Consider the following 61,715-nt stretch of genomic DNA (forward strand, 5'->3'; position numbering starts at 1 on the left):
AAAAATTTGAACAGATCTATACTATAAAATACATAAATGTATATTTTCAAATCAATTAGGGGCATACGCCCTCACCACTGACTTATTTGGGAATTTAAGTTCTGCTTACAGATTATTGTGTGAGCCATTGTAAAAACCAAATAAGATACAATCCAAATTAATTTTAAAAGGAAATATGATTCTTGTAGATAATTTCATGGAAGCCTGTTGGATTCCATTGATTATATTTAAAAAGTGTATTAGCATTATTAGGTCCCTTTCAATAATATGTAGAGAGTTCATTTTAAGCTTAATAAAAGACCAATAGAACCTTACTATAAATTTAACATTTCATATTCTTTATAAAAACAGCTCTTCCCAATAAAGGGTAAAAAATTTACAATAGAAACAGAAAATTATCATCATTACTTATTACCTCTTCTGTGATGTGGAAAACAAAATGTATTATCTCTTGTTAAATTATATTATAGCAAGAAGCCTGTTTTGCTGAGGAAATAAATAAATACCTCATATTCATGATAGAAAATATTTATAGATTATCGTTGGTCATCTCAAAGTGATTGATCTCGCTTGAGCCAGTATGGCAAAAGTGACAAAAGCAATTGAGTTGGGATGACCAATGATAATCTGTTTATTGCTATTTCACCTATGAAAGCGTTGTTTATTTCAGTGGCAAAGGCACATGCATTCTTATTTTCTAGCGATAAATTTTCAATTCACTCTACTGTGCTGAGAAAGGAAATTATCAGTTAATAAGATCAAAGGAAAATTTTGAAATATAGCGATAAATATGATTAACAATTTGGATGTGTTGGAGATATGAGATCTTTTTAGATTTTATCACATGATACAATAATAAATGTACAACTTTAAAAATAATGTTCAACCAAACTTCCTGCACCTATGATTGAATATAGCACTATCATTACTCATTCCCAATTCTAATATATCCTTGTAAACAACGAGTATTGTTATAAAATTAATGTTCAACCTTCACCTATTTTTTGGCAGACTTACAATTGAATATAGCACTATTATTTCTCTTTTCTAAATTTCATACTAATGAGTATCGTTCATTTAAAAAAAAAAAAAAGAACAAAAGCAACGGTGAAAAGAACAGACTGCACTATTATCTTAATACAACTGCAAATTCTCTTCATATAAAATGTTGAACTGATCACATCCTTATGGGATAAAATCTTTTTACATAATAACAGTAAATGTACAAGAATATACATAATCTCACAGCCTTATTTGGTGAACACAAATATCATACATAACACTTCTTAATGTTATATATTCTATGGCACTAGAATATCTAAGAAAAAATATAACATTTAAAATAAAAAAAAAGTTTCTAACTAATGAATCAAAATTTGAAATGTTTTTTTGAGATTCAGGAATTTTAATAAAATTATATTGATCTTTTCACATTTTTTTGACGAAGCTCATGGATTTCAAACAAAATTTATAATTTGAGATTCCTTGGTTACATTATGCAGATTACGACCATTTTCCCTCTTTTTTATACGCCCGTCGTCTTTTAGACGGGACGTATTATGGTATACCGTTGTCCGTCCGTCCGTCCGTCGTCCACACTTCGGACAATAACTCAAAAACACTTTCACCAATTTCCATGAAACTTAAGTGAATTGTTTATATCTATTGACGTAAGCTCCCTTTCGTTTTTTTTTTATTTCAGATTTTAAGTTTTGGATTTATGGTGCTTTATTCATAAAAAAGGGGTGATTTTCAACACTTCGGACAATAACTCAAAAAGGCTTTCACCAATGTCCATGAAACTTTGGTGAATTGTTTATATCTATTGATGTAAGCTCCCTTTCAATTTTTATAAATTTCAGATTTTAAGTTTTGGATTTATGGGGCTTTATTCATAAAAAAGGGGGGATTTTCAACACTTCGGACAATAACTCAAAAAGGCTTTCACCAATGTCCATGAAACTTTGGTGAATTGTTTATATCTATTGATGTAAGCTCCCTTTCAATTTTTATAAATTTCAGATTTTAAGTTTTGGATTTGTTGGGCTTTATTCATAAAAAAAGGGGGATTTTCAACACTTCGGACAATAACTCAAAAAGGCTTTCACCAATGTCCATGAAACTTTGGTGAATTGTTTATATCTATTGATGTAAGCTCCCTTTCAATTTTTATAAATTTCAGATTTTAAGTTTTGGATTTATGGGGCTTTATTCATAAAAAAAGGGGGATTTTCAACACTTCGGACAATAACTCAAAAAGGCTTTCACCAATGTCCATGAAACTTTGGTGAATTGTTTATATCTATTGATGTAAGCTCCCTTTCAATTTTTTTATAAATTTCAGATTTTACATTTCTGTGTTATGTATTTTTATGCTTAAAAAAGAAATGATTTTTCAATTTTGGGACAATAACTAACACTTTCACAAAATTTTATGCAACTTTGATAAATTGTTTATATCTATTGACATAAGCTCCCTTTCCATTTTTATAAATTTTAGATTTTACGTTTTCTTAAGTAATGAATTTTTATACTTAAAAAAAGGGGGATTTTATGAAACTTTGGTGAATATATTAATGTAACATCCCTTTTGATTTGTATATATATTTCTAGTTGATCATATAAATTCATTTAAAGCATAAAAGACAAGTTAAAAGAGCAACGGGCGTATCATGCGCTAAAGCGCAGCCCTTTATTATTATCATGATGTACTGTGTTTAGATGTCTCAAATATTCCTCTTTTGAAGAAGGGATCAAAATCACATAATATCTGTTTACTGAGATACAAGTTCCTGGATGGATGTAAAGGACAATCTGGAGTTCTCATTAAAATAGTCACAGCATTCTTTAAATAGACCTGTGAATAAAATAGAAACTGTCATTAAATTGTCACCAAGTACCGGTAATATGAATTGCAGTTAATCACTACAGTTTAACCAGTATGAAGGAATTGATTATAAGTAATCAAATTTTACACTTTGCTATTTTGTGTCTTGTTGACTTTACTTAAAAGGGTGCTTTCTGACATGTTTATGTGAAATTAAATAACAAACATCCTATTTCAACAGTAGCAGCAGTAAATAATGACCAATTTTAAGCTGTTCTCATAATCAACCCTGTGACCATTAAAGTGGGAAGTATGCTATTTGAGTTCATACAGGCATTGTTTAAATATTGAAATGAGTCTGAGGATACAAATGCTCAAGCTTTGCAATTTTCCAAGTTGAAAAGATGCATGACTCTAGAATGGTAAATGATGCACAACCCAAATTTGAACTCTGTCTGAGTGTTGTGGTATTTTCACATTGTGTTGAGTTCCTACAAATTTTAACGAGAAAAACTGAAGTGAAGAGTGTCGAAACCTGTATGTATCACCAGGTTTAATTTCAACTTGAAATACAAAATCAGTTGAATAAAGTTTAACCATAACTGATAATAAGTCCTTCAGTTATTTAACTGAACAGATAGTTTAATCCCGAATGGATGTATCTGAAAATAAATAATGGATATTTATCTGGACATTTTATAAATACATGTTGTCTGGCACTATTAATCCATTATTCTGACTTGGAAGAAGGTCCTTGAAGGACCAAAACTGGTCAGGCTATAACTCACCAACAGGCTCTGTTATTTATGTGTTTTTGGCATTACCCCCTTTTGAGTGGGTTGTTGCCAATTGGTATGATCTATTCTAAAGTCCAATTGTTTTTGTTCATTCCTGTTATCCTTTTATGTTATATTAGTCACCATGCAATATATTTAATAACTCTTATTTAGATTTAATCTTAATTCTTAAATGAAAGAAAGATATAATTGATTCGAGTACAGTTTCAATTGAAATACCTCTAATTGCTGTTGTCTATCCATAGCTATTTTCTCTTGTTTTCTGAGCAGTTTTCTTGGTGGAAAAACAAGGCCTCCAATCTGAAAGAAAAGTCCTCGTTTAAACTTGTAAACGCTTTTGGTCAACCAAATTGACCTTTGACATAGACCTAACAATTTTTGTTAGAAAAATGTGTACATGTATTTCTTTCGTTATAACACATGGAAGGTAAAGGGCTATTTTTGTAAGAATCAGGCTATTATTTGATGGGTATTATCATTTAGCTTGTGTTGTATGGTTGCTACCTTTCATTCATCTCCTACCCTTTTCAGTCATTTAAATATTCATCAAATTCTTGAAATTGTAAGAGTTTAACTTCGGCCATGTTAATCTAGTGATAATAGTGCGGTGACTGAAGGCAGATTTTTTGGAGTTTAATCTCCCCACCGAACACACACCTACATAATATATCATTGGAAAGAGGAAATCGTGTACTATAATAATATGCCTGTCGTCAGGACTTGATATGGTCACATTTTTTTTAAATTGAGGTCAAAGGTCATATGTAAAAATTTGTGAAAATTTGGGTGGGTTTCAATTTTGACATTTTTTTCTATTTCTAAACTCTACCTAAATACAAATGATACTGTTTTGGCTTTAGTAATGTTTGTTATTATACATAAACCTTAATTATTGAGATTTTTTTATCAAAAAAAATCCTAAAACGACGTTATATAAACAAAACTTCAAAAATCAAGTTTTCAACCTATAAAATGTTAAGAGCACCTTAACCTTATGAAAAATATCAATTTCAGGTAAAAATCAAGTGCCATGCAGGACAATACTTTAAAATTATTTTTTAAACTATCATATTGGGTGAGGTATCAAACCAAAGCCATAGAACACTACAGTCAAATATGAACTCAAATAGAATTTGCGGATACTTCAGGTTTTTTATAGACTACTCGTTGCTTTTTGGTTTTATTTCACAATTATTACTGCTACCACAGTATTATCTTTTGTTGTGTATTTAACACTGGTTAATATCTATTACATTATAGGTTTTGTAACTATATCCCCCCTTTTTTCCCTTGCAACGTACCACAGACTTCAAAAGTATTCCATATATAAAAAAAGAAGATGTGATATGATTGCAAATGAGACAACTCTTCAAATGAGACATAAAACAGTTATAGGTCCCGTACGGGGTTCAACAATGAGTAAAATTCATACTGCAAAGTCTTCAATACCCGAAACGAATAATGTAAAACAAACAAAAAATCTAACGGCCTGATTAATGTACAAAATAAATAATAAAGAAACAAATATAATATATAGAAACAAACGACAAACACTGCATTATCGTCTCGTAACTTGAAACTGACACATACAGATAGTGGCGGGTTTAACTTTTTTAAGGGCACGCCAACACTCCCCTAACCTCGGGACTGGAACCGTGTGTACCAGTGCAACAAGCTTTATACCAAATCAACCCTTATCTCCATCATGTTCATTTTTATCAACCGTCACAATATCAATAACGGTCACATTTTTTCTGCACCAGATGCGCATTTCGACAATACATGTCTCTTCAGTGATGCTCGTGGCCAAAATATGTGAAATCCAAAGCTTATATTAAAGATGAAGAGCTATAGTCCAAAAGTTCCAAAAGTATAGCCAAATCCATGAATGGAATCAGAGCTTTGCATGAGGGAGATACATTCCTTAATTTATAATAATTTCTAACATTTTGTAACAGCAAATTTTAATGAAACAAAAAATCCGTATTTTCATGCCAGTACCGGAGGACTGGCTACTGGGCTGGTCATACCCTCGGGGACTAACAGTCCACCAGCAGAGGCATCGACCCAGTGGTAGTAATAACAATAACGGTACCTTTTTTTCTGCACCAGATGCGCATTTCAACAATACATGTCTCTTCAGTGATGCTCGTGGCCAAAATATGTGAAATCCAAAGCTTATTTTAAAGATGAAGAGCTATAATCCAAAAGTTCCAAAAAGTATTGCCAAATCCGTGAAAGGAATCAGAGCTTTGCATGAGGGAGATACATTCCTTAATTTATAATAATTTCTAACATTTTGACATGTTTTAATATTTCTACACATTTCACTCATGGCCACAGGTCTGCACATGAAAGGTTCTGCTCAAAGCAAACAGGTTATTTTGAGTTTTTCTTTACAAGTACAGACAAGGTATTGTAGGAAGTCCAAAGATATTTGTTCCTAAAAGATACCAGCTTCAAACCATCCCTATCAGTTCATCCAAAATTTAACAGAGATCTGTAAGGGGGTTTAGGAAGGTGTGATGACATCCATATGCTTGTATGCAAAGATGCTGGGGAAACATCATACGAGAAGTACACATTATCTTGAATTCGCTCAATTTCATGGTTGGCAACACATTAGATAGCGTCCCACTTTATTTTAAGAAGCATAAAATCAATTGGCATTCAATGTTTCAACAAGGTGTTTTGAACCAAACTCGCGGTACATTTGTAAAGCCAATAAAATAAAAAGGAGTAAAACAAAAACGATTGCCTCAACAATCGCTTAGCATTTCCACAATTTCTCTGGTGTCATTTCCTGAGAATAGTCTTGGCTGTATGCAGTTTCATTGAGTAACCATAGAATGAATTGCAATAAATACGAAGGCATTGACTGAATTAAGAAGGAAGAAACAATTCATCCGAAGTTGGGTAGTCTTCTTTAGAGTTTCGATGTCTTTTCTAAGTAAACTTGCAGCGGAATTAAATATCTGTCCGTTATTTGTGTCTATTACAGTTGACATTGAGGTCAGTTTTCAATTGACTAGAAGCTTATATGGCATCTTAAATAGTTATTTTGCTACTAAATAATATGTTATATTTGCCTTGAACTTGTTGAAGTTGTTTGACAACTGAATTTCTATAGAAATAAATGAGTTTAGACTGCATTTTACATGTAGAATATTTTAAATTAGAATCAGCCTGAAGAAATGATCTATATTTATCAAGTAACGGTGTCATGAGGAATGACCATTAAATCGTTGTCAATAGCCAAAATAAAATTAGTAAAAGCAGTATCGTGTTCTGAAATATCTGCTTCCACGGGTTTGGATTTTTTTTTTTCGTTTTTAGCAAATATTTTGTAATGCAACCAAAATGACAGAGTGCTTGAAGTTTAAAAGATGGACGGGAAACTATTTCAACTTTAACTTTATCTGACACGGATAAAACATTTTTAATACGCTCATCTGATTCAAACTTGAGTATTTTTTTATCTTTCTAAAATGTTTTGTTGCAACAAAATAAACAAGTGCTCCAGATGAACGACTGCGTTCTAGAACGTGTACACTGGATACCCGAAACTGAGGGACAACAGTCAGATAATTGTATGTCGTCAAACTTCCTGCACGGAGTTCTTCAAATTAACAGCTATCGCATGAAACATCTTGATGTCCCCCTCATCCAATCTTTTATGCAATGCAGATACAAAAGTCGACTTCACTAAACTGGTAAATTGACTCAAAATTTCAATCGAGGTTTTTTTTAGCATATTTTTTATTCACTGCATAAAATTTAACGACTTTTGTCTGTTCTTTGGACTTAATTGAGCAAGTTGCAAAGGACTTGACATATCACGGAATATTTACTGAAACTATCCGTCAATTATTTTAATTTTACAATAAGACTTTTCTGACAAAGTATATTTGATGTTTATAACGAAAAAACATAGAATATAAACATATATAAACAAAGTATGTGGCATATATCAGTGCACTTTAATTGAAAATATGTGTATATAATAGCGAAAAAGGTAGTAATTTCATATATCATTTGAGAGCAAATTATTGACTAATACACAAAATGGGACGGAAGGCAAGTGATTGAGTTCCGTGTTGAAATTGAAGATTTTTACTCTGTTCTTTTCCCATTGATTTCTTAAGGTTTTTTTCATATTTTGGTTCCGAAATTTTTATCACTTGTTAGTTTTATTAAATACTATATGCTAAAAATATTATGGGATAATTGTTATTACTACTATGAAGAAGAAACTAAAGTTTGAGTCTGAATTTGCAATTAAAATTACCTCAATTTTAAATAGTCTAAACTTCACAAATTTTATAGATTAGAAGAAAATAAAATACTGAATAGCATATTTTGACATGTCAAAATAGCTTCAGGAAAAACTATTTCAATTAAATGTAAGCAAACATACCCATTTTTTTATTTTGAAAAAGGGGGGTTGAAACTCTCCAATATACTACCAGTCATTAAAACGACTTTTTAGAAAAAAGTGACCGTACGAAATACTGACGACAGGGCAAAAACTAAAGAAGACATATTTGTCTTTAAGTTAAGACCATTTTTAGCCGTGTGTTATTTGGGGAGATTAAACTCGCAATCTAGACGACTTTTTACACTTCTGTCACCGCACTATAAGATCATCAGACTCAATATATTTTACAAAAGGGCCTTTGAAAATATTTAACAAGCAAATAATGGTAAGAAATTGCATTAATTTGCACAACCCTTACAAGGTGACCTAAAAATGTAAAGGAGTTACCTGTAGGTAATGTTTCTTCCATTCCTGATGAAGATCTCTAAATCGACTGTATCTTCTGTATATCGTCCACCTTTCATCTCCTACTGCTATCTGTAAAAATTAAATTCATTATTCTAAATGCATGACAATTTCATTCAACAGAAATACAGGTGTGGGGTATAGGTATGATCCTGCTTGCAGTTGACATTTTTAACATGTGTTACAGTTGACATACTTGCATTTGTTTTGCTGTAATGAATATTTCCATTTTTAATATTCAAACAAGAATGTGTCCATAGGCATAGTAAATGGATGCCCCTCCAGCACTTTCATTGTCTATGTTCAGTGGACCGTGATATTGGGGTAAAAACTTTAATTTGGCATTACAATTAGAAAGATCATATCATAGGGAACATGTGTACTAATTAAGCTTATAATTGATTGGAATTCAACTTCATCAAATGCAACCATAACCAAATCTTTAAGCTGAAGGTGGACAGATGGAGGAACAGACCAGATGGACAAACAAATGAAAGGATGCACAGACCAAAAAACATAATGCTCCTAAGTGGGCCATAAAAATTATTTTTATCTCTAATTATTGCCTACAAATTTTACTTGCATACAGTTGCTACTTGAATAATTATACTTATATCTTTAATTATAAATTGATTAATTTATTTCATCTCAAATTATGAATTGATTTAATTTATTTCTTTTTCAATTATGACTTGATTAATTTATTTCATTTTCCATTATAACTTAATTAATTTCTTTCATCTTCAATCATTTCTTAACAAATTTCTTTCATTTTCAATCATTACTTAATTAATTTCTTTCATCTTTAATCATGAATTGATAATCCCTTTTATCTATACTAATTAAGGAAATGTTTTGTTTTACAATCTTTTAATCTTACAGAAAGGAAGTGAGAAGATTTTGGTACAAACACAAGCCCAACCCAAGCTAACTTTAATTTTGAGTAAATTGTAAAGATATATAAACAGGACCATATTTTGGGAAAAGGTATTCAAACCACTGAACTAGTCCTCTAACCAACATATTACTAATATACAATCTAATTTATAACAATAATGGAATACTCTACTGTCCTATACTATGCTCAGCAGCTCAAGACCTTACTCACAGCACATGACCAAGCAGTTACTCAACTCAGCTTCTTAGATGGTAAACTCCAACAACTAGATCACTACTTGTTTACAGCAGACATCAATGGTAGTCATGGATACAGTAAACATCTTCTAACTCAGAAGTCAACTACACTTGGTATCCGTAAAATGTACAACCAATATAGAGAGAAGAAATGGAATCAAGTCCAAGAGTTGTCTACCTTGATCATGAAGTCAGACAACACCTCTCCTTCATCTACTGATAGTTCATCAGAGGGTTCACCAAGACCATCACAACAAGACAATGACACTACTGTACAGTCACTGACAGCAGATTTCTGTGTATTCTCCAGAGACTGTTAAATTTATTGTGAATTGTTACCTCTGTGTTAAAATCTAGTGCTTTGTATTGTGACTTGTAACCACTGTATTGTTATTTAGTGCTTTGTATTGTGTATTGTTAATTATTTGACGTTGTTGGAATGTCATATGAATAAAAATAATGAAAATATTATTGTTCTTAGTTGAAAAATTTAATAGCCTGCAAAATAAGCTTCACATGAAATAATGTGACCATAGTACACTGATGCCCCACTCACATTCTCATTTTCTATGTCCGGTGGAACATGCAAACCAACAGACACACAGACCAATAAAACATGTCACTAAGTGGGGCAACAAAAACCTAGTATACATTCTAATTCAATATTGAATCATTGACTAATATTGCTAAAAGTCAACTGAAATAAATGTCTAAATAAGAAAACATTGCTGTTAAACCTTTCTCAAAACTGAAAACAATTGCTCAGAGTTGTCATGGCAATTTACCTGCACTTCATATGCATAATGTTCATCAGATCCATAACCTTGTAACCTGTATGCTGGTATAGTTATACTCAGTGCTGGAATGTCACCCATCTGGGAACCAGATAATGATATGTTAGATCCACTCTGTAAGAAAATAAATGAATACAGTTACATTTCATTGATGATACCATTAGTTACACAGTTACATGTAAATTGAATTAATCCGTTCAAACAAACATGATCAAATGTGGAGCTTTTACCCATAAATGCAATGTGAATAAAATGCAGAAACAACAAGGACTTTTGTTTGACTTGGCAGGATATTGATCCAGGTGCATTCTACCTGAGACCACTTTGGAAGTTTTTCAATTTTGTTACATACATAATATTTATGAAGACAATATATTTTACAAGATGTCAACATATAGTAATCAAAGAGCAGATTGCTCTGAGGGATACGATTGCCATTGTTTCATTGACACATGTATGCATGTAGCTGGATAATGTTATTTTCAAAACTAATTCAAATGACAAACAGACATGTAAAATAGTTACAAAATAGCCTAACCAGGATAAAAGTGTATGAACAATGTAATTAGGTCTATTGAGTTTTATTTTTGTACTATCAATACCAAGTTTACTTTCCACAACAGTCACTGACTGACTCAGAGTGAGAGATGTCAGAGAAGGTATTTTATTTCACTCATTGGTTATTATATTTTATTAAGTGTCTGTTAGCGATGCGCAGACGTATAGTCATCAATGTGCTGATGGGTCGTCGTATGATGTAGATGTAGATTTCAATTCGTATCTTATCACCTTTTTTCCTACATTTATTCTAGGAGGAACCCCATTCCTAACTCTTTAAATATTTAATTTCCTTTGGGTCAGTCATTATGGCTCCTTTCCGTACACATTTATCGGTTTATATTGCATTCGTTTTTAATATAATACGACGTTTATTGACAGAACGAGCTAATACTCGACGTCTTGTTTATATTCACAATTCACGGAAGTTACTGCCGGAAGGGAGACAACTCGAAACGATAATATGGAAGACTCCATTTCGCCTGAAGGGGTGTTCTACGATGTGGAATATATTTATTTTAATCTAAATGATGCATATGATTTAAAATTATGCAACAACAATAACCCTTAATAGCAGACATATATAGGAAAGATCCCATGAGTTATAAATTGAGTAGGGAATCCAGAGCAACCATTCAATCTTAAACCCCTTAAAGTCAAGAAAACTGTACGCATGCGCATAATTTCCAAATCAAACCCTGGGAAGATATATTAAATGCTTATTAAACGACCTAGATGGTTCTCAATTTCTTTATGGAAGTACAATCTCAAATATCAGTTTCATAACGGTAACATATAAGAAAAACTCCACTTCAGTTCTTATATGACAGAAATAGATTTATCGGTATTCAGAGAACTCTCGCATTTTATCAAAACTGGGAATTCCCTCTGACGTGTTTCTAAATTTATAACTACACTAAATATAAATAGTGCTTAATTCTGATTTTGTGTGTTGTTAAAAACACGCATCGAAGTCAAGGGAATTATCAAACATGAAGATTATGAAAAGAACATTATAGGAAAGTTGATTAAGTTCAATCCCTTTGTTTGCTTTTAACTTTTAAAGCAAGACAATCATAAGAATCTGAGATGTTCCTTAATGTTTAGAATAAAACGATTGACGTGAGGGAAATTGCTCTGAGCCACCGGTATAAGTCTACGGATTGCTTGAAAGGAATCTTATCCCAAAAATTAAGATAATGTTTATGTTTTATGAGCAGATAATTATAATATGAGGTATAAAACTGATTCCACAAAAATCTCCAAACAACACTTACAAATCTGCTTCGTAGACTAAGTTGTGACTGCTTTCCAGTATCAGGAGACTGAAATAAACAGAAACATTTTAAAATTAACAAGTGACATATTACTGATGCTTTTGAACTATATAGACCCATCAAACATTTTTTTGTTTTGAAAATGTGCAATTTCAAAGCAAAATGATTCAATGCAGGTAAATAAATTCATCACTGGGATTTATCTGCTGGTGTACATCCAAATTAACCAATAAATGATTGATTTTATTTTAGAAGGTGGTACTAACACCCGAACTAAAATTAATTTGGCTTGTTTAATTTTCTTTAAATATTGACCAAGTATTTAGTTTGACCCTTTGACAAAAATATAAAAATTTCAAAAAATTTGAACCAACCGTTTAATCAGAAAAATTACACTGGTTATATAGCAGTTTGACAAAGACTTATTTTGATCATTGAGAAGCTTAATACTCTCTTAACAACACAATGGAATTAAAACGTTCTTCTGATTTTACAGAGTTATCTCCCTGTAGTGTTAGGTACCACCTTAAAGTTCTAATTGAAAAATTTGACAGAGAACAATGGCTGTTGTATTTATTCAATGGAACAGTTCACTTAGCAAAAATTTAAATCACAGGTAAAGACCATCGGATTATGGGATAAGTTTTTATTTCATTCTCAATAACATATTTTGACTGTTTAAGGTTAAATACTCACTGTGACATAAGGGTTAGACTTTGATGGCATCAAACTTTTAGAAGATGTGCTACAACAGAAAGAAGAAAATAATGAATCAGAGAATTTCTTTAAATAGTTTCTGAATAAGAAAATAAACATATATTTCAGTCTTAAAAAATGTTTTTCTAGATACAATTGAAGAGGTTAAAATATGACATTGGCTTGTGAACACTAGCAAATCATCTACTGTACTTCATTAGAATATATTTGCCTGCTCTTCAATTTGAAAACTAATTAAACTGCTGTTATTTAACAAATCTTCATTACTATTCAACAATCCAGTATCACTGTTGAACATGTTAGATATTTTATTTCAATGAATAAAGCAATTTTATATAATCTTTAAGCCAGTCCTCTGCATGAGAATAATTTCACAATCATAGTATTCCTAAATTTAAATAAGTAACTAATTTGACCAAAACCAATAAAATATACAGGCGCGGGACGTTTGCGCTTTTTCATAGGACATTTATGCTTCTTTTTTTGGACACTTGCGCTTTAAATCATAGGACATTTGCGCTTTTTAACAATGGACATTTGCACTTTTTACATGGGACATCTGGCTTTTGCAATATTTGGTTTTTATAACTATCCTCCTTTTCATCCGGGCTTGGGACCGCCAGGTTTGACTTGGCAGAGGTAAAAATTTAAAAATCATTGCAAAGCACATTTCTTATCACATTGACTTATATTTAAAAAAGTTTGTATAAAGCTAAAACTAGTAAAAGTAAACATTCTAAAGACATGAAAACACGTACAGTCATCACAAGTAATTTTTCGCCAGATATCTGAAGCCCAAGGACTGAAAAAATTGGTCTTGTTATCTGTTCTGACTGGTATTTCGACCGTATTTCAAATAAATAATCATGTTTCTCAATTCTGGGGTGCCTATTCATCAATATATCAAATCGTAATGTAATTCGCTGACTGTTGTTAAATGATATTCTTCAAAAAGATTTTTTAGCAGAATGAGTAAGTAGAACTGTTCATTAAAGTGGGCATTGAAGGATTCTGCACCATGTGTCGTAATAATGACAAATATAAGTTAAATTCATCTACAAAATATTACTTCTCATTACAATTACAGGTGGACAACTATAGGTAAAAAGGGCAAATGTCCAGTGAATTTAATACAGGTGATTCAAAATTTAAAGCGCAAATGTCCTATCGTTTTACTGGTAAAAAAAGCGCAAATGTGCTGTGCCCTAAAAAATAATGCTCTGTACCTCTTTCTTTCTCAAATATTAAACAATTTGTTTTGATAATTTCTAAACATATTTTTTACTACATGCATGTATTCTTCGGAGTAAATGATGTCAGTACTCATGTTAATGACAGTTTCTGGAAGGATCAGGAGGTTTAAGGTATCAAAACCTGTATCAGACTTCACACTTCAATTCAATTCTTTTTAACCAAATGTTTTACAACATATAGGTACATGTATAATCAATATATACTAAATATAGATTACAAAAATATACAATCATGACAAAACAGACAGAAGCATTAAATACACAAAATATAATTACATATAAATATAATTCCAAATAGCAAATATTTGTAACAAATGAATTACAAATCATCTTACTGAAAACAGTAATTTCTGAGCTTCAGTGCTCTAAATATATATTTTTTCCTAAGTTGCACAAGTCTTTTACATTAGCAGTGTTTGATAATTGTAAAAGTTTATAAACAGATGGCTCACACCAATAATATAACATTTAATAATCAGTATTCTCCAAAGATACTTTTTGAGGTCATGAGGTCACATGCTAATTACATATCTACAAGACAATGGCAATAGGTTTACCTGGGGTTTTCATATTTGTCTTTAAGTTGTTTTAATTCTCTATTGTGCATGTCTTTAATTTTCTGAATTTCAGCAGCTCTGTCAATCCTTTCTTTCTCCTTTTCTTTTTTCCGAAAGTTTTCTCTCAGGATTTTTTCTTCAAACATTCTTCTTTTTACTTCTTGTTCTACCAAAGTATTTATTCTGAAAGGAAAAACATGTGGAAATAAACAGTAAAATTTTAAAACTATTTGAGAATGGGAAAGTTAATGTACTCTGAACATCTGAAAAACTTAATATGTATTTTTTTTTTTTAAATGAACAAGACTTACTAGGAATCAATCTCAAATATAAAGATGGAAATAATTGTAAATTATAGTACCACATATTTGGTTTTTATTTACTCCTCAATTTGTTATACACTAGAGCAAATCAGTTTGTATATTAGTTTTTAGACCAGTATCCTTTCAATTAAATCTGGGAAATAAAAGGGAAATAATCTGTATTTAATTGTAATTTTAAAATCAGCTTTGGGTCTAGTCTTTTACTAGGTATGATTCATACAAGTCTTACACCCTCTAAAATGTACAATGCTTTTATATAGTTGAAGCTACTGGCACCTCCAAATAAGCCTCCCTACATGTCTGGCAATCTGCCACTTTCTTCACAGGTGAGACAAAAGTCCTAATGTCATCTCATTTACCTTGACATATATAGATTTACATACCTTTGTTGATGTTCTAATTCTTTCAGTTTTAATCTTTCAAATTCTATTTTATCAAGTTCACTGTTTCTTTGTTCATCATATTTTTTCTGTATTTCATCCAATTCTTGCTTTGTAACTTCATAAGACCTTCTCATTTCTTCAAACTCCTATAATAAATAGATCATACATTTAAACTCTAGTTAACTTTAGGACTTATTCATGACCATTTTAGCTACAAGGTGATGTAGAGTTTGAAATATTGTACAGACGATTGTGGTTTGCTGAAGACAGTATGTTAATGTGTAGATGTCTTTTGTTATGATTGTGTTGTTTGGTTGATGTTTATCATGTCATTGACTGAAGACAGTATGTTAATGTGTAGATGTCTTTTGGTTTGATTGTGGTGTTTGGTTGATGTATATCATGTCATTGACTGAAGACAGTATGTTAATGTGTAGATGTCTTTTGGTTTGATTGTGGTGTTTGGTTGATGTATATCATGTCATTGACTGAAGACAGTATGTTAATGTGTAGATGTCTTTTGGTTTGATTGTGGTGTTTGGTTGATGTATATCATGTCATTGACTGAAGACAGTATGTTAATGTGTAGATGTCTTTTGGTTTGATTGTGGTGTTTGGTTGATGTATATCATGTCATTGACTGAAGACAGTATGTTAATGTGTAGATGTCTTTTGGTTTGATTGTGGTGTTTGGTTGATGTATATCATGTCATTGACTGAAGACAGTATGTTAATGTGTAGATGTCTTTTGGTTTGATTGTGGTGTTTGGTTGATGTATATCATGTCATTGACTGAAGACAGTATGTTAATGTGTAGATGTCTTTTGGTTTGATTGTGTTGTTTGGTTGATGTCTTTTGGTTTGATTGTGTTGTCTCTTTGATGTATATCAAACATTTACTTTTATTCTTATTTTGAAACAAGAATGTGTCTAAAGTACATGAATGCCCCACACACACTCTATCATTTTTATGTTAAGTGGACCGTGAAAATGGGGTCAAAACTCTAGTTTGGCAATATTAGAAAGATCATATCATGGGGAAAATGTGTACTAAATTTCAAGTTGATTACACTCCATCAAAAACTACCATAACCAAAAACTTTAACCTGATGTAGGACAAACAGCATCACAAAACTGTAAAAAGAAATTTACTAAGCAAATGAGCTCACATGTTTAGGCACAAGTAAAAATGATGATATTTGTATGACAAACAGCAATAACTTAGTAACATCTTTCCCTTTATAATGTTTTATTAAGCTTACTTACCTGAATTTTTTTGTCATTATCTGATACCCCTACTTCATCAAGCTGACAAAGTTCTTGATGTTTCTTATTCATCCTGTAAAGACAAAAAAAAAATTGAAACAATATAAAATATCAAAAATGTACTTTAAAGATGACAATTTAGAATTTCACCAAAAATACAAGTTTTTATTCTTTTGTTTATCAAAACTGATGTTTAAACAACTCAAAAGTGAAAAGCAAAACATTTTTGGAAAACATGAAATATCAAAACTTTCTTTTAAAAAAACAATCATTAAGATAAATTAAATTAGAAAAACATGTCATGTAATTTCATACAGTCAACACATTCCTGGAATTTAGGACTTCCAAATATTTTCACTGTATTTCTGATATTTGTTTTTATCACGGCATGTTCTGTGTATGGACAGCAGCAGTAGCCTCTGTTAAATTGATGACTGCTTAGAACTCATTGTTCTATAAAATGAACTTACATGTCTTTATCTTTCTGAATACCCAATATCTCTGTATTACAGTAGTCTTCAATCTGCTGTAACATGGATTTCATATCACTCACTTCAACATCTTCCTCTTCATCAAGGCACAAAAGAGTTTTACTAAGGGTAGATAACTCATCTTTTATTTCTTTTCCAGCGACTTCAAACTTAGATTTAGTTTCTTCTTCCTCACTATCAGCTTCATCTAATGTTTTTCTTACACTTTTTAATGTGTTTTCATAACTATGTAATTCATCAGATTTTTCTGACATTTCTTGAAGTAAATTTGTCAATTCTACATCCCCACTTTCAATAATGTGTTGTCTCTTTTTCAGCAAATTTGACATTTCTGTGTTTTTTGTCTCTTCCCATTTCTTTATCTCTCTTTCTACTTGTTCTAAAACATTTTTCTCTTTCTCAGAAAGTCTTTTTTCTTCATCTTTCAATAACGTTTTTGCTTCCAGAATACTTGCTTGCTTTATTTCAAGACCTTTTCTCTCTTTTTCACTAAGTTTATCTACTCTACTGAGCAAATGAGAAATAACTTGTTCATTTTCTTCAATATCTCTCCATGCTTCTTCCACTTTTAAATTTTCTTGTGTAACATTTTCCAATTCTTTATTCCATTTTGTTTTATGAGTCAGTTCTATCTCCTCTTGTATTGATTTAAGTTCTTTTTCTGCATTATCAAACTCTTCAAGTTGTTGGGCAAGATGAGGATTATCATGGGCAAGAGTGTCCCTTCTTTCCTGAACCTTATTCTGAAGTTCATCAAGTTCTTCTTCATTCGTTTCAATTTGATAATAAAGCTAAAAAAGTTTAAAAAATCCATATCAATAGAAAGAATATTTGTTTGTATTTTTAATATGAAACAGACATACCACAGTTTTCTCTCATTTTTTATTTCAAAATTGTACATCAAATCTCCAGTGATGAAATTATAACTGTAAATGATCATAACCTGACAACAGCATAAATCTTTATTCAAAATAGGTTATAGGAATTTGTGAATAACATTCTTGGTAATATTTTCAAACGTGTACATAATAACCTTCCTGAATTCAACCAATAGACAACTTTCGAGTTTGATGCATTTCTGTCAAAAACTTTGGTTTTAGCGAACATCATTCTTGCCTTAACCCTTTCACCGATTGCTGCCCAGACAGAAGCTACTCTGAGACGATGGCTTCCCTGGCTACTTTTACTCAAGTGGGAAATCTTCATAATAAATGTCAATAAAAACTTGTTTGTAGTTATTTGTGTATTTATTTCATTCACTAGCACCATGTTCACAGTTTTGTTTATGTTTTGATAATTTTTTCTTCATAAAATATTCAAATTTTTAAATTTTCGGCATTATATAGGTGAAATTCTCAAAATTCTGCTCTTTGACCCCAAATCGTAATTTTTTAACCCAAAACGGCAAAATTTTGAAAAATTTTATGAGGCTGTACAAATTCCTCACACTGAACGATGTCCATTCCAAGTGTTTTGTACATAAAACGACATTTTAAGTCAAAAAAGTATACTAGTTTGGCTTCAATTCTTCCATATTCTTTCAAAAAAAATGTTCCCTCATTTCAAATTCTCGTAAATTCCGTAAATTTCCTCTGATTTTGACACGGTTTTCAACAAACGGAAGCGACATGTTTACACTTTCATCCGGGTATTCATCAAAGAAAGATAACTCATGTTTGCACTGTTTTGAGCGGGAAATATAAAAGATGTATTCTGATCCCGGTAAAACGGGACTCGTCGTCAGCTGTCTGAAGCGTGAATCCCGGTAAACCGGGACTCATCGGCGAAAGGGTTAAGGGGCATCGTCACATCAGTTCCAATATTGAGCGAGTGTTTGGAAAACTATAAAGCTATATTGCACGAATTATTCGACAAATTGAATTATCATTATTGTCTTTCAGCACTGCTGTTATTAGGAAATTGGGATTAAGTACCTACAGAACAAATATTATTTCTAGTTTATCCTGTACAATAACGATCACTTAAGACCCTTGATGAATGTTTATAGTGCAGGGATACAGGCGATCCTCTCTATCTGGTAAATGACGTCATAAAGGCACACATGATTGACAAGTTTTCTCCTGTGATGGACAAACTGGAAAGTGGTCTATTGTGTGACATTATTTTCATTTTGAGATACAGACTTTGTAATTACACATACTCTTTTAGATTCTGAAAAACACTAAGTAAATATTTTCCCCAATATATAACACTTACCTTTTGCTGTTCTGTTTTAACACTGTCTCTTTTATCCTTTATTTGTTTCAATTTATCTGAGTATGTTTTTTCTAATGTCTGTAGATTTTCATTCAGTTCTTTCACCTCATCTTTGACTATTGACTTCTTTTCCTCAAAATCATGCTGTAAATCTTCTATTTCCTTATAAAAGCATAGATAGATATAAAGCAAAAAAAACATATACTCGTGTCCAGCTTAATGGCAAAAAATAGGATAGGTTTATTTGTGGATCCAGAAATTTTCATAAGTGGGGGCTCATTGTCTGCCCCCTCCAACCATGCTTCCGTGATTCCCTATCTCAATCCATAATTTTCCCACTAAATCCCCTCTACATCCCCGTCTGATGTCCGCGGTAAATGGATTTTTTTTTTTAATATTTTACAGAGTTTATACGAATATGTATGTCAGTACACCTTTCCTTTATACGAATATGTACTCTGAGCGTAACCAAAAATTTCATAATATATAGATGTCAGGGAATATTTAAAGGGTCGTTTATTTTTCTACTCATTCAAAAAAAAAAAATTGCGGTATTAATTCTGGAGATTTGAAACATTGCTATAAGGAGTACCAAAACAATTACATTATTAAACTTGTAAGTTGTACATGTAAAGCAGTTTTAGAGTCCTAACTTTTTTAGAATCTAAACAAGAATGTGTCCTCAGTACACGAATGCCCCACTCGCAATATCATTTTCCATGTTCAGTGGACCGTGAAATTGGGGTAAAAACTCTAATTTGGCATTAAAATTAGAAATATCATATCATAGGGGACATGTGTACTAAGTTTGAAGTCGATTGGACTTAAACTTCATCAAAAACTACCTTGACCAAAAACTTTAACCTGAAGCGGGACAGACGGACGGACGGACGGACGGACGAACAAACGGACGGACGGACGGACGCACAGACCAGAAAACATAATGCCCCTCTACTATCGTAGGTGGGCCATAAAAAACTCTTACCATTTGAAGTTGTTCTTTCGCCAATCTTGTTTCCTCATCTATATCTTTCTCTCTTGTCTCAAGATCTCTTAGTTCTTCATCAATTTGGAACATCTACAATTTAAAGTACATATTTATCTGTCCCAGTTTTTTACAGGCTGAAGCAGCAACCCGACAAACCTTCTCAAATAAAAACTGTAATATTGAGAGAAAAAAGTGTCAACCCATTGTCTTTTGATTGAGTTTTGCTTATTATATGATGTATGAAATTCTTTATATAATGTTTGCTTTCTAAATAATACATTAGCAATTCAATTATACCTTCCATCTGGTAAACTTCCACGGTTATAATAAATATATGGAGCATTTTAACAAATATTTCTTGAGTGCAAATGTTTTTTTCCTAAACCCTCAAATATTGGTACACACACAAGTAATTGAATCCGCAGTATTCAATATATATTTTTTAAGAGCCAAACTAACCTTTTCCCTGTGACTATTACTTGGTTGTTCATCTATCTGTTGTCTTAACTGAAAATAATAATAGAGAAAAGTAAATAGATATAGGAAGATGTGGTGTGAGTGCCAATGAGACAACTAAGACTGTTTTATGAACTATTTGCTTACTTCTTTAAATTAATTTATTTTGGATGTATCATGTCTTCTGATTGGCTGAAAGTTTTTATCAGCTCAATTTTGTCATGTGACCCCAACTTCATCAACGTTTCTATATGATTTACTTATCAAAAATGGAATTTAAAAGAGAATGACTGTAATATGTTTTCTGTCTATTGGAAACAACCTAAAAATGAGGTCACACTTTAATATAACCTGCTACATGGGTTATTCAGTGTGCACCACAGACAGAACAAGAATGTATCCCTAGTACATGGATGCCCCATCCGCACTATCAATTTCTATGTTCAGTGGAACATGAAAACGGGATAAAAACTCTAATTTGGCATTAAAATTAGAAAGATTCTATCATAGGGAACATGTGTACTAATTTTCAAGTTGATTGGACTTGAACTTCATCAAAAACTACCTTGACCAAAATCTTTAACCTGAAGAGGGACAGACGGACAGACGGACGAACGGACGATCAGACCCACAGACCAGAAAACATAATGTCCTCTTACTATCATAGGTGAGGCATAAAAATGTGGTGCACTTTTTTAAATAACACGCTCCAAGGGTTATTCAGTGTGCATTTTTGATGTTATTTCTTTAAAGACAGAAAAATAATACATATCTGGTACAAATTTAAAGGAGATAAGAAGATATTTTAAGATTTATTTCCAAATTGAGGGATTTGAATTTTCTGTAATGACAGCAGCATAGAAATTTCCAATTAAACAAAAATCAACAATTGGAGATCCATAAGTGTCATATGATCTAATAAGGAATACATTGAGGACTCACCTGTTCAAAATCTTGTTCAATTTTATCTAGCTGCTTCCTCTTTTCTTCCAGTTCCACCTCTAACTGTACTATAATTACCTCCCTTTCTCTCTCAGAATCTATGTACATCTGTTCTAAATCATCTAACTTATTCCTAGGAATACATGTTAATTATATCTATAATAGTAAAAAATATTCTAAAAAATTCATTTAAGGATGTACTAAGGTGAGTTTAGGTGAAAATTAATAAATTAAGAAGTTAAAACTGATACTATAAGCTGGTAGAGCATCAATTAAGGATACAAATAAGCTAAACATTTTGATAGGTCATGGACCTCCTTTTCGAGATACTTGAGATTTAAAATATGGCGGGAAAAGACTGACTCGGACTTTTACCTTATATTTGCATTGGTATTATTAGGTCTCAAAACAAAAGAAAGAAAATTAAGAATCTTCTAAAATTTTGGTAAATGACCTTTCATGAGCTATTAAGTCTTACATGAACAAATAAATGGGTGTTATGGGGCAAAATATTTTACATTGTATTGTATGGAAAAACACCAAGGAGTCCGAACATTTGACACAAATTCCAAACCTCACCTAAGTACATCCTTAATTCCTGTTTAGTTCTCAGAAATTGGAAGGTATTGCACATTTCAATCTTGCAGATATACAAGAGAAGGAATTTAGAATTTATGACAAGACAATCATAAGAATCTGAGATGTTCCTTAATGTTTAAAATAAAACGAGTGACGTGAGGGCAATGCTCTGAGCCACTGGTATAAGTCTACAGATTGCTTGAAAGCAATCGTATCCCAAAAATAAGTCAATTTTGAACTCAAATAAAATTAGTCATTGTTTTTACTATTAAGTGGAACAACCAAGCATCATAAAAATTAAAATGTATACTCATCAGATAAATTATAGAAAACAAATATAATTTTATTATAATTGCAATTAAAGTTACCCTTAATGTTTTTCAATATGTAGTAATTGATTCGACAGTCCTTTATAAAATGTTAGATAAAACAGTTAAAGAACTTAACAATTTACCTGTTATTATCTACTATACTCTCTTCTTCTAACTTGTTTTCATTGTCATCCCACCTAAATGAAAGAGGAAAAATAAGGAAATAAGTAAATAGCAATGAAAAGGTCAAAATATCTGTAGGTTTATTCCTTAAGACATTCTTTCTTAGAACAGCTTCCATTTCTATTATGCGAAAAAAACTAATGTTCTGATTTTCTGGAAGTATTGCATAAAAAGCACACATGGTATGTGATATCCTGTCATTATGAAAAACTACATGTGTTTCATATTACCAAAATTAATAGCTGCTGCCAATAAAGGACACAACATATTTAGTAAAAACTTCAAAACATAAAGACTGATAATTTAACTAATGTAGGAACAATATTGAACAATTAATACCACAGAGAAGCTATTTCAAACTGGATAATAATCAGTTAAAATATGTTAGAAATGACACGTACCAGTATCCTGAATTAGATAAGCTATCGGTATATAGATCTGTCATAGAATAGCTCAGTAGTGATGACCGGGACATGCTTAAACCACACTGAAAAAGAACAAGTTATCTCCCCTTGATATTGTCATTAAAATTCTAGCTTTCATTTAAAGGTTTTTCCAAAATATTTATTTTTTATCTGTGATATGCATCTTATAAATATACTTGAATTTTAATAATCTACATATCTAAAACCAGTCAAACGAAAACATAATTTATAGACTATAAAATAATTAAATATTTAATTTTTTAACCAGAAAGATTTTAAATTCATGTAAAAATATTGAAAAAACAAGTTACAAGAATTATAAAGTATAAGATATAATAGTATTACATACATTGTTAAGATCTTTCTTCATTTTAGCAGCCTCTGCTGGGTTGTTAAACCTGAACATATTTGTTCTTCCTAGTAATATTACTGCCCCTGAATAAAAAAAGACAATTTAAAAATTAACATTAAACTTTTATAAAATATATTTTATATAATCAAATCAGATGATTTTTTTATAAAACTAAAAAATTGATGTATGTGTCCAAAGAACTTTATTAAACTTTTATAAAATATACTTTACATAATCAAATCAGATGATTTTTTTTATGAAACTAAAATACTGATGTGCATGTCCAAAGAACTTCATTAGTGAATGTCTGATGTCATATCTTTTTGTATCCTTTTTTTTTTTTATTATTTTGAGAATCTAGTGTTGATTGTGGATCTTTATTGGTTTTTGCTTTATTAATTCAATGGGGTAATTTAGAGCTTGCCATAATTTACAGACATCTGTTTACTGTCTAATGCTGAGTTCACACTTTATTCAAATTTGATTCGCATTAACTAATTCGAATCAGTTGAAAACGCATTCGAAACATTTTACGTCCAAACGTCAATTCTAATTCGAATTACAATGCACGTCAAATTTGCTTTACTGTCCAAACTAAGTTAACTTTTAGTTCGTATTAACAAAAACGTATTTCTAATTTCGAATTGGATAATGAATTAGCCAATTCGAATCAATTCGAATTAAAAAAGAAGAGTGTGTGAACGCGATTAGAGAATTCGATTCGCATTTGATTCCAATTCAATTAGAATTAAATGTCTGTATGAACGAGGCATTAATCTGCATGTTGCAATCTACATGTACTTTGGTTATTTGCATTATTGTACACCATGTTTGTGGGGAAAGGCCACCATGATAAATCCTGTTCTAATAATAATAGAGAAAAAAATATTATAACATGGACACTCAAGATGCAAACAAAACAAAATATGATTGAAAGGCAAGATGCTCATACTTATTCCGATTCAATCTATTTTACAATACCTTGTGATAATGTTGTTGCACTGGTTTGTGTCACTCCATTGACAACACACAGGGCTGCAGTACCAGGATAGAGAATAACTTCTCCATTGATATATTCTATCACACAGTGATCCTTTTCTATTTCAATACCAGCTAGTACTATGAAAAGAAGGTTATGTCATATCTGAAATATTTATCTTTAAGTGTGGCAATACAAAAATACAAGTCTTTCCTAAAAAACAACTATAGTAGATAATTTTACATATTTAGTCACCTATTTTAATGCTCCAAAAGTTTGATGTGTTTGACTTTTTGAACTTTGTAATTTCAAGTAATTCTAATGCTATCGTGCTTAGAAACAATTAGGAAATAACTGTATTGTACTTTATGCTCTGACTGCATCAATTGGTGATTTGATGGTCGCCAATTAAGTTTAATGGCAATGCGTTAGCAGAGCCAGTAAACGGGTATATGCCCCCCTCAAATCACCAATTGATGCTGTTGGAGCTTAAAATACAATAGTGTTATCTCCATTCTAAGGAAACTGACAGAAACAATGTTGAATAATACGTTTAAAATCTGCCAAATGTTGTCTGTGAATCGATGCCATGAAAATTGATGATGTTATCCAATCAAAATGTAGGTTACAATGATGTTGCATTAGAATAAACATTTTATGTTATCAATGAGCACATACTAGATAGTCTATACATACCTATATCAGGAGTAACATCGGCATCTGGTCTACCTACTGTAGTCTTCCCTTCCTGAAACATGACAATATATTTCTAAAACCGTTATTTTTACTGAGAATTCACAATTCATTGCATGCATGCATTCATATTTTACTGTTTATCATTAACAATCATTGATAATACATGTTTTAATCATAGTGAGGTGCATCTAAGGGGAAGTGGGGGCTCTAATCGCATTTTTTTATTCAAAAAAATATTAAATTTATTTCTGAATTATTTATGAACTTGCATGACAGTTGAATACCATTTCAAATGACCCAATGAGACTAAATCACTGGAGAAAAAAATAGGTATGTAAGAAAATTATTTTTGTATACAAACCTTAATGTGGTATAACATAATACCAGTGCTACAAATATCGTCATCTATACCAATCAGATGTGGAAGCTGGAAATCTAGCACAACACCAAGACCTTCCTTACGTACAGCAAACATATCATTCTAAATAAAGCAATTCATTATGTCATTAATACTGATTCAATAAAGTAGTATGACATCAAACACAATAATAAAAATTTCTACTGTAGAATAAAACATGTTGTCCAATTTAAATAGCATATTCAACTATTCATTAAAAATTAAAGCACAGTCAATGCTTTTAAATACTTTAAAATTGGTATTAACAATCCAATGTAAGAAATTGTTACTTTTATTTTTTTTGACATGGCTCTAATTCACAGAAAGTTACATTGAAAATTCACAAAACATCAATTTTCAATTTTTCTTTTCAATGTCATAACTCTCTAGTATATGAAGTCTTTATAGCAAAATTAAGTATGATTGTACAAAAGAAGATAGTTGTAAATTATGAAAATAAAAGAAACTGTAATACAGAAACCATTTGTTCCAAACAGACAAGATAATATTTCCACTGATTTTATAAATAATATTTTGATTTTATCTTTACTAATCAGATGTGTGAAGTTGAATTATCAACCAATAACCAAAATATTCTTGTAGTACAAAATAAATATTTGATTTGATAAGACCAAAAATTGTTTTGGCCTAAATGGTTCCAAGTGTAGGAATTGATAAACTTACATAAAGGGTACAGGGTCCCTGAAAATGGAAAAGACTTGCAACAAAGAAATAAAAATACAGTACACCAAGGTTACCTTTAAAATAGTTCCTGTCTCATTCCATTTGCCAGCCCATTCTTCTGTAAGAACTTTGACCTGAAATGAAAAAAATACCTTTACATTTCAAATTAAGTCAGTGAGAAAGTTCCTCTTACAATACATTTGTCAGCTTTTCTTGAAAATACCATGTGTATCCAAAAAATCATACAGGACTTTTGTTCATGAGTATGTAGAGTGTTGATCTGTCAACTTAAAAATGTATTGCCACCATTTTTGACAATTTCTCTAATGGGCTTAACTTTTTAAAGCTTTCATGCACACGAACTTACAATACCATTGTCCAAAATTTGCATGTTTTGCAATTGCAACAGCTTACTCCTTTTTATTTGTATAAGCTTCCTATTGATAGGAACACCTCTGATAGGATTGCCCAAAATATAACATAGGTAATAAACACACTGCCAATTAACCTCTGGTCTTTTAAGAAAATGGCACTGTTAAGTTTTATGATATGACTACTCAATGACACACTGAGTTCTCTGTCAGCTGACTAATTAAATTTAAATAAGTTATAATGCCTGTCTATATTCTGAACAGTTTTTAAAAATAGTTTTGTCTTTCATAAAGTACATAAAGCAAAAAATATAAATATTTAATGCATTATAATATTTACATAATTTGTATTTTTTTTTAATTGAATTAAATCCTAATCCTATTTACAATGACAATAGGAATTATATAATTTTGATGACCATTTTTTACTCAAGCAGTAAGTTTATATTTATTTCCATATACATGATTAAGCTCACACATTTACCATTTCCTATTCTAGCATATTCATTCTGTGTGTTCGATTCAGTTGCCCTTTTTCAATCTTTAATAATATATATATTCTTACAGAATAGACAATATACTTTTAGAATGAATAACCTGAAAAAGTAGATGGTGAATAATTATTTTTAAATCTTGTTTTTAAAAGTTATAACTTACCCTTGCTTCATTTTCATGAAGTTTCTCCTGAACTTTCGGTGTCACAATATTATCCTGAAAATTAAATACGAGAAATATTTTAGAGCTAGTAAAAAAATTGCATTATTTGTCAAAACTGTTGGGTATCAATTTTAAAAGTCATAGATTGCTTAAAAGAACATTTTTAAACAAGTTTTTATCAGTAATGCTTGTAGTGACATACATTTTGATATTCAACCGTACATGTAAGAAATTTTTCCAATTTCATTCTTAATATTAAATCAACCAGGAAAATCAAATGCAATAAACTTGTGTTGAGGTACCCACTTTTAAGAATTGATTACCAAATTTACAGTTCTGTCAATTTTCAATTGATAAACTTAATAAGGATTAAAATGTTTATTTGAAAAACTAAATCATTTTTATGCCCCATTTATTATGCCACATTTATGGGCATTATGTTTTTTGGTCTGTGTGTCCGTCCGTTCGTTCTTCTTTTCATCTGTTTGTCCCGCTTCACGTTAAAGTTTTGGTTAAAGTTTTTGGTCGAGGTAGCTTTTGATAAAGTTGAAGTCCAATCAACTAAACTTAGTATACATTTTCCTAATGATATGATCTTTCTAATTTTAATGCCAAATTAAAGTTTTTACCCCATTTTCACGGTCCACTGAACATAGAAAATGATAATGCGCATGGGGCTTGGGACACATTCTAGTTTGGTTAACACATGAGAAACAACTTACCAAACTTCCACCAAGTAAGGCTTTCAATCTTGATATCTCAGCTCTTAAGTCTCGGATTAACTTCACATTTGGATCCTAAAAAAATACAAAGAATGAAGAAACACTTTTTCAATTCTGAGTATAAACAGTTTAACTTATCTTACATAAATGCGTCATCAAAGGACCTCATAAAAAAAGATATGCAAAACTCAAACACTTGATGTTTGGTGAGGACATCAAAATTTCAAATTATTATTTTATTATTAATATATATTTTACCTCACAACAATTTAAATAATTACACTACTTGTTTCTATAATAAAACCAGTTTAAAGAAAAAATCAATACCTCATTGACCGTCGGTCTGTTGATGATATTCTTTGCTCTGTTGGCATATCTCAGGGTTCTTAGTGTTTCACCATAATTAACATCTGCCGGAGAAATAGCTGCAAAATAGGATTTCATATTTATAAATCAAATCTCACTAATTTATTTGTGATTATGACATCTCATTGCATTATATGTTTTTTGCTATCCATTTTCCACCATACAATTTATACTTACATGTACATTACAATGACATTACCCACATTAGCTTTAACCATTATTAGATTTTTACCTCTAGTTTTAGTTTAAACATATTTATTTATAGTGGATTGGGAAACAAGTTTTGCAACTTATATTAATCCCTTTCCACTTTGCGGGTGCGAGTGCTGCCTTGTAGCGGCATTAGCCTACTCTTTTTCGAAATCTACAAGGGTGTCTTTAACGTGCAAGAGATATGGCTCTCTCTTAACATGGGTCAGCCATTTATCGTCCCCTTCCGATGGACTATCATCGTTTCCTCAAGACCATACTCGCAGACGGTGTCAAGGGAGAGCCGAAAATTGAGTTCCTGAAATTTTCATCCCAAATGGGAATCGAACCAGGAACCCTTGTGTTAGTAGTCCGATGCACTAACCACTACACTACGGCTCTCTTTACCTCTTTAAAGTGTTTTTTTTTAATCCAGATTTTCAAGCCTTTATATGTATTTCTTCAACTTAATGAGGTTTGATACTCAGTATTTTGACAATTTGTCAGATTATCTGAATCCTGTGGTTTTATTCATCGAAGTGCCTTTAAATTTTTTGCCCGTTAACCCCCTTTTTTCTCTACATATTTTTATTCCATATATTTTAATAAGCCATTTTTGAAGGTCTTATAAAATCCTTGTTATTTTTCATTGTTTTTAAAAAAAAAGATAGTGGCCAATGTTAAATGAATGAAAAGTCTAGAGAAAATTTTCAATGGCCTTTATCTCAAAAACAAGGTCACTGACCCATATTTTTTTCAGCTGTTTTATTTTCTCCACTTAGGTTCCACCTATTTATAACAGTAATTTGAAATCCTTGTTATTTTGAAACTGAGTAGTGTACCTCTTTAATTCCATTTACTATATTTAGCTATTTCTGTAGAAAATTTAGAGCTTGGAATGAGAGAATATCATTATTTTTTTTAAGATCAACTGTTGTTTCCTTATAAGTCTTGCCTTATAAAGTTAAAAATGTTGTGTTGTATACTCAATGTCCTTTTTTAAGTTTATTTTTAAACTATAAAGACATACTTAAAACTACATACTGTAGATTCATTTATTTTGGGTGGGTACCAATTTTCTTGTTTGGAGTTAAATTGAATTTTAACAGATATTTGATTTAGTCTTGTTGCCAAAATTTGCATATTATCCTATAGATTTGTTTTTCTTCATTAACATTTAAATTTGTGGTTAACGTATAAAGAGAAAGATCACTCCAGAAATAGTAATAGTAATATCCTCCTTCCCACACACTAATGACTTGAGAGTAAAACAGTCCTTACTAGCTATCATAATGGTTCTGGCATTACCACCAATACTATCCTTCAGTAACCAGGTAATCTTAGAATCTCTGTAGGGAATAAAAACTTGTTTTCCTTCCTTCAAACTACAATTCTTAGCTACAAAAGAAAAGTAACAACCAATTTATAACATCTATGAAACAGTTTGCAATTAGTTATAACAAGATTAAATATTAATAAGAAGTCATATGTTATTTCAAAATTACTGATCTGCACATTTTTTTTACAGATTATACATTTGCATGAATTTTCATCTATATTCAAATTATTTCTGTTATATTTTATATCAGCTTGGACATACTTAGACAAATGTTGATTTTAAAAGGGATCTTTTAATTAATAACTACTTTTATCAGGGCCGTAAATTACATAGAGGCATGTAGGCAGTTGCCTCCTATTGCAGACTTACTGACAAAAAAAATAATAAATGGAGAAAAAAAACACTGAAAAGAAAAATGGTTAAGATCATGCATAATTTTTATAGCACTGGTTGTTAGTTAAAACAACAAGGTGGTTAATCATAATTTCATTCAGGTGTGTTCAATATGTGGATCTGAACAGTCGGTACCCAACTAACTCCTTTGCACACATAAAATTTTCCCACCAAATACTATTGCATCTGCATACATAGAAGTGACAATGTTGGCAATATTGAATGCATAGAAGTACTAAAAAGATCGGATTTGTCCAGTCAGAAAAAATCACCTTAGCATTTGACAAAGCCAGAATAAAACTTTTTGGTGTATACAAACATTGTTATGTTTTAATAATTTTAACTTGATAGATAATATTATGAGTTATTGAGTATGCATTTTCATTTTAAGGTTTGAAAATTGTGTCTTTGAAACGAAGTCAAAATAAATTCGATTTGGACAGTCAAGGGGCTTTCATTTTAAGTCTTTGCAAAATTTTTCCTAAACTTTAGTAAAAATATCTTGTAAAGAGTCATAAAGCAGGATAAAGCGAAAACAAATCTTACTCTACCGGGACACATAATCTAACTCTGGTTTATCACTATTTTTAATATATTCCAGGCCCATATTTATTGAAATGTAACAAAAAAATAACAAGTCATGTATTCTTGGGAGGTACATTGCATACAAGGAAAAGGCCTGAAAAATATCCTTTTCCGCATGAAATGGGTCCAACTATGTTTTGCCTCGCTCCACTCGGCGATGATAAACTGCCTCCCCTTACAGGACAAGCAATTTACGGCCCTGTTTATAAAATTATTTAATATTAATTACCTGTTGAAAAGCTCTACCATTTCATTATTTTTCATGAAATAAATAAAACAAAATTATTTTTTTTATATAATACATGGAGAAATGGTCCCTTTCAATGAATTTTTACAGTGAACTAGATTATATAAAAAAAATTAAAAAAATAAAAAAAACATTTTTTCTCGATTTTGAGGGGATGAAAAGGGGTGCCGACTATACATAAAAGCGTACTATACACGGCCGATTACAGTATCTAAAATTCTTGATGCAAAATTAATCAACTAAATGTGCATGGTGAGGTTTAATTAAAACCATGCAGAGATACTTATGGAAGGTAGAGGTGTACAAGAAGTACATTGGTGAAAATTAAAGAATTATAAATTCAGTATTTAAGAATAAAATTTAGGATAACAACTTATAATAATTGAAATATTTGATGCAGTGACTTAACATTGGAACAGAAAATACTTTACAAGTTTTAATCTGGAAGAGCAATGATAGTTACCGAAAAGTTCATCAAAAGGTTTTGTGGATGAGTGAAAGCATTTTTTACAGCATTGAAAAGATAGATATAAAAGCTGTTTGATTTATAAATCATCACCTTTTCCATAAACGGCAAGACAAAGAGGATTCCTGGAAACAAATCACTGTCAACTATATTATTATGCTAATTTAAGATTTCATTATTTTAAATATCATTTGCTCATCAGAGTTATCTGACATGATTGCTCATACATTGCAATCAGTTCAATCCATTTTAATTTCAATATGAGTAATATCATTGAAGTTAAATTAAACTTTTTGATGTCAAGAGGTTTGAATTTTAAATCATGAAGACTGCATTTGATGGATGTACATCCCTACATAATTGTGCTTTGACAAAAAATCTGATGCAAATTTATTCAGTCAACAAATCAGGAAATAACCTGCTCATTTGCTTCTATATATCTATCCATACAGTAAGTTTGATTAAAATGCTGACTTTTACATCTGAAAAACTAACTCAAATATTTTGGTTATAATGAAAAGATAACAACAGATTTTTAAATTACATACCAAGTAGTGAAATGACTGTTCCCAAGGTAACCAGTGATTTGTTTATGTTTCCGCCCTCTTTCAACCTTTGACCTGTGGCTCCGGATGCATCTGCATTCTCACTATAAATGGAAATTTTTAAAAAAAATCAAGTTTATTAAAACATATATTCTTTAACTTCCAAAACAACTATAGTTTTGTATTCTGTGTATACAGTATGTTTTGTCAATTCTAGTTTCTAGTTTTAATTATTATACAATAGTATATTTTCAGTCGTAAAGTGTATATAAGTATATGACTACCTTCTTCCTTAAAGGTTTTTAAGATGCCCAGGGATCTCCATGGATGAAAATTGAACGATGGAGGAACTTTCACCATCATAAACTGTATCTATGCCGTACAGTGTAGCGCGATCGAAAGTATTTCATCCCTCCACATAAGGATAGGTGAACATGCTTATTCATTGTTTATTTAAATTATATTTATTTGAATTTTCATTATAAATACCATATAGAAGTATATATACATGTACTTTCAATATAAATTGCTGTTTGTAACCCTTCAAAGGCCAAGCTTTCATGCCCCCTCCCTTTCTCATAGTCGAGAATGAACAATAGCTATCATGAAGGTCCCCATGTAGTTTTCTTAGATTAAATGTTGAAGTTGGTCGTTATCTAAATATTCAAAGAGAAAACAGAATTTGTATATGTTGCAATATGAATGTTTTGGAGGATGAGTATCATTTTGTTTTATCATGTCCAGCGTATAGATCTGTGCGTATTGAATTTTTACCTTCATTCTACTGTTCTTGGCCAAATCGGAACAAGGTAGATGATTTATTACAAGCTCATTCTAAATCTCTGACAGTAAAACTTTGTAACTATTTAAATGCAGCTTGAAAAATTAGATCACATATATTATCATAATATTATTGTATACTCTGTAACTACTGTTCTCTGCTGTCTTTTGTTTGTCATATATTGTATATATTTTCGTTTGCCATAGCATGTATATGCTTCTTGCAAATAAAGTATTCATTCATTCTTGCTATTTTTGGTAATTGTTATGGGGGTTAAAAATCATGTGGCGCTTATTTTTCACGGACACTGTCAGTCCAAATAATAACCACGTCTTGAAAAATAGCCTTTCAAGACGTCATAATTATTTGGACTAGGACACTGTAAGAAGTCATGAACCCATTACCGGTATGGCTGGTTTGCAGCAACGACAAAACGAGTTGTACGGGTTATGTAAAAGGTTAAAAGATTTGTAAAGCGAACATTGTCAAATGAAAAGGTTTTTAATGACTTTATCTAGCAAATCTATGCTCTTTCGAGTCTGAACATAGAAACCGGAAACGCAGATGTATCAATTTGATTGTAAACTACGAAATGAATTCGGAATTACGATACGATATTTCTTTAGAGGAAATATTAAAAGTTTTTACGTTTTAACTTTTAAAGTACTGTAATTCTATATTATCGTTACAATACAGCAGTACTCGAGTTATTTGCGATGAAATAATAATTACTGTTTTACGTCTTATTTTGTACTTCTTAAAAAGGGGGATGCTGATTGCGAAAGTCAAAATAAAAGCATGTGTTCTACTTGTTAAATTTTGTAACTGGATTATTAATTTATTTATTTAATATGAATTATCATTTGAAGTATTTGCGAAAACTTAGTTAAATAATTCGACAAATGAATCGTCTATCTTCAGATAATATTCTCCGGTCTTGGTTTGTTGATCTACCTGTACAAGCTCAGGTACAAGTGATTAGCGATCTTAATCCGGATATCCCTCAGGACTTAGAACTGTATTGGATTATATTATAAAAAAAGCCTGAGGGTTATGAAATTACATGCATTTGATTATAACAACTTAGGCTTTGAAACCATTAAGGAGGCTCGCGGGTACAAAAATTTCAGAAAAAATAAAACATCTGTTTTTTCATTACAAATTTTAGTTATTACACTATTAGTTATTACTTTATAATATGGTACAAAAAAAAACAAAAAAAATCCATTCGGTTTGGCCCCAGATGACTTTTTAAATGTTAATATCATTGTAAAAGCTCCAAATTATCTCCCTTTGGTGCAAAATAGCCATTTTTGGTATTAAAATTGAAATATCTTTTTTTACTCATCAGTGACCTATATTTTTTATTATTGTTTTCAAATAAGCTGTACATAAACTAAATAATTGTAAAATTTAAGCGATTTCTATTTCTCCTATTAGTTCAACAGAAAAAAAGGACATTCACAAATGTGTATGCTTCTTTCGGAGGCAGAGTGTGAGCTTAAATGAATGGTGACCCCATGTTTTTATTTCATTTTTCTATTAAGTATATAATAAAGTTCATTTATAGAAAAATATAGCGAAATCTTATATTAAAAAAAAAATTGATTTATACCCGCGAGCCCCCTTAAAAGCTCAAGTCAATGAAAAATTTGGTAAACATCCATCATAATATCCTTTATATAATTTAGCACATGATATTTTAAGGTTAAAATGATTTTATATTAATACATTTTTTAACAACTCACCTGCCAGCTAAATCTACTAGATGCAGTTTACTTGTTGTTTCACATGGTAAATCGTCTATGAATTTGGCCTAAAGTAAACAAACAAGAATAACAATTTTAACATACATGACATAAAACACGGAACAAAAAATTGCACAATAGAATGAACAAGAATGTGTCCTCAGTACATGGATGCCCCATCCACACTATCATTTTCTATGTTCAGTGGACCGTGAAAATGGGGGAAAATCTCTAATTTGGCATTAAACTTAGAAAGATCATATCATAGGGAACATGTGTATTAAGTTTCAAGTTGATTGGACTTGAACTTCATCAAAAACTACCTCGACCAAAAACTTCAACCTGAAGTGGGACAGATGGACGGACGGATGGACGAACAGACAAATGAAAGAAAAGACGAATGAATGAACAGACAGATGCTCAGACCAGAAAACATAATGCCCATAAATGGGACATGAAAATCAGAAAATCAAACATTGCTCAACTTATTTTCAATGCAGAACATGGTCTTTCTAAAAACAAGAGTGCACACGCTGAAATGTCTCGCCTTCTATACTAATCATTGATATTATGTTGATAGTCCTAAGTATAAAGCTAAGCTTTATTACAACTCTCACAGAAACTTAACATTAACCAAGATAACTAAACAAAGACCAATGAACTTTGAAAATGAGGTCAAGGTCAGATGAACCATGCCAGGCAGACATGCACAGCTAACAATGCTTCTATACAACATATATAGTTGACCCATTACTTATAGTTTAAGAAAAATAGACCAAAACACAAAAACTTAACACTGTGCAATGAACCGTGAAAATGAGGTCAGGGTCAAATAAAACCTGCGTCATTGACATAAAGATCATAAAATATTTCCATACACCAAATATAGTTGACCTATGGCATATAGTATTAGATAAAAAGACCAAAACTCAAAAACTTAACTTTGACCACTGAACCATGAAAATGAGGTCAAGGTCACATGACATCTGCCCGCTAGACATGTACACCTTACAATCATTCCATACAACAAATATAGTAGACCTATTGCATATAGTATGAGAAAAACAGACAAAAACACAAAAATTTAACTATAACCACTGAACCATGAAAATGAGGTCAAGGTCAGATGACACCTGCCACTTGGACATGTACACCTTACAGTCCTTCCATACACCGAATATACTAGCCCTATTGCTTATAGTATCTGAGATATGGACTTGACCACCAAAACTTAACCTTGTTCACTGATCCATGAAATGAGGACGAGGTCAAGTTAAAACTGTCTGACAGACATGAGGACCTTGCAAGGTACGCACATATCAAATATAGTTATCCTATTACTTATAATAAGAGAGAATTCAACATTACAAAAAATTTGAACTTTTTTTTCAAGTGGTCACTGAACCATGAAAATGAGGTCAAGGATATTGGACATGTGACTGACGGAAACTTCGTAGCATGAAGAATCTATATACAAAGTATGAAGCATCCAGGTCTTCCACCTTCTAAAATATAAAGCTTTTAAGAAGTGAGCTAACGCCGCCGCCGCCGCCGATCACTATCCCTATGTCGAGCTTTCTGCAACAAAAGTTGCAAGCTCGACAAAAAAAATGCACTTTTGTGATTCTGTGTATTCGCTTCGATGAATATGAATGAAAATAGCAAGTATTGAAAATATTTCAATAAAGATAAGGAGATCATAATCATTAGTTTTTTTTTTGTTTACATTTTAAAATGTATCTTATAACAATTTATCTTCACCATTACCCTTTCTTAAGATTGGTATTTAAAGAGTATTAAACTGTAGTGTTTGTAATAGAAAACAACTCAATGCTTCAAAATTGTTTTCAACTTGTACAATTTGATGTTTCGTGAGAGCATTTTTTATGCATCTAGAACATCCTACAGTACTCCAATTATGGCAACCCTATTAATAATTCCACTAAGATTAATAAACTTTAAAATAATAATGAGTTCACAACACAATTTACAAAGATAAGATTATCTTTACAAACGTCAATTCTAAATATAGAACAAACCTGTGTAAAGACCAAAGTGAATATGGCATGTGATCTACTACTGACGTCATTCATCTTTGTTGTAGCTGTAACTCTGTCAAAATATAAACATGCTTTAAATCAGAAGGCAGTCCAATAAAAACATGAAAGAAATAAAATTGCATGATGATTTTTTTAATGGAAACAGCCTGCAGGGGTCAAACCAGGTATGAATTAATAGAATCCACATAATTGGTCTATATAAAATTATAAATTAATTTATTCAAGATCTTTAAATGTTTTTATCCTTTTGGTAATTTGTTGTTGCTAGCAGATGTTTAAAGAAAAAGTCTACTGTAAAATCTATTTACTACCTGTCCAGACAAAGGGTAATTCAAAGCTTCAAATTTTGTATACAATAGTCTTGTTATATTTGTTTTTCGTTCATGTTTTTACATAAATAAGGCCAGTAGTTTTCTCGTTTGAATTGTTTTACATTGTCTTATCGGGGCCTTTTATAGTTGACTATGCGGTATGGGCTTTGCTCATTGTTGAAGGCCGTACGGGGACCTATAGTTGTTAATGTTTGTGTCATTTTGGTCTTTTGTTGATAGTTGTCTCATTGGCAATCATACCACATCTTCTTTTTTATATTATTGTTGACCTCTAAATTTCTATTGTTTTTTTCATGTCTTTGGGTTGCTACCACACTTCTCCTTTTTCTTATGAACTGCATATCAATAAGCCATTATTTTATGTTTAAAACAATTCTATCCAATTTTATAATAAAGTGAGACAAACAACATACCTGACAGAATTACCTCTATGCATTAGTTCCTCTACATCCTCATAATTATTTACTATGTGTTTTGACAGATCTAAAACAAAGAGATTCGGATATTTTATTGCAGGTTGAATATTACTAAACAGTATGAATGTCTCTTTGGTAGCTTTTACCTCTCTTCGATAAGAATTAAACATATAAATATTACCTTTGTCCACTAAAATTTACAAGAGACAAGACTTTTGTTACAAGAAATTTCAAGTCTCAAATAAATAATTTAAAATGGTAAACAAGGAATTGATTCACACAGACAATTTAAACAAAATTGCAATAAACTGGTTTTTTTCATCCTATTGTAAGTGTGTGTTGATCATTTTTAGAAAAAGAGTTGTAATAATATCATTTAATAGTCAATATTTATTTCAAAAGGGAGAAAATACTTTTGAAACATATATTTTTAAAACTTTTTTTGAATGTTTTTATATCACATAAATTTAACATCATTAAAACATAAATGTATTTATATATGTATTTACCTTGGACATAAGGTCCATCTTTCGGATGTTCTCTGACTCGTAGGTTATGTACTGTCTTGGAATTTGAGGATTGCTTCAACAAGTCACGAACCTTTTCGTTGTATATTTCCATATAGCTGAAATATAAAGTAAATAAACCTTTCACATTATTTTAACCTTTTTAGTTTTTATTTGATGAATTGAAAGTACATGATTACTTTCAGTAATTTGCATAAAGTCTCCTCTCAAACCATGCCACTTGAAGGAGGCCTCGATTAAAACAATCCTCTAACTTCTCTAGATTGTATGTGTTACTTTGGATTCATTAATTTTCGTGGGTACCATTTTTCGTGGATGGAGGAAAACTTTAATTTTGGTGGATATTTGGATTCATTGTTTTGCCAATGTCTCAAATCAAGCATGTACAGAATTATAATTTGTTGAACTATTTAATTCGTTGTTCACAAATACCCAAGTAACCCACGAAGTTTGTTATCAAATGAATAAAAAAGAATCCACAGTATCTTTCAATGTGATTTAGCCAATTTAACATTTTTAAAACTTCAACAAATAAGGTATCTCACCTGACTTCTATCCTATAGTTTGTATCGTCTTCTCTCATTCTACAAAACAGCTCCTACAAAAATCATTCAAATCATAATGAGTGAAAAATACATACATGTCTGATTATATAGCTTGATTTTATTCTATTTCTTTTCATAATACATTGTACAATAAAATATTTGTTTTCAAGATCTTTATAATGTATATTATTTCCATGATAAATGTGCTCTAGTACATGAAGTTGCAAACATTGAAAAATCTTTTTTTGAGGAATATTGCATCATCATGATTATAAGAACATTCCTATATTTTGCCTGGTAAAAAAAGCTTTTTGTTTATACTAATAATCTATTTATAGCATCCTTTCTACATATGTACTTTTATTTACTGATCTTACTTTTTTTTTTCAGATTTAGGGCTTACTATACCTGACAAATTCTTGGTATCAGTCCTTGGTCATCCTGAAAAAATATATTTGAGACAATTATGTGGTATTCTTAAACATAATTCTATATCCAATTGTTGTGTGCCTGTACTTATTTTAATATGGTTTTGGCAATAGTTATATATAAATTATATGATCAGATCAAAACATAAAACTTCATTCCAAATAGAATCAATACACAAAAAATGAAAAAATATGAAAAAAATCATTGTTAGAATTCCAACTAAACATGCAATGGTAGAACTTCATACCAAATATGACTGATCTTGGTAATGACATAACTTGACAATGATTATATAAAGTTTTCAAGCAATGCAAATCATAGATTCAATATACTCGAGTATATTATATACATGTAGTTTTAAAGTAATATGAAAGGCAGAAAATTGTCTAAAGATTATTTGTTTATTTCATCTTCAGTTGTTTTTGTTTTTGTCATGATGTGACGAATACTTATGGCCACACTCTGTACCTTAAACCAAAACTTTTACTTGATACATATAATGGATGAACAGAGAGACTGTTGAAGGCAGGTCATAAAAATAAAATTTGTAAGGGTTCCACGGAACCCGGTGTCTCGCCTACTTTTGCTGTAAATCGCAGGCTCAACAAAAGTGAGGAAAAAAATCAATAAAAATATTCCTCTTGATACTATCTTTTGATTGTAATAAGCTTCTGTCCAAGTTTGGTAAAAATCCAGGATAGTTTTTGAATCTAATAAATGTTTTAAAAACTTTAACTGCAGACTGTATGTAATGTTAACTGGAAGAAAATCTAAGTCCATTTATAAGTAAAATACAGAAAAAATGGATTTATTTTTTTACAAAATTTACTTCTGGATACTATCTTATGATCATAACAAGCTTCTGTCCAAGTTTGGTACAAACCAAGGATAGTTTAAGAAAGTTATTAAGATTTTAAAAACTTTAACCACAGAGTGAATGTAATGTTTCCCCGCAGAAAAACTAAGTCCATTTAAAAGTAAAAATACGGAAAAAATGGATTTACTTTTTTTACAAAATTTACTTCTGGATACTATTTTATGATCATAAACAAGCTTCTGTCTAAGTTTGGTACAAACCCAGGATAGTTTAAGAAAGATATTAAAATTTTAAAAACTTTAACCATAGAGTGAATATTTGTGGACGCCGCCGCCAACGACGACGGAATGTAGGATCGCTTAGTCTCGCTTTTTCCACTAAAGTCGAAGGCTCAACAAAAATCATGATGGATAAACACACCTGGCTGCCCATCATAGTATAACTCTTTCCTGACCCTGTCTGACCATAGGCAAACACACACGCATTGTAACCATCATATGCTGAAGTCACCACATCTGACCCTAAACTCTGGAAAACCTGAAACATAAAACATTTTATTCAATTCAAAAGAGACAGTGCTTCTAACTTACAAACTGAAATGTTAAAATCCTACAAAAAAATAGTGTCATAAGTTTATAATAAAGTGAGGCTTTCTTCTGTGAACACATCAATACATAGAACTACATCATCAGTATCAATTTCGGATTAATCACTAAAGATTTGAAGTTATTTCTAAATCTTCATACCATTAAAAATCATTAAAAAAAATCTTAATCCAAACAAATTTCAAACTATATGTACCTATTCATAGAATATTAACTATCATGTAATAATTTAATTTTGGATGTAACGCGTTTTCTGATTGGCTGACGTTGTTTTGTTTATCATATCATAGACACAATTTTGTCATGTGACCATTACGTCACCAACGTTTTTTTCAAGATTTACGCTGGTTTAAAATGGAATTTAAAATTAAATTATAAGAAATAACTGTAATTTCTTGTCAGTCTATTTGAAATAACATTAAAAATGTGGTGCACACTGTTAAATAACCCACTACACGCCTTATTCAGTGTACACCACATTTTTTATGTTATTTTTTCATAGACAGAAAAAATATTACAGTCATTCCTTAATTAAATAAATGCACCAAATGAGACACTCAGTGCACGTCAATCATTATGGGTGACGCATTCGGTGTCCGGTGTTTACAGTTCAGTGAAACACTTCCAGCATGAAGGTATTTATTGAACAAACCTGTTTTTGAGAACAATATTTAGGCTCATTTTTATCCACAGACCAAAATGAAAAGTCATAAGTGAAATCTTTTATCCTCATGGCATCTTTACCATGTCCTCCTTCTGCATTCCTTTCAGGAATCTGCAAGGAAAAAAATGACTTAAACATGTACTGAATTTACTTTTTTCTGTCATTATAAAAAGAAAATATTTACTAACATTTAATTTTATGTCAAAGCCAAAAATTTATTTTTTGATTTTAGCATAGATGTAATACCCAGTGAGCAACCCTCAAAACAGCAAATTTTTGTGAAAGCACTATCATTGAAAGTTGAAACCAATGAAAAGAGATAAATTCAAAGTTAGTAATTGAAAAAATGATTGATATAAATATGGAAAATAATGTTTTTATTTCCATTGAATTTCACAAGGCTATCAAATGATATGCATATAAAAAAGTGCAGCTCCTTCCAAAATTCCTATTAAATATATCAGAAGTTTTTTATTAGCCAGGAATACTTCAGTGCAGTTGCTCTTTATAAAACATTAATTGTTAAATATCAAGTGCATATAATTGGATTTTTTTATAATTGTGATTGTGTTCCTACTGCTCTGACTAAAATAAATGTCCTCAGTATTTTTTTTATACCAGACTGCCTCTGTGATCATGTGGTAGCATGTTTGCCTTTAATGCAGAAGGCGGTGAGTTTGTTTATGTCCTAGTAAAACCAAAGAATTCTTGATTGGTATTCGCTGCTTCTCAACTATGCATTTAATTGGCTAATGAATGCTCAACATACATCTATCTTCATCAATTCCTCCTCCGCCTCATCATCATCATCATTATCATCATCATCTTATACAAGTCAACTAAATGAAATGAAATACTTGCCTTAGGATTGGTGATTGTTGTTTTCCCTCCATTCATAGACACTATAAATTTACTCTCTAGATCAATTTCCCTATTAAATAAATTGCATAATTTAAAATTAGAAGTTAAGACTATTACAGTGTTAAATCAGATGTCTAAAAGTTAGATAAGTAACAGTAATTAAACTAATTGAATTTTTCTGTCAATTTGCATACGATAGTAGTAAGCACTTGTCTTGTGATATTTTAGTCTGTAGGATTTCTTTGATTTAATATCCGGTAAGTCAGATTGTCAACTTTGAAATAGTGGTCTTGTAACTGCATGAAATATGAATCACTGGACAAGAAGCAGTTATTACTAAATCTTTAAATTACACTAGTGATACACATATTCCAGAGAGAGAAAAAAAATAACAGAAAAAAACCCTGTTCAAACTAAAGAAGGTCAAAATGATGAGTAAAGAGAAGAATTATTTTCCAATTAAAAAGTCTCAGAAAATCCACCAAGTTTTTTAAGAGTCATATATCATGAATACATAAACTCAGGAAAATATCTGAACTCCACCTAGATTTTGTGCATCATTATTATTATTGAATATGGAAACTGATGCACCAATTACATTTGCTGAAGTAAAACTGGTCATTTCAAACCTTAAAGTAAACAAATCAGCAGGTCCAGATAGAATTGTGAATGAAATACTCAAACACTCACAACCTGTGATAATTAATTCTATTGTAAAAGTTTTTAATTTGATTTTAAAGACAGGTAATTATCCAGATTCTTGGAAATTATCTTTCATGATCCCTTTACATAAAAAAGGTGACAAGTTAGACCCTAATAATTATAGAGGCATTTCTCTTATAAGTAATCTACCAAAAATGTTTAATGCCATATTAAATAATAGGCTAATCAAGATTGTTGACAAACAATTAAGTGATTGTCAGTTTGGTTTCAGAGAAAATCACAGAACAGCTGATAGCATCTTTTTATTAAAGTCCTTGATTAATAAATATTTACATAAAGAGAAAAAAAAGATTTATGCCTGCTTCATAGATCTGAAAAAGGCTTTTGATTCAGTATGGAGAACTGCTTTACTTTATAAATTATGTAAAATGGGAGTTGGCAAGTCTTTTTATAGAGTTATAAAACAACAATACTTAAATACTAAATCATCTTTAAAATATAAAGATTATGTATCAGAATATTTTAATATTGCTAGAGGGGTTAAACAGGGAGACACACTAAGTCCCACTTTATTTAATGTCTTTATAAATGATATTGTAAAAAATTTTGAGGGAAATGATTCAAGTCCCCTTAAGCTTATAAATAGTAAGGTAGGATGCCTTCTTTTTGCGGATAATCTTTTAATCCTGTCAGAATCAAAAGAGGGTCTACAAAACAGTTTAAATAACGTTAAATTATATTGTAACAAATGGCAACTCTTTTTGAATACAAACAAAACTAAATCCATGATTTTTAGTCAGTCAAAACATAAAAGTGAAACATCACATATTTACTATGAGAATAAAGCCATAGAGAGTGTAACAGAATATTCATTTTTGGGAATGTTGATAAAATGTAATGGAAATTTATCACAAAGTACTTTAGAGCTGACAAAAAAAGCAAAAAAAGTATTTTTTGCAATAAAATCATATACTAAATCATTGAATAATCTACCTATAAAAGTAGCAAATAATCTTTTTGATTCTTTAGTAAAACCAATTTTGACCTATAATTCAGAAGTAACATATTTGGATACATATATTTCTTTTCATCGAGCCAAAAGCAGAGCCTTAACTTCAGGAAAAGAAATCAATCAACTTGATTTTATAGACAAAACCCCCATAGAAAATATGCATCTTAAATTTTGTAAATCTACTCTAGGGATAAGAAAAAATGCATCCAATTTAGGAGCAAGAGTTGAATTAGGAAGATTGCCTATAGAATGTTTTATTAAAACACAAACCCTTTTATATTTAGCTAGACTATATAATAATAATATTAATCCATTGTTAAAGGAAGCTTTTTCTCTAGCACAGTCTCTAGATTTGACAGGAACTTACTCATGGTATACATATGCTAAAAATATTGTTAAAGAGACTAACGTTGACCTTAATATTCTTTCTACTTGTAAGGACATAAAAGATGTAAATAAAATAAAAAACGATATAAAGTTAAAAATGAAAAATAGATATGAAGATTTAATTCAAAATAAATTTCAAAACATCGATGATAAAAGTAAATTTTTTCTCTATAAAAAACTTTAAAAAGATTACAAACTAGAATATTATCTAAATACATCTAATTTTCAGATAAGGAGATTAATCACTAAATTTAGAATAAGTGATCACTCCCTCTTGATTGAAAAGGGGAGATATTTTAAAATCCCAAGAGAGGAACGTCTTTGCCATAAATGTAAAATACTAGAGGATGAGAAACATTTTTTACTATATTGTGAGTATAATAAAACTCTAAGAAATGACTTTTTTCATCACATATGTACAGAAAATAATAACTTTAATAATTTAAATGAAGAAGAAAAAATTCATTATTTACTAAATCCATCATCGCCTTTACAAACAAATAAGTTAGGATCCTTCTTGAAAAAGTCATTAGAACTGAGGGCAGGGGACTCTTAACAACTTGTTTGTTGTTATAAATTTTAATGCTGTTGATATTTTGTATGTTTAATATGTATGTATATATGTTTATTGTGTTTATTGTATTAATATATGTTGGTCACAAACTGTAAAGTTTATATGACAATAAAATATTTGATTTGATTTGATTTGATTATTGTATTGAATATAGATGGAAAGGCTCTGAAGGATGAAATTCGTAAATACATGTACAGATGTTTCACAAGCCACACCTCTTTTAGGGAGATATATTAAATTCATAGATATTTTGTTTCGTTTATGCACTGGTTCCCAGATGTGATCTCTATGTTTCATTCTCATACAGACATAACTTAGGCATGTTACAAGTATGAAAACACATGGTACATGTAGCAGTGATAATTGAAATCTAAAGAAGGCCCAAAGTGAGATAGAGTAGTACAGAATTTAAGCATAAGTTTAACTCATAGAAATTTGGGGCATATAAATGTTGAAAATATATACAATGATATATATGTCTCACAGCCAGGGGTCGAATTTAAGCTTTTTTGCGTACTGGCCAGCCGGACCAGTGGACTAAAAACTCTACTGGTCCGGCTCCAAATCTACTGGTCCTTTTTTCACATGTTGTACAGTTCATTAAATTCCGATCTACTATATAATTCAACCATTCACGATCTTTTTCCCATGATTTTTGGTATTTGCGTTTCCTTTTGTCAATTTCATATACTTTATTTCGATCTTCCTTTTGATTTTCATTTCTATTTTAATTTTTTTGACCAGCGGTTTAACTCCTTCAAAGGGTTTTGTGATTTTTATCGACAAATTTCTACTGGTCCGCCGGACCACCAGCTGACAAAATCTACTGGTCCGACGCACATTCTACTGGTCCCGGACCACCGGACCAGCGCTAACTTCTACCCCTGCTCACAGCCCTATGTTTTGACCTTTGAATAAAATAATTGTGCATATCAACCTTCCGTTCTCAAATATAATTTTTTACAAAACTTCATAGTAAAAGTGTAACAGTTTAAGTTGCAAAAGGAGTTTCTTTTGGGAAATTGTGTTTTCTATATTTACAGAAGTGCAATTTACCTAGCTGGAAACTTGTTAAAAAATTGCAAAACTAAAATAAAATTTTGGACATTATTCATATAAGATTAATTAATATGAGGCAGGCAGTACCTGTGAATGGGGACGAAGTCTGTATGAATTATTTTTTTTGTAAATTATATATTTGCTAAAAAAAAGAAACATAAATACCGTAACGTTTCCAAGTTTGGTTCTGTTGTTAGGGATTTTACTTTTGACGTTATTTAAGTTATGACGTCATGTTTAATGTAAACAAAGAAACGCAATGTAACGTTAATTCATATCAAAGACAAAGAATTATTAAAAATGAAATATTGGTATTGTGTTCCTTGAGTTCCTATATTTTACTAGACTACTCAAAGGGTCACGACAACGAGACCGGAAGAAGGAAGTAGATTTCTGTGTTCTGCGCAAATGAAGGAATAAAAAAAAGTGACAAAAAGTTTGAACGATTTTGAGTTCATTAGTACAATAAAAATTTCTCTATTTATTTTTTTTATTGATTTTTCTACTGTGATAGGGGACTTTGTCCCCATATTAAAAGGTCAAGTGAATTTATCTTTAAACCTCATAAATCCAAACTACATGTACATGTATATATTTCTTGTGTAGTTTAAATAGACAATACTACTTTAAGGCAATATTTATCTATATAATATCATGTATATTTATAACAGGAAGACAATATCCTGGAAATTATTTTATAGAGTAGTGCTTGACATGTTTCCCCACTCAGAATGGTATCTTCAGGACAATATCAAGATAGGAAAAAAACAGTTTGAAGGAGGCTGGTGGGGAATAAAATTTTCAGAAAAAAAATAAACATTTATTTTTTATTATTTTTTTTATTAATTACCTTAAGTAGTTGTTTCTTAATCATATGTTACAAAAATCATTCCAGAAAATCAATTCGTGTTGGCCCCAGGTGACTTTTAAAATGTAGATATCATTGAAAAGGCTCTAAATTATCTCCCTTTGGTGCAAAAACACCATTTTTTGGCATAAAACTTGAAATATCTTTTTAAACGCATCAGTGACCTATATTTTTTATTATTGTTTTCGAATAAGCTGTACAGAAACTAAATAATTGTAAAATTTAAGCGATTTCTATAATTTAGTTCTTTTTTCTATTTCGATATTACCGCTTTTTCTCCTATTAGTTCAACAGAATAAAAGGACATTTACAAAAATGTTTGCTTCTTTCAAAGACCGATTGTGAGCGTAAATGAACGGTGACCCCATTTTTTTATTTCATTTTTCTCTTAAGTATGAAATAAAGTCTATTTATAGAAAAATATAGCGAAATCTTATATTAAATAAAAAATTTGATTTAGACCCGCGAGCCCCATTAAGTACATAAAATGAGGTTCATGTGGGGTATCCCCCCTATTAACAATGTCTGTCTGTTTGTCCTATAATACATGTAGGACAAATTTATCAGTTTGATAGTCACAGGTTTGTTGAATTTTAGTTTCATAGGGTTCTCAGAAAGTGTCAAGCCAAAATAATAGCTTTCTGAAACATCACAATTAATTTGAATAATCCTTTGAATGCATTTAGTCATAAAAACAAAATTGTGTATGCCGAGCTGAAAAGAAAGGAATTCCAGATGTGATCTCTATGTTTCATTCTCATACAGACATAACTTAGGCATGTTACCAGTATGAAAACACATTGTACATGTAGCAGTGATAATTGAATTCTGAAGAAGGCCCAAAGTGAGATGGAGTAGTACAGAATTTAAGCATAAGTTTAAACTCGTAAAAAATGGGGCATATAAATGTTGAAAATATATATATGTCTCACAGCCCTATTGTGAATACCGAGCTGAAAAGAAGGGACATACCAAAAAGATAGAACATTTTTTGTATATAGTGTATTTACATTTTATCGTCTTAATATGAAAGAAGCAACTTTTATATTTGAATGATGGACAACTTTTAGTGTGTACCAGAATAGTGTAAATAATGGTGATATGGTCACATCCCCCAGAGGAGATAATTAATATCTCTTTGATAGTTTTAAAAGTTTTATCTTTTAAACATAATCCAGAGGATTTTAACCGTGTGAGTGATATTACACCAATTCTAGGATTGGTGGTTCTCCCGACATAGAAGGGAGTTGCAGTATGTATGTATGTTCCGTATCTCCCTCCTTTAGTAGGAGCACCACCATGGGTTATGGTGTAAAAAGAAAGACATTTAACACACTGTATCGATACAGATTTAATGTGAGCATTTGCCTATCCAGTTTCCCAGCCTGGCCTTGACGGGTCTTACTAACAGAAAGTTAACCTTCCCCAAAACAATAAGTACAATGTAATAAAGCATACGAACACACCCACTCACCTGACGTGCTCTTCCTCAAAAATATAAAAAAATGCATAATATAAAAAAAACAACATTATATACAAAATAAAGGATAAGGTCACCCTGGATGCCACACAAATGCCTAGACAACGAACGGGAAACCGGAGAGGACATACTTGGAATCCAAACCGATACCGCTAAATGCAGTACAGGTAAACAGAATGCAAAATGCAAAATTTCTTTTAACTTTTTTGACTGTAGAACAACCATATTGGGGATTATTTAATTGTGTAATAGAGTCCTGTTTCACTCCTCTGTTTAAGGAAATATTTATTTACGCTATCTTCTTAACTGTGTGTGTGAATTTTGGGGGTTTCAATTTCAGTAAGCTAGTCCATCTATTTGGTAAGACAATGACAATGACCATGATGACAGAACTGTTCGTGTCAAATAACTTTCAAAATACCTCTTATTAAACGGTCTCACTCTAACTGCTACTTTGACGGAAGTCATGTTCGATTCTTTTTCAGTTTCTACGTAATGTTATTTCTTATTTTCACCTGTCATAGACAGGTGATGTGATCAAAACATCCTGACAAAAAATGTCAAGTGAATTATGATAAGAACAGAGAAGTATCGAAAAACTACAACATTGAGGGAGGTAACTATTTTCCCGCGGTTTTAATGAGGTATGTCTTTTAACCATCGAAAACTATAGTCTACGAAAACTACAGTTCACCACAGACCACCATCGACAGAATACGCAAAACAATATTATAATTGACATGAGAACAGTATACCTAACAATGTTCCTGAATTGACATACATTGTAGCTGTAACATGTAATGAAATAATTCTTCATGATATTCAAAAGGGGACAGGGTGGAATTTACAGAATAAAGAACAATGAACTATTATAAATATCTACTGTACGGGAAAAATACGTAAAAAAGATCAAGAATAGAGAATCGTTGCCTGAATATGGGCAAAAATATAAAGAATAGAGAAAGTGGCATATGAAAATACAGAAATAAAGGACTCTCATCCGAACGCTCATGCTTTTCAAGCCATACTTGATTTCTTTCATCCACTTTTCATTGAACACCTTGTAGTAGATAATTGAATATCATTAATTCATTCAAACTTGAACCTTTAGTTATAAGTGAATATCCGGCGAATCCTCCTTTACCGTATACAACTTTAATGCAAGTGTCCCTACAAACAACGTTATAAATGTCAAAACTTAAGGAATATTTTTTATTCATACTGACTTTTTTTTATATTTCAAGTTTTGTAGTAATCAAATTTGGGACCAATTTGGAGTTTGTGTCAACTCTAGTGCGACGCGGGACATTTCAGTTCTTTGATAGGATGATATGTGCTTTAAAAAAGGGCATTTGCGCCCTTTCTTCAGGATTTTTGCGCTTAATCAACGTTTGTTGATTTAGTTGATGGCTTGTTGTTCAAGTATACTCTTCATTTAAAAGGAAAAAAGCAGTCCTGAATGAGTTAAGTAAAATTGTTCTTTAATTGTAGTGAGCATGGAATAATTCTGGTCAATGTTTTATTTGTTTGCCGTGTGATGATTGGTAAACCCATAACATTGGTCTAAATCGAGCGTTAAAGGTTATGACATTTTTCGTCAGATAAACTTAAAATTTGGAACATCTTGGTCATACAAGTGAGAGGTTTAGCTAGCTATAAAACTAGGTTTATAGATATCATGGATATAGGAAGATGTGGTGTGAATGCCAATGAGACAGCTCTCCATCCAAATAACAATTTATAAAAGTAAACGATTAAAGGTCAATGTACGGCCTTCAACACGGAGCATTGGCTCACACCGAACAACAAGCTATAAAGGGCCCCAAAAGTACTAATGTAAAATCATTCAAACGAGAAAACCAACTGTCTAATCTATATTAAAAAAGAAAATCCCTGTACCAAGTCAGCAATATGACAGTTGTTATCCATTTGTTTGATGTGTTTGATCTTTTGATTTTGCCATTTCATTAGAGAGTTTCCCGTTTTGATTTTTTCCTCGGGTATTGTTGTGATTTTACTTTTTTTCTAATGGAACTTCAGACACTTGATATCATCAACAAAAGAAATTGAAGTCTGAAAAATGATAGCCCGGTAAAAAAGTATGTAACTATCTTCTCATTCTTCAAAGTCAATACGAACATCGTTGGTTTAAAATTCGAAATTCGATCTTAACAAAGAAAAAAAGAAAAAAGAAACAACAATCAATGAGGATACAGCTGATCGAACCTTCAATGCATAAGAACGAAAACAAGAGGGTTAAATACAGTCCATTTCCGAATCCACGAATCATATAATACTGATTTAAAGGATATAATGGCACACCCATAAACACTTCTCTAATATACCACACAAAATCTAAATTTTCGTACATATCAGTACAAAAATCATTTCTTTACAAGTAAATTTGTATATATATGTAAAAAGAGATGATATCCGGTTTGTTAAGAACAAGTTTTTAAAAGTTAGCGTAATTGTCCATAGTGTTTGAAGCGCAAATGTCCTTTCGTGTTACAGGTAAAATAAATAAAAACAAATGCGCAACTATAGCATGTCTAGTTACGGAGCGATTCGGAAAGAAATTCTAAAAACTTGAGTCCAACAATCAACGTCCATCTCCCCATTCAACATCATTACAGCCGATTGCATTGAATGTGTAGGCAAAGGTAATATCTTTGGTTAGCTTGCTTGTTAGCTGAACCGTGAAGTCATTATTCGGTGAGGTATACTATCCTCCTTTAGAGTAGCCTAGATCTATAGAATGAATCTATTATACTTTTATTGGAAAATACATGCGGGTACTGTTAAGTATGTCAACAATTGCATATCGCACTAATCTTGCTCTCATGGAACGGATCCAAAAAATGATGTTATGATTAGTATGTGAGCTACTCATGCTTGAACTGAATTTTAATGTGCGTCTTGTTATGCGTTTACTTTTCTACATTGGCTAGAGGTATAGGGGGAGGGTTGAGATCTCATAAACATGTTTAACCCCGCCGCAATTTTGCGCCTGTCCCAAGTCAGGAGCCTCTGGCCTTTGTTAGTTTTGTATGATTTTTTATTTTAGTTTCTTGTGTATAATTCGGAGTTTAGTATGACGTCCATTATCACTGTACTAGTCATGGTACTAGTATACATATTTTTAAGGGGCCAGCTGAAGGACGCCTACGAGTACGGGAGTTTCTCGCTACATTGAAGACCCATTGGTCGACTTCGGCTGTTGTCTGCTCTATGGTCGGGTTGTTGTCGCTTTGACACATTCCCCTTTTTCTTTCTCAATTTTAAGAGTATATACAACGTTGCAAACACGCTAAAAACGAATGCCAACTGGTATATTATTAAGTCAGGGATTTCGTCATCACAAATTAACTAAAAATTAACTGAATTCTTTCCTAGATAGAAATATTTGGCTAGAAATTTTGGCTGTACCTACAAAATTCTTATTAAAACAGAACACATCCTAATTTGTATGGCGATGTTGTGTATCAAGTCATTGGATTTCGATACAATCCATGTTAACTCATTGACCCTTTGAATAAACCCACCCACCATCTCCGAGTTAAAAAGCAAAGTTATAGATACACTATCGAATGACACCTTATATAATGAGTTAAGTTGTATTTAAAAGATCTTCAGAGTCCATAATCTCAGAGTCCATAATAGTAAACCCAGTAACATATTTTATTTTTATTTTCGTTATACTCCAAATCTGTCAAAATATGAAATGGTAATCATGTTAAGTAATCTTAGAATTATTTGGACATTTGTTAAATACACGTTTTCAAAACTTATATATAAAAAAGAAGATGTGGTATGATCGCCAATGGGACAACTCTCCACAAGAGACCAAAATGACACAGAAATTAACAGCTAAAGGTCACCGTCTGTCAAAATTACACAAAATATATGAAATGGTAGTCGTTTTTAGTGACCTAGACATTCAATCAATTTAATTGAAGTCTGAAGCTGACATGTCAGTTAACTGCTAGTATCTGTTGTACTGAATTTTAATGTGCGTATTGTTATGCGTTTACTTTTCTACATTGGCTAGAGGTATAGGGGGAGGATTGAGATATCATAAACTTGTTTAACCCCGCCGCATTTTTGCGCCTGTCCCAAGTCAGGATCCTCTGGCCTTTGTTAGTCTTGTATTATTTTTAATTTTGGTTTCTTGTGTACAATTCGGAGTTTAGTATGGCGTTCATTATCTTTGAACTAGTAAATATATTTGTTTAGGGGCCAGCTGAAGGACGCCTCCGTGTGCGGGAATTTCTCGCTGCATTGAAGACCTGTTGGTGACCTTCTGCTGTTGTCTGTTCTATGGTGGGGTTGTTGTCTCTTTGACACATTCCCCATTTCCATTCTCAATTTTATTTATTTACCAATCGTCAAGAAACATATGCACCATAATAGAGCATAATATAATATTTTTTTGTGAAAACATAATTAACACAAAAAAAGATAAACCAGGAATATAGGATATTATTACATTATAAAATATGTTAAAAAAAATCATGTCTTTTTCAGGACTTCCGAATCCAACCATGTAGTATGGAATGTTGTTGAGATATGGTTTTGGTCAATGGATGTCAATGAAGGACCTGTAGTACAAAGTATATCACTGGATTTAGCTCTTTGTCTAAGTGTATTATTAAAGTACTTTGCTTTGAGCTCAGTTCATTGTTATGCAATTCATTCTTTGTGAAATAAAGATTTGACAGAAAACTCTCATGTACAAGGATTTGTCAAAGTAGTACCACCTCTATTTACAATGTAAGTATTAGGGAGATAAAAGCATTCTATTTTGATTTGAACCAAACATATTTATATTAAAAAAAAGAACAAATTTACCCGAGAATGCTACTCCCACTATATTTGTACTAACAATATGATGCTAGGTTGTTTTAATACATCTGTAGACTACTGCCTACTTATGACTCTGTCCTGAGTGTATATGGTCCTTCAACTATGTGGGGGAAAAAATATAAGGCCTATCTAGGCTTATCAATTTCTAAAACTATATTTCATTGTACATATTTGAAATTTTTATATAATTTTGTGGGTTATTGGGCAAACAGTCGAGGAATTTAGGGCCAAAAACAAACATTTTTGTAGATTCAAGACAATAAATTGGAGTTATCTTTCTTTGTCCAGAATGGTTGTTGAATTAATATTACCTAAAACCATTGCTTTATGAAATCTTCTTTGAAAATTGGAATTATCTTTCTCTGTCCAGAATAGTAGTTGAATCGACTTAAAATAATGCTATATATACAATATACAATGCAAAATTCACTTTACTACCAACTGATAAATTTAAGCAGTCTTTAATAGCCATTCAGTGATTACAAGCACTTTGATTATCATTCTAGGGTTATCCCCTTTCACAAATGGAAAAATTTCTCAAGTTTGTCTCAACTAAATTTAGTGAAATGTGTATACAATGCTTACATGTATTACCGGTACCTCTAAACTCGGTTTAAGTTCAATTTTTAGCAGCTTCACTTTTACAGTTCTTGATTTATGTACCTTTATAATGTTATATGCTAGCGGAGGCATCATCACCATGACTGTATGACATTTACACTTTAATACTTTATGATGTATTGAAATGAGTAGTTGAATAATTACTGTTGCAAACTCCATTAAAAATTTGATTTGAGATCATTTTTATACAACCGCAAAAATTGAAAACTTTTTGGTTGTACATTGGTATCACGTTGGCATCATCGTCTTCATCCAAAGACATTCGGTTTTCGCACTCTAACTTCAGTAAAAGTAAAATAGAAATATATGAAATTTAGACACAAGATAACTTAAGTATTAGTAAACAGAAATCTACGATATTTTAACATAAGGTCTATGGCCACATAAGGAGGGTTGGGATAGATTTTGGTAATTTTAGTTCCAACAGTGTAGGATTTAGGGGTCAAAAACAGGCCCCAAATAAGCATTTTTCTTGGTTTTTGAACAATAACTTTAGTATAAGTTAATAGAAATCTATAAAGGTTTATGACCACAAAAGGAAGGTTTGGATTAATTTTGGAGTTTTGGTCCCAAGGAATAAGGGGCCAAAATTAAACTTTGTTTGATTTCATCAAAAAAATGAATTACGGTATTGTGCTTCTTTGATGTGCCAAATCTAACCATGTCCAAATTCTTAATTTTAGGTCCTGTTTTCTAATTGGTCTACATTAAAGTCCAAAGGGTCCAAAATTAAAATAAGCTTGATTTTAATAAAAATTGAATTCTTGGGGTTCTTTGATATGGTGAGTCTGAACATGTACTTAGATTTTTGATTATGGGCCCAGTTTTCAAGTTGGTCCAAATCGGGGTCAAAAATTATTATACTAAGTATTGTGCAATAGCAAGAAATTTTCAATTGCGCAGTATTCTGCAATGCGCAGTATTGTTCAATAGCAAGAAATGTTCAATTGCACAGTATTGCACACTAGCAAGAAATCTCCAATTGCACAGTATTGTGCAATAGCAAGATATTTAATTGCACAGTATTGCACAATAGCAAGAAATATCTAATTGCACAATATTGCGCAATAGCAAGAAATTTTCAATTGCACAGTATTGCCAATAGCCAGAAATATTCAATTGCACAGGATTGTCCCGTTTTCAAATTGGTCTACACTAAGATCCAAAGGGTCAAAAATTGAACTTTGTTTCATTTCAACAAAAATTGAATTCTTAGGATTCAAACGCATTGATCTCAGCAATTTCTTCACTGTCGTTCCCTCAATAACTGCATTAAACAGTTTCTAATCATTATTCATTCAAAACCATTTTAGTATACCAATGTCTCACACACAACATATTATAGTATACTGTTGTCTATCAGTCCATCATCCACACTTCAGACAATAACTAGAAAACACTTCCCCCTACTTTCAAGAAACTTTGTTGAAATGTTTATATCTATTGACATTAGCTCCACATCGATTTTATAAATTTTAGAATTTTCATTTCCATGTTATGAAGAGAGATTTTATCCTTAAAAAAGAGAGAATTTTCCAATTTTAAACAATAACACAAAAATGCATCCATCACCTTTAATTAAACTTTGGTGAATTGTTTACACTATTGACCTAAGGTCCCTTTTGATTGTAATAAATTTCAGATTATACATTTCTGTGTTATGAATTTTTATATATGCTAAAAAAAAGAAGGGATTTTATAGTTTTTGGACACCTATAATTGCAGGAGTTTCTGGCTACATTGAAAACCCATTGGAGGCCTTCAGCTGTTGTCTACTCTATGGTTGGGTTGTTGTCACTTTGACACTTTCCTCATTTCCCATCTCAATTATTCACATAAACACTTCCACATCATTTTATAAAACTTGGGTGAATTGTCTATGTCTGTTTGTTGACTTCAGCTGCATTCCAAAATTTAAAACAAGATTAACAACTACAGGTCCCCAAATAGCCTTCAACAATGACAAAAGCTCATACAGCACTGTCAGCTATAAAAGACCTTAAAATGACAAATATAAAACAAATGAAATGAGAAAACAAATAGACATAATTGTACAAAACAAAATAGTTCAACCTTTAAGCAAGCTTAAAAGGAATCAAGACATATCATGCGCTTACAGTGCAGCTATTTATTAACAAACTCCATATTCAAACACTCAAACAACTAATTCATAGAGAGGGGTGGAAGTTGAAGCCTCCTTTTTTTATCAGTCAATGCATTTGAATGAAGACATGTACACATCAACTCAATTTGTTAATACACATTTCCAGTCTAGCTTTCAATACATATGTAACGACCTTTAACCCCACTGACAATTTGCGTCTGTGTCCATACTTGTTACATTATATAAAATGTGTATTGAAATGAGGTCGTTTTGTTGGTAAAAATAGATATAAAATGCATGTTTATTAAAAGGAAATAATATAGAACCATGCAGTTACAAATATATCATAATAAACTGATCACCTATCGCGACATTAGTTACAAATATTTTGTATTACAAGGGGATATCAGATATTTGCGGAAACTGTCATACACCTACAATTAGGATTACAATTACACTTACAGGTAAAACTTAAATTTTGGACTTTCTCAAAGTGTAAAACTAAACCGTCGATCCAAAACAATGTTCCGAAAGTAATGTTTTTCTTTCGTTGAACAACGATTTTTTTCTAATATATTTTCAGCAATGTGTAAACATTAATTATTGTGTCCGGTGTTATCCAGGTTGAAAATGCTGTAATTGTACGAAGTATGATAGAATGAACTAATTATTTTAAAAATAAATTTAACATGAGACACACAAAATATTTGTCGTTGCAGTAGCTAGATTGGTACAATTGCTGAAGCAAGACTTTAGGAAAGTGCAACCAACCATGGAGCATGTTAGCATGTGTATGCTAAGACATCCTTTCTCTCTTTTATTTTGTTTTAAAGAGAATGGGGAAATACAGCGAACGGATGTTTTTGAGCTATTTATTCTTCATTAAATTTCACTTGCCGTTCGGTATAAATTTGAAATATTTTATTTTTCCCGAATAGAACACACACCCTTGTCTACGTTTTTGGTTTCAATCGAAAACAAAATCAAAACTATTCGAGATAAGAAAAAAAAGTTATCAACGAACTTCTCTATGTCGGAAATATATTTTAGACTGTTCGTCAAACTCAGTTGAAATGTAAGCATATAGGTGTACTAAAATAGTTAAAACTTGACAACTATGTTTTCAACAGCAACACACAAAAAATCAGAGGCGAATTTAGGGGGGAGCCCCCCCCCCCCCTTTGAGAAAAAAAATGGTTGATTATATACCTGAATCACTTAAGCGTGACGGGAACGACCCCCTCTTAGGCAGCCAGTGGGCCCTCACTTATGTAAATTTCTAGATCCGCCATTGAAAATGACACACCAGTTCCAAGTTGTTTTTCTTTTGTGCAATTATTATGATAGAGATTTTTGGAATCATTAAGTATGAACGGTTTTTTTTCTCAGTGTCGATAATTATCCGCCATGAACATTGGTGGGACTGGTACCAGACACAAGTTGGTTCCTTTTTCCTTTTTCCTTTTTCGATATTCAAATTTTGAAAAATATTACAAGTCCAAACTGAATTTTTTCTTCCTTCAAAATTTTTTTTCCTTCAAATTATTTTTTCCTAAAAAATGTTATTTTCCCTCAAAATTTTTTTTCCTCAAATTTTTTGTTTCCTCAAAATTTTTTTTTTCCTCAAAATTTTGTTTCCTCAAAAAAAATTTGTCCTCAATTTTTTTTTCCTCAAAATTTTTTTTCCTCAAATTTTTTTTTTTCCTCAAAATATTTTTCCTCAAAAAGTTTTTCTTCTAATTTTTTTTTCATTTCCTTATTCGTTTTCTTTTTCCTTTTTCGATTATCATCCTTATTCGATTTCCATTTCCTTATTCGATTTTCATTTCCTTATTCGATTTTCTTTTCCTTATTCGGTTTCTTCTTCCTTTTTCAATATTCATTTCCTTTTTCGGTTTCTATTTCCTTATTCGGTTTCTATTTCCTTATTGGATTTTCATTTCCTTATTCGATTTTCATTTTCTTATTCAATTTTCATTTCCTTATTCGGTTTCTTTTTCCTTTTTCAATATTCATTTCCTTATTCGGTTTCTATTTCCTTATTCAGTTTCTATTTCCTTATTGGATTTTCATTTTCTTATTCGATTGCCATTTCCTTATTCGATTTTCATTTCCTTATTCGGTTTCTTTTTCCTTTTTCAATATTCATTTCCTTTATCGGTTTCTATTTCCTTATTCAGTTTCTATTTCCTAATTGGATTTTCGTTTCCTTATTCGATTTCCATTTCCTTATTCGATTTTCATTTCCTAATTCAGTTTCTTTTTCCTTTTTCAATATTCATTTCCTTTTTCGGTTTCTAGTTCCTTATTCGGTTTCTATTTCCTTATTGGATTTTCATTTCCTTGTATACGGAATAATATAAAGAGCTGAACAGAGTGATATAGACAGTGGGACGACCGATAAATAATATTATTCCGTATCATGTCTTTGTGACGTCAAATACGTTGACCCGGTCGTAATAACTTTGACCCTGACATATCAGCGACGTCATAATGTTTGAACCGACGTTAATAACTTAAACCCGAACTTATCAAGTCATCTTTTGTGTGCTGGTGAAACAAAGAAAACACTTCCGAAACACGCAAATATAGCCCGATAAATCGATTATCAGATTATCTGCATATTTATATTGTAAAATATCAGCTGCTTGACATTATATGAAGGCTTTTTGATCTCGTTCGCTACGCTCACTCGACAAAAAGCTTCATATTATGTCTCGCAGCTGATATTTTACGATATCAACATGCAGATAACCTGATAATCGGTACTAATTTGTATATTTTAACAAATTTGATTCGTTTAGGGATAGTCACATGTTAAACTATATTTTCGAAAGGTAGAGAGAAAACGGCGGATAGCAAAAAGCATAGTGTACGGCAAAAAGCATATTGCACGGTTATTTTTAGAAAATATAAAAACCGATAAACTTTGTGACGTCATGTATTGAATTTCAGGATATTGTTAAATGATCTTAACGTTTTGAAACAGATGATATCTGTGATCGATTATTTGACGGAAAAAATCTTCAAATACTTAAGATGACAAACAAACAAAAAAAAAGCAATTGAAATAACAACTAATATTTTGTATTGTTAAGGAGACAATATGATATCTATAAAATTCCAACAAAATCAAATGACGATTTTGATAGAAATATGGTCGGAAATTAATAATATAACAAATTTAGCCTTTGTATGAGGTCAATACAGGATATATCGACCCAAAGAAGTATATCGACCTCGGACTACGTTCTCAGTCAATATACTTCTTTCAGGTCAATATATCCTTTTATCACATGTTTAGTAGTAAATACAGTAGTTTTGCATGTTTGATAAATAGCATGCTGTTTAATCCGTATCGCGCAACTTTGGTGCGCACCCTTTATCGCATACCCTTTATCACACCCTTACCCTTTATCGCATACCCTTTATCACACCCCTACTTTTTTTTTTTTTTTTTTTTTACATAAAGTCAGTTTTGGATTTTTTTTTTACTTATGAAAATTTTTTCTCAAAATTTTGTTTAATGACGTCATTGTTTGGTATGTGACGTCACGAACGTCGTTTTCATATTGTATGTGACGTCACGAACGTCGTTTTCATATTGTAAAGTTCATTCATATTCAGAAGTAGAACTGAAGGTAACCCAGTGCTATGGAACAGAAAACAGTTCATATAATACTCTTCTGTTGAAACATATGATAAAGCGTATAATACATGGCAAAATCCGTATCATATTTCGTATCAGCTCGTTTGATCCATGCGTCGTTCGGTCACGCGTTGTCTTATTTTTGATATACAAATACGGCGATTAGTTATACTATAAATAATCGAATAAGGAAAAAGAAACCGAATAAGGAAATGAAAATCGAATAAGGAAATGGAAATCGAATAAGGAAATGAAAATCCAATAAGGAAATAGAAACTGAATAAGGAAATAGAAACCGAATAAGGAAATGAATATTGAAAAAGGAAAAAGAAACCGAATAAGGAAATGAAAATTGAATAAGGAAATGGACATCGAATAAGGAAATGAAAATCCAATAAGGAAATAGAAACCGAATAAGGAAATAGGAACCGAAAAAGGAAATGAATATTGAAAAAGGAAGAAGAAACCGAATAGGGAAAAGAAAATCAAATAAGGAAGTGAAAATCGACTAAGGAAATGGAAATCGAATAAGGATGATAATCGAAAAAGGAAAAAGAAAACGAATAAGGAAATGACAAAAAAATTAGAAGAAAAACTTTTTGAGGAAAAATATTTTGAGGAAAAAAAAATATTTGAGGAAAAAAATTTTGAGGGAAAAAAAATGAGGAAAAAAAATTTTGAGCCAAAAAAATTTTGAGGAAAAAAAATTTTGAGGAAAAAAAAAAATTTGAGGAAAAAAAAATTTTGAGGAAAAAAAAAATTTGAGGAAAAAAAAATTTGAAGGAAAAAAAAAAATTCAGTTTGGACTTGTAATATTTTTCAAAATTTGAATATCGAAAAAGGAAATGGAAACCGAATAAGGAAATGAAAATCGAAAAAGATTATAGAAACCGAATAAGGAAATAGAAACCGAAAAAGGAAATGAAAATTGAAAAAAGAAAAAGAAACCGAATAAGGAAAAAGAAACCGAATAAGGAAATGGAAATTGAATAAGGAAATGAAAATCCAATAAGGAAATAGAAACCGAATAAGGAACTAGAAACCAAAAAGGGAAATGAATATTGAAAAAGGAAAAAGAAACCGAATAAGGAAATGAAAATCGAATAAGGAAATGGAAATCGAATAAGGAAATGAAAATCCAATAAGGAAATAGAAACTGAATAAGGAAATAGAAACCGAATAAGGAAATGAATATTGAAAAAGGAAAAAGAAACCGAATAAGGAAACGAAAATTGAATAAGGAAATGGAAATCGAATAAGGAAATGAAAATCCAATAAGGAAATAGAAACCGAATAAGGAAATAGGAACCGAAAAAGGAAATGAATATTGAAAAAGGAAGAAGAAACCGAATAGGGAAAAGAAAATCAAATAAGGAAGTGAAAATCGACTAAGGAAATGGAAATCGAATAAGGATGATAATCGAAAAAGGAAAAAGAAAACGAATAAGGAAATGACAAAAAAATTAGAAGAAAAACTTTTTGAGGAAAAATATTTTGAGGAAAAAAAAATATTTGAGGAAAAAAAATTTTGAGGGAAAAAAAATGAGGAAAAAAAATTTTGAGCCAAAAAAATTTTGAGCCAAAAAAATTTTGAGGAAAAAAAAAATTTGAGGAAAAAAAAATTTTGAGGAAAAAAAAAATTTGAGGAAAAAAAAATTTGAAGGAAAAAAAAAATTCAGTTTGGACTTGTAATATTTTTCAAAATTTGAATATCGAAAAAGGAAATGGAAACCGAATAAGGAAATGAAAATCGAAAAAGGTTATAGAAACCGAATAAGGAAATAGAAACCGAAAAAGGAAATGAAAATTGAAAAAAAAAAAAGAAACCGAAGGAGGAAAAAGAAACCGAATAAGGAAATGGAAATTGAATAAGGAAATGAAAATCCAATAAGGAAATAGAAACCGAATAAGGAACTAGAAACCAAAAAAGGAAATGAATATTGAAAAAGGAAAAAGAAACCGAATAAGGAAATGAAAATCGAATAAGGAAATGGAAATCGAATAAGGAAATGAAAATCCAATAAGGAAATAGAAACTGAATAAGGAAATAGAAACCGAATAAGGAAATGAATATTGAAAAAGGAAAAAGAAACCGAATAAGGAAATGAAAATTGAATAAGGAAATGGAAATCGAATAAGGAAATGAAAATCCAATAAGGAAATAGAAACCGAATAAGGAAATAGGAACCGAAAAAGGAAATGAATATTGAAAAAGGAAGAAGAAACCGAATAAGGAAAAGAAAATCAAATAAGGAAATGAAAATCGAATAAGGAAATGGAAATCAAATAAGGATGATAATCGAAAAAGGAAAAGAAAACGAATAAGGAAATGACAAAAAAATTTGAAGAAAAACTTTTTGAGGAAAAATATTTTGAGGAAAAAAAAAAATTTGAGGAA

The 61,715-nt window shown here is 31.0% G+C and overlaps 1 protein-coding gene across 1 annotated transcript; it reads right to left on the reverse strand.

Moving 5' to 3' along the window:
• Window positions 1-2,416: 2,416 nt before the first annotated feature.
• On the reverse strand, window positions 2,417-48,655 carry LOC143065190 (kinesin-like protein KIF16B). The gene is made up of 36 exons (XM_076238611.1): window positions 48,499-48,655; window positions 42,035-42,104; window positions 41,162-41,284; window positions 40,325-40,441; window positions 39,067-39,099; window positions 38,659-38,711; window positions 38,096-38,211; window positions 37,584-37,653; window positions 36,818-36,890; window positions 34,779-34,846; window positions 32,253-32,353; window positions 29,956-30,072; window positions 28,447-28,544; window positions 28,120-28,194; window positions 27,398-27,451; window positions 26,444-26,503; window positions 25,650-25,769; window positions 25,289-25,340; window positions 24,595-24,732; window positions 23,611-23,696; window positions 23,238-23,323; window positions 22,797-22,850; window positions 21,764-21,896; window positions 20,825-20,872; window positions 20,363-20,455; window positions 19,378-19,539; window positions 17,140-17,951; window positions 16,670-16,742; window positions 15,404-15,549; window positions 14,698-14,880; window positions 12,867-12,915; window positions 12,171-12,218; window positions 10,327-10,449; window positions 8,390-8,479; window positions 3,844-3,924; window positions 2,417-2,857 (listed from the first exon to the last, which is right to left on the reverse strand). Exons 1-36 carry the CDS (start codon window positions 48,543-48,545, stop codon window positions 2,702-2,704), a joined length of 4,008 nt encoding a protein of 1,335 aa, XP_076094726.1. The 5' UTR covers window positions 48,546-48,655; the 3' UTR covers window positions 2,417-2,701.
• Between the last annotated feature and the right edge of the window lie 13,060 nt (window positions 48,656-61,715).

Source organism: Mytilus galloprovincialis, chromosome 1 (genome assembly GCF_965363235.1).
Source record: "Mytilus galloprovincialis chromosome 1, xbMytGall1.hap1.1, whole genome shotgun sequence".
NCBI lineage: Eukaryota > Metazoa > Mollusca > Bivalvia > Mytilida > Mytilidae > Mytilus > Mytilus galloprovincialis.

Coding starts and splice junctions, on each gene's coding strand:
- LOC143065190 (XM_076238611.1), bottom strand. CDS start 48,545: ATGACTTCCGTCAAAGTAGCAGTTAGAGTGAGACCGTTTAATAAGAG. Junction 41,285..42,034: donor CAACAATCACCAATCCTAAG/GCAAGTATTTCA, acceptor TTTTCCTTGCAG/ATTCCTGAAAGGAATGCAGA. Junction 15,550..16,669: donor ATAATGACAAAAAAATTCAG/GTAAGTAAGCTT, acceptor TATTTATTATAG/GAGTTTGAAGAAATGAGAAG.